This window comes from Cygnus atratus, chromosome 9, assembly GCF_013377495.2.
Source record: "Cygnus atratus isolate AKBS03 ecotype Queensland, Australia chromosome 9, CAtr_DNAZoo_HiC_assembly, whole genome shotgun sequence".
Classification (NCBI taxonomy): domain Eukaryota; kingdom Metazoa; phylum Chordata; class Aves; order Anseriformes; family Anatidae; genus Cygnus; species Cygnus atratus.
In genome coordinates, this window is record NC_066370.1 from 7,379,213 (window position 1) to 7,451,301 (window position 72,089).

The following is a 72,089-nucleotide window of genomic DNA, read 5'->3' on the forward strand; positions in this document are numbered from 1 at the left end:
GGGAATTTACCAGGGGCCTTCTGATCCAGAGAGCAGAAAAGCCTGTATTATAACAAAAGCACTTCCTAGTGAGTACTGCACTGTGCAAAGAGTCAATACCATTGCTTGTCACTGGACTCTTCAAATGACAATGAAACAGGTGTGTGTAGGAAATGTTTATGATGAGATTTCTAAAAATTCTATGCATCAAGCCAATTTTGGTCCCTCAGAGCCAACTGGTTAAAAAACAGTACTGCTGTAGGATAATGTTGTAAATGCTCCCACCAATAATGCTCTGTGGTTACTCTGCAAGATGCTATCTTTCTGTTAAACTCTGAAAGTTCATGTAGGTAGCATGTGCACAGAATGGCTTTCAAGTTTTCCATGAATAAACTACCCACTCTGCTGATTTGCTGCATGTGAAATATATCTATTCCACTGCCATCTGTCAAAAAGTCTGAGGTTTCCAAATCAGCATTACTTTAACATCTGACAAAGACAAATAGAATTTAAAAAAAAAAAAAAAGTACTTTAATTACATTTGTTTGTGTTCTTTTTAACCAGGCGTACATATTTTGCTTTAGTGGGGAAAGATTAATAGAAAGGATGGAAGCATTCAGATTTATTCTGAAGATTTTTTTCCACTAGAGCACATTCTTTTCAGGTTTAATTCCTGATTGATTGGAAGGGCAGAGGTTGCAGATATTTTAATTTCAGCTTGCTGATTACACATGTTATGCAGATGGTGAAGATTAGAAGAAATCATTTTGTGTATCTGATCAGTTGTGGGCTTTTTTTTCAAAATTTGCTCATCTCTTTCCACACGTGTGCAGGGAAAAAGAACTGTAACAACTGAAGAATAAGTTTGTTCTTCCTGGAGGTACCCTAAAGCTAGAGATTGCTTAAATTTGCAGCGTGACCAGACTGAAGCAGTGTTCTTCCAAGACACTTTCCAACGCAGTTGTTCTAAAACCCAACTGAATACCTAAATACATCTTTTCAACAAACTGATTAAAAATATTTTTTACTCCACTTAGAACATATTCTAGCTTGATCAGAGAAAGTCTATTGAGCTTTAGTCACAAAAGCAGGTAAAGTCTTTGTAAAATTCAGTTGGTGTGACAACTGAGCCAAGCGTATACTCTCGTATATAAAATATAATTTTATATTTTCTGTATGCTTTTCCTAACTAAATTTCAACTTTTGAAATAATTATACGGGCATCAAACTGTAGATTGGAGTGTCATTTCACCAGGAGTTCTACTTGAGTCAGAGCACTTCTGTGGAGTCATTCATTCCATTCAGTCAGATCAGGTCCTGAAATCAGGTCATGCACATCTACTGATAATACAGACTTTAGAGACTCTGAAGCTGCAGGATTTAATGCATTTGGAGTTCAAAGTATCAGTGTCACGAAAATGTGCATTACCATTCACTGTCAATGGTATCTGCTTCAAAGATTCTATAGGGAAAGACTGCAATAAACTTCATGGAGATTTTAGGAGCAAGGTTTTTAAACCAAACATTTCTCTTTACACTAAGATGCTCAAAGCACACAACAGAAAATATTAGCATGTTTCGTATGGGATTTTTTTCTGTTATGCTATATTTTTTCTATCCAAAAAATATTTGAGATCTGATTTATATAGATATATACCATGCTGTATTTTTCTAAATATATTACCAGCAACTTGATCTAAATTTGACTCTCATTTGCTAAACATTTTTGAGAAGCCAATATCAGTAAACTAGTCAGGAATAACACCTGGAAGATAAGCTTTACTGGGTAGGGGATTAAGGCAGAATTGAATGACTCCCTTTCTGAAAAAACAGCCTTGGTTCTCTAAAAACACAGATTGCTGTTTGCTACTAATGGGTGCCTTGAGTAGCATTACAGCAAATTGCTTTCCTTGATGGCATAAACTGAATACACAGCAAACATGAACACTTAGTTAAAATGTTAGCACATCAAAAGTCACTAAAGGAAAATAAGTGTTTTCCAGAGAAGGGCTTTGTATGGTCATAATTGAACTATTTCAGTTTTAGAGAACTTGTGCCATTTAAAATGGGAAGCAGAACCAGATTTTCCACTCCCATGATAACTGCATAGTCATTCTGCAGCCATGAAAAATGAATGTTAACTGCAACCAAATCACAACGGTAGGAATACATTAACTGTTGGCTGCTGGGCCGCAGGATCCAGTGTGGTCCCCAGGGAATGTCTGGACAGCTCCAGTCCTTGTCCCAGTTTGGAATCCCAGATACAACACCCGACTACAGCATCAGGCTTATCAACCTGCTGCAGTGACGTCTTCCTACCTGACTCACCTTGATTAGCTTGTGTTATACTGAAACATCCCTGCACTATGAAATTCCACAGGGGCACTGCAGAATTACAAGAAGGTAATATGTATCGGTGGATGATCTTATAACTGGCTGAAATTTTTGAATGGAAGAAGTTAACTCAAAGGAATTGCAGAACATATTTTAGTAGAGTAGTTTAGCCCTCTGTTATGCTCTACTTGCGCAGCACAAAGTAAGTGCAAGGCAATGAAGATTCAGATGGCCTTGAGTTCAGACTTGGCCATGCTTCATAAACTGTTTTTGTTTTTTGTTTTTCCCATAAGGAAAAAATCTGTTTATTCTGTTGATACAGATTAGGTTTGCTTTTTGATCCAAAGCCATAAAAAAAAACAAACAACAACAAAAAACAACAACAAAAAAAACTGTTCAGTTTACTCTAGATCTCAATATAGACAAACCATAAACTAGACTGTGCATGAATACATTATAACAGCTTCACATATGTGTCATTATTTACAAAGTATCTGACAGAACTCTGTAGCTGTCCTAGTGCAAGGAATTAATATAAAAGGAGACATAGAACACATAAGTAGTATGTTTCAACTGGAAAGCAGAACACATTTTGACACCTTGGAATTGGGATTAAAAAAAGGTCCAAACAATCCACTTCTCACTGCAAATTTGTTTGTTAATACAAGTGGACACTGATTAAAATTCTTTTGTAGTATAAATCACTATTGCTGTACTAGATGTAACAACAGTGCCACAACTTACTGAAGAATCTGGTACTCTGCAGCCATGTATTTGTACAGATTCCCACAGAGCAGTCACTTTCACCTTAATCAGCTTACAAACCAAAAGACTTTCTTAAATATTAGACCAATGCTAGAGCACTTGGGCTGCATGTTTTAGTTGTTTTAGTTGTTTTCTGGATTTGACTTGAACTAAAGAACAAAATATGGAAATTTTTCAATCAATTGGTCTCAGATTGTTAGAAGATTGCAACTCACCCTTCTTCCCCTGACCACAGGTTTTGGTAATGAAAACCATTACTGCTTCTATCCTTTCCTGACAGCTGCATCAACAGCAATTCATCTCTACTGACCAAAGGCATAAATGTAGCCTGGTGTTTTTATCACAATTTTTTCTTTTTCTTTTTCTTTTTTTTTTTGTTTTCCCCTCCCACATTAAAAAGATGCCAAAGAACATCTTTAGGTAGGAGAAGACTCGATCTGTGAACTTCTGTACCTAGTTCAATGCCGGTTCATATTAACTGGCAGTTTCAATCATAGAGAGAATGAAAACAAAACCAAAAGCAAACAAACAAAAAGCCCCTTGTTTTATGTAGCTCTCCTGAATGTAAGATTACATTTAGCCATCTCCAGTATGGTGAAATAAGCAGCAAAGTATAGTATGCCTGTCCTAATGCTTGCTATAGGAAAGTTTTCTTAAATACTTATTACTAACGGGCTCCATGGTCCTTCAGAGGCCATTAAGTCAATGGTTTGTGAAGCCACAGAAAAATCTGAAGCATCCACTCTGAAGACAAATGTTTTAATTCAGTGATTTTTTTGCACACTTAGGACTAAGTTATGAGGGGTGAAAACTCTGTATTGTGTCCTCTACATCTTTCATGGTCAAGGCCTCATGTAACTGTTCATTTCTGATTACAAAGCAGAAAGCATTACAAGCTTTGGAGTTGGTTGTTCCTACACGTTCTGTTCAAAGCACTTAAAGATTTACTATCTTCCAAGGAAACCAAATAGGGTAATTTAATAAATAACAATGCTTTAAGAAAGGTAATAAGGGAGAGTTATAAAACATGTTTTAATAATAGAGGAGAAATTAATTAGTGTTGGTTTTGTGTTTTGGTTTATTTTTAAATGAGCAATACAATGAGTTTTTTTCTATACTATCTTGTTCAGCATGGAAATTTCTCAAAAGACTGGCTTACACTACAAGGGCTTATTGCCAGATATTTCCTTTTATCACTAAAGGTATACATACAAATCTGATGTAAGCTAGTAAAGTCCAGTTTTTGTCTTGTCCAAACCAAATCTAGTGTCTCAAACGAGAATTCTCTCAGCCAACACTCAGGCACCAATAAAAACACCACTGATACAATAACCCTGGCAGCTACAATCTCCCAGCTTCTGTTTGCAGTCAGAGCCAGTCTTCCAAGTCCCATCTCTGAGAAGCTCCTCACACATCTCCATCGCTCAGTTCTGTTACATTTAACATAAAAATATTCCTCAGTTACCATGAAATGTTTTACATATAAAAATCGGATAATATTTTTGTTAAAGTCAATATTTAAATAATTTAAAATTTCCAAATTATCACAGATTAGAACAGGTCTGTATCTTGTAATTGCTACAGGTGGATATCTCTTGCAGATACAAAGTCATCTAATGAGGCTGGATTTTATCAGCAAAATAGTTTAATAGCAGTGTCATACCATACAAGATCTGGTAGAGGGAGGTGGTTTTTTTTTTTTGTTTGTTTTGTTTTGTTTTTTTAAGAATGGCCCAATGCAGCAGCCCTTTCACACACACCAAATATATCATAAAGTAAATAGTTCCCAACGGTCAGCTTCATGCCAGTAACTGCTTCCCTGCAAATGTCTACATTGAAATACAAAAAAAAAAAAAAAAAGAAAAAAAAAAGAGGCAGTTCCCTGCCTTTCATTCAAAGGGAGGCTGTTGTGATTTTCCTTAGGCAAGAAACTGCCAGGCAGAAGCATGCACACAGTTTACTGTCATCAACTGACCCATGGTAATTTTTCCTACTACAGTAACTTGTTTGTGTACCACAGACTTTGGACCTGAAGGTAATTAGTGCAGAGACTGATGAATGAGGAACAGGAGCTACAACACTTGCCTTGCCACAGTGACTGATCTGTGATCAAACAAGATTTCAGTCACTCTCTAGGCTGGTCCACACAGGAATTATTTATGGGTATAAATATGTCAATACCAGGATGAGTGATTTTTCTTTTTTTTTTACAAAAGTATGAGTACTCATCAAAAAATGGATAGTTATGCCTGTATTAAAATGTGTTACAGATCTATAGTTTATTCCCTCCCTGCCCTTCTGGGAAGGGGAGAAAAAAAAAAAAAAAAAAAAAGGCGCTGAACCAAATGAAGCACATTTATACAGGCAATTATTTTTTAGGTTTTTTTTTTGTCCAACACAAGCAATTATTTAAATTAAAACTTACTTACAACATTATTTTTAATTAATAATTATTATTGATATTATTACAAATAATTGTTTACATGAGCAATTATTTAAATTTAAAGCAATTAAAAATTCCACTAGAATGGAATAAGAAAATCCGATGACAAACAAATAAACATGATACTGGATTTAAAAGCAGCAGTGAACACTATATTCAAATAATCTTTTGTAATTCAGTAAGAGGCCTTAAAGACTATCATTTAAAAATAAGCGACCATCTTCTTAAGCGTTCTTCCCCAGGAGGATTTACTAAAGAAGCAGTTTCAGGAGCCCAGGAGCAGGCAGCAGGCGGGAGAGAAGTGCGCGATGAGCAGGATGCAGGCGCCACCTCGTGGCTCATCGCTCCTGAGCACGCAGCTAAGGGGGCAGCCTGCGGGCTGTGGGCTGAGCTTACAGGCCCCTTCCCGAACTCAAAACGACAAACGCTGTCTTAATCGCAATTTTATGTCTCCATAATATATTAAATAAAATCATATAAAATCAACTTTTTATTTTTTTTGTAAGAACAGAACTATGAAGGCAGTGTGTGTACACTAAAACACATCACAGCTCTGCAAGTGCAGGGGACTTTGCAAGTGCACTTTGAGGGGATTAAGTTCCAGCTACATATTAGTTACACATTACTAAGAAACATCAGTTTTAATTTGGGTGGCCATATAAAAATAGTCCATATCCATTTTGGATAGGAGAATTCAATTAGCCTCTTCACAAAGTGAGGGATATAAAACCATGCCTAGGTGGTAGCTCTTCTTACTAATTGCAGGCCAGGGGACTTGACTGCACGTCTTAGGGAACGGTCGCATCTTCAAGAGGATACCATGCAGTTCCACGACAGCTTATGCCAGTGTTAAGTGATGCTCCTTCTAGGCCCTTCTTCCTGAAATCTCACAGCTTGACCCTATGTGCTATGTCAGGGCAGGTATTCACCTAACCCACAGGAAGATACTTCAGGGAGCTAAAATTAATTTGTCAAAAAATGAACAGTTCTCTATTAAAAAGTTTCTGGGTTTTGTTACCTAAGTCTACTCACTACAGAATCAGACAAGCATCACTGCCACAGGGTAAAAGTAAGATTGAGCTGCAAGATGAATCATTCCTGACAGTAATAAACTGTCTGGAAACAAACAACTCAAGAAGTTGAAAGTATTTAATTGTTAGCCTTCCCAACTAGGCAATGCTTATAAGACTAATAGAAAGAAAAATCATTCAGAAAATTAAAGCAGACATCGTATGGTTATCTCTTGCCTGCTAGAAGACAAGTCACATAAAATCAATTTACCAATTTAATGATTAAAATTATCTACATTACTTTTAAATTCTCACTTTTAACAAGAGTTTTGTATTACCGCATGTTCTTTACTATATGGCATATTCAAGATAATTTATAACAAGAACAACACAAGAGGGTTTGTGATTGGATTGCTATATGGATATTTAAGATCCAATTCATTTCACTTACTCCATGTCAGTAAATTTCTTGATACTAAAGGTTAAAAAGGGACATGTTTTCAACATACCATGAACATAAAGAAATGTCTTATTACACTCAAAATGGAAGGACTGCATTGAACCTCCATTCTTCAAAATGTTCATTCAAATGTGTGTATCATCTAACTCCTGGTGTTAATAAGCATCTGGCCTTACCCCGACTACATACACCCTGGGATGTTGCATAAACCCATGATGACTTAAAAAAAAAAACCAACACTCTGGTTATCCTAGCAACTGTTGCTGCCAACATAGAGAAAAGTTCCACTGCACCTGTGCAGGAAAGGAACAGAATCTGTGAAACAGCTCATCTGAACTCATTTAATAATTTTTAGTTGATCTTTCCAACTGGCATTCAAGGTCCTTCTTAAGCCTAAAGCTTAATCAGTCATCTTTCACACACCTACCAATCCTTCTGCCTGTTTAGACCTAGATTTCTCTTTGATATCAAGGCTAGTGGCTTTGACTGCTAAGCAAATTGCAGAACAATGCTTGAGACAACAGATTTTAAAGGTAGATTGAACCACTACTTTTTTTTTACAAAGACCAAAAAGTTATTTACAGAAAATCAAATGCAGGCTTTCCTATCACCTTGAGCCACTCACAGTGTTGCCCACCTTTGACGTGAATAATATACTTTGTTTCCTCCTTTAGCTCAATTTTCAGCTTACCTTCAAACATTTCTACTAGCTGTGGAGCAAAGCTGAGGCAAAAGCAATCAGTATGAAAACCATCTTTCAACAGCAGATGAGGCAAAGCCATTACTGGGCATGGGAAGCATTGAGTCACAGGTTTTTGCTCAGCATTAGAGCAAACAAAAGTGACATAAGGAGAGAATTAAAAGCCTAAACTTTCTTAGCCTGAACTAAGACCTTATATTGACTTTATATTGATCCTCACTCCTCAACAGATTATATACCTCATCTTTGCAAGTGAATTTGTCCAGAAGATCTGAAGCCTGGGAATCCCACACACCAGGTTCCTTTTATGTAATATATTGCCAAAGGACTGAAAAAGAGATGGCAAAAGCTAAAAGCATGAATTGATACAGTCTGACTTAAAAACACCGGACATGGATGGTTGTGATAGCTTGCACTCCTCAGAGTGGATGAAGAGGGTACATAGCACAGACTGCTGTTATTGAAGTACATACATGGCTGTATCTCTGTCCATGGAGAAGTTTAACAATTCGTGTTCTACCACAAATGGGAAAACAAAACAAACAGAGCTTGTGTTGGACTTATATATATAACTACATTTTTACATTTGCCTCCGGCAATATGTTATTCATGTGCGATTATTATAAAAGAGTGAGGATAAAATCTAATACAGCTTTCATCGCTGCCTGCTGTCATATGTAAATAACTTGTTACTGTGCTTTTGTGAAGAAAAAAAACTTCCAATGCAAAGACATACATTCAGTGCTACAGAAATGCCATGCAGCTCTGTGATTGCTGACTGTTTGAATTACAATGCAAACTGAGAAAACGTCTAACTAGGCAGCTCAAACCATAAAGATGGAGAGGTCTTAACCCTTCTTGAAGTAAATAAATAAATAAATCCATATTACAACTAATGGGAAAAAATATTAAAAAAAATAAATAAAAAAACAACCTTCCCAAACTGTTGACAGAGCCACTTTTCATTTGGCAGGTATATCTTAAGAGTATGGCTGGGGATGGTGGTCACATTCTGGGTTTCTAAAAGCTTCTCCCGACACCGTGTGTAAATCAGCCTCACCTGAAAACAAAACCTAGTAGCAGGGTTTGAGTTTCATGTGCCTAGCCCACCACAAGCCAGATCTGCATTTGAGCCTGTGATGAAACACCAGCTATCAAGAGGTAAAACAAAAGACTGTAGTAGAGTATTAGGCCACGTGGGATGAGTGCTGAGGCAACAGGATCTCAGCAGTGAGAATGACAGCTACTCTTTAACCTCAATTTCCTTCCCTTTGCTTGTTGAGAAAATACAGAGCTGAAAGATTTCTTGCTGTCTTATATCACCACAGTCCCTTCAAAGTGGTTTGACATCATTACCAGCCCTTTGAAGTAGATAATAAAGTAGGATATTTAAGACATTAATACAGTCTGGTTCATTTTAGCCAAATAAAAATGTGGTCTGAGAGTTTGATTTTGTATCATCATGTACATTGCATACCCAGATGTTACATCAGGGACTGAGACCTTATCTCTGTAACTGGAAAACACAAAACTGCCTGATGTGGAGAAAGCAAACAACTTGGTTCATTCAAAGGCTGAAGTCGATTACCAAAGTGTCCATAGTGCTGTTCTTAAATTTTCTTTTATTAACGCTCCATATCTGCATAAGATACAACTCTGTGTCAATCTTGTCTAGCATTAATAGAAAGCAAATGCGATATTTTCCACTTTCCAGAGGGCTGCTGCAACAGATCATTCTGATGACTGGTAATATCATTCAATAAATATTCTGTGCAACCTTATGGAAAACCCTATGCTGGAACATCTCCTGAGCACATTCCATCTCTGTGGTCACCAATCATAAGGTAATACTATATAACAGCAATTAAAAGTGAGGACAAATTGGTATTTTTGTCCTGAATTCATGAATATCACTGAAATTTTAAAGTAGGCTGAAGTAGGCTGAAATTTTTAAGTAGCTATTGGACTGATACTCCTCCAAGGAGAAAATTTTGTCATTGTTTTAGATTACGTTATCTCAAGACTATATTCAGGGCAAGCTAAACTGCTCACTGAATCAGATCTTTGAAATAGTTTGACAAATAGGCGTAAAGAACAGCAGCGAAAATGGAATACATTTATCTGAAGCCTCAAAACTCAATAGAAGAACATTAATACCAACATTCAGCTATAGTGGAAGGCATTGTGAATCTGATAAAAAAAAGAAATGATACGCTCTAAACTTGGAATACCCAGGAGGATATATACTGCTGCAGTCTGCTTCTGTGATTTCAAGGCCTGCCCTTTTGCCACTGATTTTAATGGAAGTGGAATCGTGCCAAAATTGTGACTATGGCCTCCACAATATAAAATGTGAAGAAGCAAGTGTTAATAAATCAGAAGCACTAGCAGGTCAATCAAGATCATTCCCGCTAAGTGATTACATAAATGACATAGAGATAGTATTTATCTAATGAATCAAACACACTCAAAGAAGCTATAACACAAAAGGGTAGGCACTTGTGTCTGTATATTGTGTACCAGGGTTCCGTTTACTCTCAGTTACAACCTATATTTCTGTCAGTGTTCCTTGTTTATGGACATCTCTCTCCACATTACTACCATGTGAGTAGCTTTGCCATCACTATTAATTCTTTACATTATATTTTCTGTTTAAATTCAGTCTGCTTAAATTCTGCCTAAATATCAGCTGCTGCTAAAAATATTGATGATTATCCTGTTGCTGATTTAAGGAAGATGTCATTTTGAGCTCCCTTAATACCTTTTAAAAATGAGTGAATGTTTCTACTGAAACCTGAAAATACACCTGACATAGATGCCTTGTTCAGATGAAGATATCCAATACAAAAAAAAAAAATCTAAACCCACATGGCTGAACTCTGGCAGAATTGTAAATTGAAAAGGCAGGCCTGTAATGAAAGTGTCAGGTGATATTAATTAAGGAGACTTCAGATACAAAACTTCCAATCCCTTCTTTACATACTGCAATATCTATTTTCTTTGCATACACCACATACACTGTTGCATTTGAAATAACTATTTTTTGAAACTACCAGTTTATGCACCATAAGGCTGCTACTGAGAGGCAGCAGGTTTTGGAAAGGATTATTTTTTTCTAACATGAACACTACACTCATGACAGTTCTGCTAAAGTTCTGATTTCTTTACAGTATTTTAATTCCTCATTACCTTAGTGAATGTACTAATCTGATGTCTGTACATGAGACAGGATTGCATATACTGGTAGTGTGTTTCCAAGAGTGAGAAGAGACACAGGCTAGACACGTTAGACTGAAAGAGACAAACTCATTCCACAATGATGTAGCCTTGACCTGCAACAAACTGAAGCAGTATAGTTTCTAGGAAGCTTTTAATTCAGATTTAGAGTGGACTTTGTCTCACAGCTCTGCCATCTACATGTTAATAACACCATTTCTTTAAACCCACTGTGTTCCATCAGTCTTTACTATCTTCCCAGTTAAGGCTGCAATGAGTTTTACTTCAGCTCACTGCACTGCAACTATTAACTCCTGGCAATGAACGGGATTTCACATTTATTTTGTATATGAAATAGACACTTTAAAATACAATGGAGTTGCTCTAAATATATAAAAGCCTCTATATATTCGAAAAGAAAGAGTCTAGTCAGAATAATACAGTGATGTAGGTTACAAAATAACTCACAGAATACTTAGAGAATTACTAAATGATCCATCAAGAATACCTCAAGATAACAGAATTAGTCAAGTTCAGGCATGCTAGAAAACTGAGTTGCAAAGTGAAGGGCAGTGATTCTGGGAGATGCTAAACAACCCCAGGGAGAAAATAAGCAACAGTTAAAATCTGGAGAAACAGAGGAGAATTTATATAACAGTGGTGGTGTCCTGGGGCAGAATAATCAAGGCAAAGAAATATCAAACCCTCCTCTGGACAGAGCTGCCACCTGTGACAAGTAACAGCACCCACTCTATTCATTAAGCCAGATTTGGATCTCACTACGAACACCTGTTAAATTTTCACCTGAATTGGGATTGCCAAGCATATAAAATGAGCCACATGGCTCTCTTTCCAGACCTCTAGTCTTTTTCTGAGAGAAAAAGAAAGTGGACTGGTGTTTTATTGTTAGCCTTCCCCTTCTTATGTTAAAAAACATTTGGTACGCTGAGGATCAAGGATAGGTGTTTGTGATCAGTATTCCAAAATACTTTGATCTTTTTCTTTGGAAGTTCAATAATGCAACATTTTATATCTTAAAATAGTCTATCCTGTTCCCAGAAAACTTATTTATTTATTTATTTATTAGCCATAGAAATTCAACACTTGCCAATAATTTCATAGTCAAAAGGATGTAAACTGAAATATCTGAAAAGTGAGGTTGAACAGACTGGGTATGCTGAGCAGCAAGAGCCCTCTAAGGAAGAAATTACCAGTAGACCAAGACAATACCATAGCTGCTTCCTTCTTACAACAGCTGTATCTCTTGGTGCGATTCCATTATAGCTGCAGTGCTTTTAACTAAATCACCTATAATAAAATTGGGGAAAATTCCACTGTTACAGAACCCCAGCACATTTTTTTTAAATTTTACAGAATTTAATGTGTCAGAATGCAATTGCTTCAACTACCAGCACTTAGCTGGCTGTAGTAGAGAAAATATCTTTTCTTTAAATATGAAAAACCAAACAAACAAAAAACAAACAAACAAACAAAAACCTTTTTAATGCTTTGTGCTGAGACTGTCAAGAAATTTCAAAGTAGTTTTGCAAATACAGAATGTGCCCTGCAACGCCATCTTACCGGTTCCTTTATTACACGCTTCATTACCCACACATATCCGCGCTTCACAGAAATGCTCTTTGTGCTTCTAACAAGAAGACAGTTGTAGAATGGCATTAGACACTGCATTGTAAATATTCCTGAACAGCTTTATTCTGGTTTCTTAAGGAAGCAAGGCCTATTATTGCACTCTACTGGTCTGTAACAATTTCATCATCTGCCATACATCATTCCTCCTCCTCTTCCCTGTCCGTGGTCCTAAAGATGCCAAATAGCCATAAAAATAACGGCAGACAGATAAACCCAAGTTTGTGCCCTTCCTCCAAGACAAAGAAAATGCTGGATTTTTTTTCAGGCCTGGGAGGAAACAGCCAAGTGCCCAGCACACGTATGTGTTGCTCCAAGTAAACTGCAGTATTATTGCATAGCCAAGCAGGCAGAGCTATGAAAGGGGCAACAAGGAACTTCAGAATGGGGCAATATGCACAAGAAGCAAAGTTTTCTCTGTTCTGTTACTCTGGAAGAAAACATTTAGCCTTTTTTTTTTTTTCCTTCAAGAATCCCTCTCAGTAAATTGGCAATAAAAATAGCTGTTGGGTTGCATAAAAGAACACAATGAAGAGATTTGGGGTTTATTTAATGTCTTTGCATTGAACATCTTTCTAAAGATACCCTATGGTTCCAGCTACATTGCATATAACTGAAATAGTGCTTTGTACGGGATATATAGCAAAGAATAGGAAAGGAAAACACATCCATGATAGTATTTTCTCTGTATACCCATTTAATTTCCAGCAATTTGTGGGTAATTTTCTTCTTGATTCAGAAGTGGTACCCTTGTGTCTAACAGCTGTGAGAGATATTTCTTATTCTTAATATACCAAATTATTTGTTTGTTTGGGTTTTATTTCATTGCTTCTCTCCTACTGCAAGGTCAGCCTTGGCTTATACCCCATGTGTCTTTTCTGCACTTTGCTTTTTATGTTATTACAACTTCCCAGGGGATGCTAACAGCAAACTAATTTCTTCCTTTCCCTGCTCTTGTTTTCTTGACTAACTAGCTCTTCATCTTTCACATATTTTCCTTGTTATCTTTGATTCCCCTGTAATACCTATATCTCTATTTGGGCAGGACCTCGTTGAGTTTTTCAGGGAAAAATACACAATGTGTACTACCTGCATTCTCTAATAGGGGTACCTTTACCCTACCTTTCTTCTCTCAGTGTTCCAACTTGTTTCAAACACCTCAGCTGTATGAAAATCATGAATTAGACTCACATACCTTAAATTTTACTCAAAACATTACTTTTAAGCAAGCTTATCCAGATTCTGCATCCTGAAGTTCTGTACTCATAGGTTTTAAGCATTATTCCGCAATCATTACTATAACAAAACTAAAGTGAAAAGAAAGCCTTAGATGAAAGCTGAAAGTCTAAACTCACCTATAATAGTTGACAACATTGTGTCCCTCTTTTTGCTTCAGGCATTTCCCTTTTCACTTATTTTCATTAGGCTTGTGTTTTCCTAATTTTAAGTATCTGTCTGTCTTTGCTCTCTTGGAGTGAAAGTAACAAGAGTTGAAGCAATCTTTCTGTCATCCTTTTGTTTGTTTACGTCCTTCAAACTGTAAACACTCCAGGGCAATGTAATCCTTCTTACTGTTTTGTTACATAGGGGCTCCTCATTGCCAGGTGGACACTTATATCAAAAGAAGTATTTTCTTTATCCAAATCGCAATAAATATAAATATCCTCTGTGCTATTTCTCTCCTTTATAGAATTAAATTTGGGGTTGCAATTTTTAATTAAAGATGGGACTTTTTTCTGGCAGCAATGCCAGAAGTTTTCTCAACAGTGATTGCTTGTGTTTTGATGCTTCCTGAAATCTCACATTCACCATGGTGTTTCTACTAAACTCTAGTAAACTGCTCAAAATGAGTCAACAAGGTGTCCTGGTGGCCAAAAGGGACAGCTGTATCCTGGGGTGCATTAAGCGCAGCACAGCTGACTGAAAGAAGTGCTTGTCCCAACATATTCAGCACTGGTGCAGCCTCACCTTGAGTAGTATGCAGTTTTGAGCTCCACAATATGAAAGGATATAAGAATGCTAAATAGGATGTTTACAAAGGAGACCAACAAAGATGGTGAAACTTATGAGAAGCTGAGGACACTTGGTTTGTCCAGCTCAGATATAACTGAGGGGAGGCCTCATGGCGGCCTGCAGCTCCCTCCCGAGGGGAGCGGAGGGGCAGGCGCTGAGCTCTGCTCTCTGGGGACAGCGACAGGACCCGAGGGAACGGCATGGAGCTGGGACGGGGAGGGTCAGGCTGGGTGTCAGGGAAAGGTTCTGCACCCAGAGGTGGTCGGGCACTGAACAGGCTTCCCAGGGCAGTGGTCACGGCACCGAGCTGCCAGAGTTCAAGAAGCATTTGACAAGGCTCTTGAACACAGGGTCTGATTTTTGGGCGGTTCTGTGTGGAGACGGGGATTGGATTTGTGTCCTTGTGGGTCCATTCTGACTTGGGATATTCTATGGTTCTGTGATTCACGTGGCGCTTGCATTACCCGTAGCATTAGCAGACAAAAAAAGATTACGAAGAGGGGAGATGTGTCCCACAGCCGCTCACACCCACAAGCTCTGCGGGACCGACCAGGACCACGTCGTTCAGATCTCCAAAGAAGGAGGATTGGCTCCTCTTGGGCGCCCGGTGGTGAGCCTGACAGGGCCCCAGCTCCTCTGGCCAAGGCTGCCGTTACGTGCCCGGAGAGCCCACAGCGAGCAGGCAGCGGGGACCTGAGGGATCTTCGCCACCCCTCGCAGCTGGGCAGAGCCCGGCAGCTTTCCCGCACTGCCATCTAACCCTGAGGTCCCGAGGCACACCGAAGGGCGTCGCTGGGGGCGGTGAGGGACCCGTCCCAGCTCCTGCACGGCCCTGCCAGCAGCCCCCGTTACCCCCGTTACGGCCGTTACCGCCTCCCTGAGGTGACAGTGCGCGCGCTCCCTCCCCCGGCTGACTACAACTCCCAGCGCGCCCCGCGACGCCCAGCCGACGCGTCCCCGACTACACGTCCCGACAACCCCCGCGATCCTCCGACCTGCTCTGGCGAGACCCGGGGCGGGCTGCGCTCAGCTCTCGCGAGAGCGCCGGGCCCGGAAGCTCCACGTCGGAGGGCTCGGGGCGGTCGGGCCGGGGCCGGGGCCGGGGCCGGGGCCGGGACTGGGACTGGGACTCGTCGGGCGTCGGCGGTGCCGCGCGGGGCCATGGTGAGGCCGCGGCGGGGACCGGGGGGAGGAGGAAGGCGGGAAGGGAGGGAGGGAGGGAGGCCTGCGGACGCCTCGGGGCTCCCAGGCCGCCGCCGCCGCCGCCTCCCCGTCAGTTAGGCGGCGGCGGCGGCGGGGACGTGGCAGGCTCGCCCTGCGCCCGGTTGCCCGGAGCTTTGGGTGCAGGCCGGCAGGACGCGCGGGGACCCAGCGCTGCGCAACCCCTGGGGCAGCCGTGTTGGGGCAGCCCTGGCCTGCTCCTGGCTGCCCGGAGCCTGGAGCGGTGCAGCAGGAGAAATCTCCCGCGGTTCTGTGTCCTGGGTGTCCCGCCCGTGAGGTACAGGCGCTGCACGAGAGCTGCGTGCCTTGTTCTCAGCGTCCGACCGGAGCGGTTTGCTTCAATTAGGGCTGGTTTGCTACTCTGCTGCCACACACACGCAGCACCCTGTGGTCACAGAGTACCCCTTCAGTTCTCCGGGATAAAAGGCTGTTCAGCAGCATTAAGAAAACCCAACGGCCTTTTAGCGTCTGAACAAATTTGTAATGCCTGAAACGTTTCAGAAAATCACGCTGTGGTACCTCATGTCTCTGAAATACCCAGGCTTTAGGTTGCCAGTGACGAAAGTAGAGGGTCAAAGCCTGCTTTGTAATGGAAACAGCTAAACTCTTCCCTCCTCCCAGTTTTTACAACATTGTGTTCCACTCTAAGACTTAGTGTTGGAATTGTGAATGGAAATAAATTTGTAATGTACAGGTGTTTTCTGTTGTGACAACTGTCGTCTTCACCTGTTTTTTTTAAAGTGAAATAAAAGGATTCATTTCCTGTTGTTTGCTTTGGAAGGAAATTCACTTCAGTAGTTCAGGCACCAGGGAAGCGTGCATGGAGATGGGTACCACATCTTTTCCTCTGTCTGTGCTGGAGATGCTATTTATAAATATAAGCATATAAATATCGTTAATTTCACTGAAGTAGATTAAACAAGTCTGCTGCCATTGGTAGAGATGTGCTGTTACCAGAAATCCCTACACACACACACACACACACACACACAAAAAAGCAGATGAATAGAAAAGAGTAGTCTTCTGTCTGCCTGAAGAGCAGAATTGACTCCATTTATTTCAAGGTTTAATTTCAGGTTTCGTTCCTCCATCATTTTCTTAGGCAATTGTACGTTGAATAATTTACCATTCTCATTTTTTTTTTTCATCTCTAGCCTCTCCGACTTGATATCAAGCGAAAGCTAACAGCCCGGTCTGACCGGGTGAAAAGCGTAGACTTGCATCCCACAGAGCCATGGATGTTGGCTAGCCTTTACAATGGCAGTGTCTGCGTTTGGAACCATGAAACACAGGTGATGACTTTGGTTTTCATTTACTATGATTTTTTTGTAACTGACAGATATATTAATTCTGTTTTAACACCATACATACAAGAAAAATCTTAAATACTGCTACTGGGTGACTGTACTCTTCCCCGACTTGTATACAGAAGTCCTTTTAATAATAGATAAATAATGTCTTGAGCAGTAGCAGTGATGACACTTCATTTCCTACACATTTATTTTTAAGAATGAATCCTTTGTGGATTCCTTGCAAACTAATGCCTTTTCCTTCTGAGAGATTAGAGGATTCTCTCTTGTACTTGACGTGTATTTTTGAAGATTGAAGCATTAGACCTTTGCTTCTCTGTCAAGTATAGTTGAAATTGGGCAGCAGCTTTAAAAATTATTTGGGAGGAGATGGAGGTGTCTGGGAAGAAGGGAGGGAAGACATAAAGGTGAACAAACAGGCAAGTATCTTCTTTCTTGAACCAGGTATCCTGCTTTAAAAAAAGTGTGGATGTAGTGTTGCAAGATTCTTTGGAGTGTTTTGAGTGACATTTTGGACAGTGTTAAGAAAAGCTGATTTCAAAACTGTTATTTTCTCCAGTGCTATAAAAAATATATATATATTTTTTATTTTTAGACCCTGGTTAAGACGTTTGAAGTATGTGACCTGCCAGTGAGAGCTGCCAAATTTGTGGCGAGGAAGAACTGGGTTGTTACAGGAGCTGTAAGCTGTCATCTTCTTGTGATTTCCATATGCAGTACTAGGTTCTCTAATTCATTTTCATGCCATTTCTTTTTATATCACCTAAAATGTGATTTGATATGAGTTTGCAGAAGACAGAGGAATGCTTTACTACAGTTCCCCAAGAACTTTCTCCTTTAAATAAACTTAGAAACTTAAACTTTTCATTTCAAAGGAAAGTTACCTAGTATTGTGACTAGTGCAAGGTAGGTCTGGATTCAACTTTTACTGTCAACTGGAGTGTGTCCAGCACCCGATTTCAACTACATTAGTAGTGCTGCTTTAGCTAAGCTGAAACTAATGATTTTTGAAGGTAAGATGACTTAAAAGTTGCTTTCTACTCTTGTTCCTGGCTATATTCAAAGCACAATTTTTAAAGTTTTGTTCACCTCTGGAAAAATACTCTGGTTTTATTCAGTGAGTCTGCTTTGAGAGGAATTGTTTTATTCTAATCTTGCTAACATTTTATTCTTGATGGAGTGAACATTGATCAGTTCTTAATCTGGTGTCCAAATTATTGCTGTATTATTATTACAGCAGATTAGAGTAGGAGATTTGTATAAAAACATGAACAGTGTGTTAACGCAGTAACTTCTTGCTGAAGGGCTCTGCTATCTGTCTATGAATCAGCGTTCAGATTAGACATTAAAAAGTTGTACATGGAAAGTATGGGTAATCTGTTGAAAAGTCAGGTTTCTCTTAATGTTTTTTTTTAATCTAAACTGATATCTAATGCCTGAATTTTTTTGTCACGTGTTTTTTCTTTCTAGTCTAGTTGTTTACTGTCTAAAGCTGCCACGACATATTTAGTTCAAGTGATTGTAAGTCAGGGCTGTTTCCCCAGAAGTACAACACTACTTCTCTGCCAGCACAAGAGTTCAGACAGATGCATGGGAACTGGATTAGGAACTGATGAAATTTAAAATCTGTTTTTATCAGTTTAATTTCACCTGGATCAATTCCTCAATCTGATTCACTGTGCAGCTATATCAGCCTTACCTTTCACAAGGGAGGCTACAGTGCACTGGCAAAGAAATGATGAGGAAAAAACAAGACAGCTGCTTTTAGCAACTGGACCAAGTCTTCCTCAGAGTGGATATGAAAATATGACGTGAGCCCTTGCATATTGTTTGTGTTGCATGTGCATTGTGCTGAGTGCCTTGTTTCAAAGGAGCTCCTGTTTTTTTTTCTGCCATTCTGTAGGTTTTCTGTAGGTGTTTCTTAAACAGGCGTGTGTGTGAAAGAGGAGAAGGGTAGAAAAGAAAATACTTCGGATAAAGGAAGTAATATAGAATTTATCAAAACGCCAAAGTTTCGTTTACTCAAGACCTTGTATGTCACAGTCACTAGTGAAAGTTCTACAGCGTGCCTTATTCCTTGTCAGACAGTTCTTCAGAATTGTTTTTTAATAAAAGGGTTTGGGAATATTGCTTTTAAGAATACTGAATCTGAAAAATCAAGATTTTTTTTATATTTATTTTTGACCCGCCCCTGCCATTCAAATGAAAAGCAAGTTGAAATCACTTTTCCATTTGTTTTAGTGTTACAATTTATTTCCTCATGGCCCAACAACATTAACATTATTGTAAAGTTGATGTTGGAGAACCTTGCTTTTAATTTTCATATTTGTATTGATTTTCAAAGCGTTTTTCCACTTCGCTTAATTTTAAATCAAAAGACCATTTAAAGACCTCTTTTTAAAATGAAATCTTAATTGAAGTTTTCTTTGTTTTAAGTGCCTTGGAATAGGATTGGGTAATTTACAGACTTCTGAACCAAATTTTAATTTGTCTTGTGAAATAGGTATAGAAAATTTTTCTTAACCTTATTGTTATTAGAGACTCTTTAATAGTGGAGTGTTTTGTCTAGCTACCTTGCATTGAATATGAGGTGTATTATACAAAGAGCCCTGTTTTAATTGTTGCTTTTCATCTCTTTCAAAGGATGACATGCAAATTAGAGTTTTTAATTACAACACCTTGGAAAGGGTTCACATGTTTGAAGCGCACTCAGATTACATTCGTTGTATTGCTGTGCATCCCACACAACCTTTCATACTGACAAGCAGTGGTAAGACTTCTTTGGTATATTTTGATATTTTTTTAATCATCTGTTTTTAGACTTCTGTTCTATGCCTAGTAAGGAATTGCACATTTTTTCCAGTTTCTGATGAAGTAGGAATCCTTGAACAAGTAGCCAACACATCAGTTTTTATTTCTTTGCCAGATATATTCAAGTTGTTTTTTTTTTTAATGGAATATCTTCTACTTAAAATTTAAAATATTACAGCTTATGTTCTTTTCAGAGGAGACCTAATAACCTTGTTGCTGAATAACTGCACAATGTAAAGTTTGTGTACCTGCTAATTATCTGCTATTTGAGAGTTTGCCACACTTAAGTTCCATTTTTTAAAAAAATATTTGTATAACAGCTTGGAGTATGTTTTCAGTTGGCAATCTGAATTGAAGCAACAGGTAACGTACATCTGTTTTCCCAACGTACATCAGAGTTCTGCTATTTGAGAAGATCTATTTTATTTCAGAATGAAAAACAGTATTCCAGCAAATCTTGCCAAGAACATGTACTACATTGTGGTCCTTAGTCCTTTTCAATCCTGGAAATCTTACTAATGCAGTCAGAGCTCTACTAGAATATAAAGAGTGTTTTGTGTCAGAAGCACTGTAGTTATTTCTCTGTATTTTGCTGTTGAAACTAATATACCTACACTTGAAGTAAAGATACCAGAAAGCCACGTTGGTCATTTCTGCTTCCTTAATGATCATCACAGTAGATGCTGCAGAAGGCAGCACAGATCCAATCCTTCAATGTGATCTGAAAAGGAACAGTGTATATAGATGAGCTGGGCAGACTCCTTTTTTAGTTTTATAACCATTTTACTGGAGAATCTTTTAGATGAACCTGTATTCCCTTGTATTTACAGATCTAAAAATATTTATCTTGAGTATTAGCAGTGCCTCCTTTCAAGGAGAAGGGATAAATGAATTTCAGAATATGTTAAACTAACTGAAGCTTTTTTTTTTTTTAGATGACATGCTTATTAAACTCTGGGACTGGGATAAAAAATGGTCATGTTCTCAGGTGTTTGAAGGACACACACATTATGTCATGCAGATTGTCATAAACCCGAAAGACAATAATCAGTTTGCCAGTGCCTCTTTGGATAGGACGATCAAGGTAAAGAATTTTTTTTTTCACTCATTCATTATCAGACAGAGCACACAAACTGATAATACAATCAGACAGTGGGGTTAGAATTCTTAAAAGCAGCTGCAATAATAGAATTTTTTTTTTGTACAAAGACCTGTACATTGATCGAGTTACTATGCATGTACTAAGTCACTCAGTAAATTTACAAGATTACCTGTCACCTCTAATCACTGAAATATGGTTCTCTAAACTATATTGTCAGTATAAAATTTATATATAAATAATCAATAATAAATATACGTAAATTATCAGCATATTGGCTGTAAAAATGCCAATTTTGATTTCATACATCTTCAGATGCTGAGATTAGATGTGTATAAATGTTGATGTGATAGTCGTGGGAAAATATCAGTGTAGCTACAACTTGATTTGATTCATTTTGAGCCCTCATTTAGAATGAGATTTGTCATTTAATGTAACTTGAAAAAAATAAAATTGGGCGCAAACATGGAACTATTGTACGCACAAAAATTAGATTGCTTTTTCTTGGTCTTCTAGTTGGTTTCATAAACAGGTATTTCTGCCTGTGAACATTGTCTTATTTGGTGTATGTCCGAAAAGAAAACGCTGAAAGAAACCAATTCTATTGCTTTGAGGCGTGAGGCCAAAGTCTGCAGCTCAGCATGTTTTTTCTGTTTATTTTCTTTGGGGATTGGTAGTTTGATAAGCAGTTGTTCATCTTCTTCACCTAAGAGCAACCACCATATCTTTGGAATTCTAAATGCCAAACATTAGAATACATATTCTGTTTGCAAGGTTGATGAGAGAACCTTGATGAGAAAAGATCAATAAATCCATGTGGTTGTGTTTTGTTTTATTTTTTGTCTCTCTGGGAAGGTGTGGCAGCTTGGTTCTTCTTCACCCAATTTTACTCTGGAAGGCCATGAGAAAGGGGTGAACTGCATCGACTATTACAGTGGAGGAGACAAGCCGTATCTCATCTCAGGTGCAGATGACCGGTTGGTTAAGATTTGGGACTACCAGGTATGTGTTCAGCTTTCCATGAACTCTTGTACAGACTTTGCCATAGCAAAATCATTAATGAAGAAATAGGGAAGTGGACTTAAAAACATCAGCACATTTTTCTCATCCTTCCTTGGAAAGAAGGAATTGGGGGCAGTATTTCATGGTAGCTTTTCCAGATCTTGTTAACCCTTTAGAAAATATGTTGTGAATTCTTCAAATTAACTTAGAGATTGTTTTAAATAAATTTTGACATTATGGTGTTGTAATTAGTGTTAGCTTTGTTCCCCTCCCTCTCTTTTTGTATGCACATGTGCTTGTATTGACAGTTCACAGGGATCATCAAGTGAGTCATTGCATTCTTGCCTCATTCAAATGCTCTGCAGGAAAGAAACAGATTGAATTCAGGGACAATTGCTGGAACCTAGAGCTCATAAGTACTTCCTGTGTACAAATGCCTAAATGGCCAGAAGGGCAAGGTAAAAATGGTGAGATAGGAATCTCAGGTTGTTGAAGTGTAGTGTCCTAGAGTAAATCCAAGCTCAGAAGTTAAAGCAAGCAATGTTAATTAAACTATACATTATAGTAATGACTGTTAGCTAACCATGCTCAAAATTTTGCCACCCTGTACAGCTGTATACATTATGTAGGCTACTCCTCATTGCCTCGAGCAGAGTAGACTTTTCTTTCACAACTGTGAGTGAACATCTCTAACAAAGATAGAAGATCTTTCTTCATCTGTAATTAAATTCAGATACACATTTTGCTCTGATTAAGTGAACTCAGCTCTTTCTTGCTTTGATCTATTGTGCTACTGAGCTCTGAGAAAGTGCATTTTTTAAGAAGAAACCCATCTGAAAATAGAGAGAAACAACAATGTCAAGGGAAATAAATATTTTCTTTTGGAGAAGAGAAATTAACTCAGCATGATCATAGTTTTGTAATATATGTCTAATGCTGGTGCTTTACCATCTTGGAAATGTTACTGGAAGAAATCCAGAAAAAATGTTTTCAGGGAGATTTTGAATGTTTTTCTTTAACAAATGAATGTTTAAGTGTAGCAACGTGTTTATTATCTGTACCTGTCCTTGTGACTTTTTGCAGAATAAAACATGCGTACAGACACTGGAAGGACATGCTCAGAACGTGTCGTGTGTCAGCTTCCATCCTGAGTTGCCTATCATAATCACAGGCTCGGAAGACGGTAATTGGGTATTTTCTGGTATATAAAGGAAAGGGGAAGAACTTGTGGGAAACTTTTCTTGTGGTGTGGCTACACATCTCCTGCCCTTGAGTTGAGAGAAGAGATAAAATACATGTATTTCTTTATTTTTTCTCTAGGAACTGTACGTATTTGGCATTCAAGCACCTACCGGCTGGAAAGTACACTCAACTATGGTATGGAGAGAGTGTGGTGTGTGGCCAGTTTAAGAGGATCCAATAACGTGGCTTTGGGCTATGATGAAGGCAGCATTATTGTTAAGGTACCATTAATTTTTCGAAATGAGTAATGATGATTCATCAATGTCCTATGTACAGAGAAACTTATTTTCTTTGATAATAGCTAAAAATATTAAACACAGCATTTTAATTGGCATTTTTAGACAGAGACAGGGTATTTCACTAGATATGTTGAACTGAAAAGAAAATAAAAATTCTCTTTTCTCCATCTGCTAAGTTGTTATGCTACACTTCCTAGCTTGGTCGTGAAGAACCTGCCATGTCCATGGATGCAAATGGAAAAATTATTTGGGCTAAACATTCAGAAGTGCAACAGGCTAACTTGAAAGCTATGGGAGATGCTGAAATTAAAGATGGAGAAAGATTGCCGCTGGCTGTAAAGGATATGGGGAGCTGTGAAATCTATCCTCAAACAATTCAGCACAACCCTAATGGACGGTAATTAATTTTAGGAAAAAAATACTTAAACATTTCTGACTTCTCCTTTTATTATTTTTTTCTTTTATACTGGAAAACTTTGCATGTGCCCTGGTCAAAGATGAGAGCATATGGAGATCAGGTGTCTCAGAGCCAGGACTCGGAAAATCAGAGTAGTAGATGGCCCTCACCTGTAAGAGCTCACAGCTTAAATAGTGAAGTTGGACATTGTAGACAGGAGAAGGAATATTTAAAAAAAAAAAAAAAAAAAGGCAGTAGTAGGAAACTATGTTGTTCTATCACTTTTTTGAATTGCTTTTTGTTAACAGATAAAGGGATACGAGGTAAGAACAGCAGCAAAGTGGAGACCAGAAGCAAGAAATGATAGCAAGTAGCTAGCAACATGAAGCAGGGAAATCCAGCTGTGGTATTTTTGGAATATACAAAGCTTTTTTTTTTTGTCTGCATTTGCAGTGATTATATTATCACATATCATCATTAGTTAAGAGACTTAATACCTTTTCAGATAATTTGTGTGCTTCATCTATTGAACCAAACACATCTCTGACAACTTACATCTTTCTCTTGCTCTAGGTTTGTAGTAGTGTGTGGTGATGGTGAATATATCATTTACACAGCGATGGCTTTGAGAAACAAGAGTTTTGGTTCTGCCCAGGAGTTTGTATGGGCGCACGATTCTTCAGAGTAAGTGTTCGAAATTTTTCCTTTGTATTAACTTAAATTTATTGCTGCTAGGTTTCAATCGGTGCAAACAATACGTTGAGCTGGAGACCAAAAAACAGTTTGATTAATGAACTCTTAATATCTGTACTACTTAAAGGTTTTCTGTTTGTCGTACTCCAGTAACTTTTGAAAATAAAATGCACGGTGTTTTTTTTGTAGCAGCTTATTTTAGTAGTTTGCTACTTTAACAGGCGAATAATTTTTTTTTTACAATGCAATCTCTATTTAGATACGCAATCAGGGAGAGCAACAGTGTTGTAAAGATATTTAAAAATTTCAAAGAGAAGAAATCATTCAAACCTGATTTTGGAGCAGAAGGTGAGTATTTACTTTCAGAATACACGTTAATGCTTTTTTTTTTTTTTTTTCACAATGCAGATTTGTTTCACCTCTGTTTTCTTGCAGGTATCTATGGTGGCTTCCTGTTGGGGGTCAGATCTGTTAATGGTTTGGCATTCTATGACTGGGAGAACACAGAATTGGTTCGCAGAATTGAAATTCAGCCCAAACACGTATGTTATGAGACGGAACTGAAGATATTTCCATGTCCATGTTTACTGAGTTTTGACTGGACTGCTGATTTTCTTTAAAGAAGCCAAGCTGTTAATCATAAAAATTTCTTAAGTTTATCCCTGTCTTTGTAGCAAAAGGGAAAAAAAATCCTATATATGTGTTGGTTTATCAGTTTCTAAAGCTGCTATGAGAGTTTGTACAAATTAAAGTTTGTACTTTTTCCCTTCTTAACTTGGGGGTCTCTGAAATAGTGCCATTATTGATTCTGATTTCTGATTTGAATACAGATTTTCTGGTCTGACTCGGGTGAACTTGTCTGCATTGCTACGGAAGAGTCATTCTTCATCCTGAAATATCTATCAGAAAAAGTTGCAGCAGCCCAAGAAACACATGAAGGAGTCACTGAAGATGGAATTGAAGATGCTTTTGAGGTACCTCCGTTTAAAAATTTAATGTGACTGAGATTAGAGATTGCTGAAGCAACTCTTTCCTGAAGATCACTGTTAAATCATTTTATTTGGGATGCTTTGGGTTATCCCTGGGGAAAGTACTTGTCTGAAACCCAGTGTTGACATGTCTTGATGCCTAGATTTTTCTTCAGTCATCTGTTAGCTATTTGCATAGTTAAAGAGGTTATTTTTTAAATAACCTCTTGGGTATTATGTTCATGTAGTTTAAACTCTTTCTGCAAATTTTTATGTTTTGAAATGTGATTGAAGTTTAAGTTCAAAAAAAAAAACCACCACTTTCTGTGAAATGTCAGAAACAAATTTCATGAGGAAACTTGTCTTTGAGTACCTTGCTTAACACTTTGTTTGGTACTTCTTTCCTGGATTTGTATTTTAGTTAAGTATTAAGGTAGAGATTTCTTATCTCACAACATTTTTTAGAAAACTAGATTTATTACTACGATTATTCCAATCTGTAGCCAGAGTTTTTTTGCAATTTGCCCAACTATCTGTTGAACTATAGAGTATTACCTTTAATTTGAAAACACAATGGTTTCACTGCTATGTAAAAGCAGTTTTTTTATATATCTAATTAAGTCAAACTTAATTTGCAGGTTCTTGGTGAGATTCAGGAGATTGTGAAAACAGGCTTGTGGGTAGGCGACTGCTTTATTTACACCAGTTCTGTGAACAGACTCAACTACTACGTTGGAGGAGAAATTGTCACTATTGCCCATTTAGACAGGTAAGTTACTGTGTTAGGTTGTAAGCAAGCTTTACATCTCTTTTTTTTCCAGAAGAACTAGGTCATGGTGAACCTTATCACCCACATGCCCCTGCAGTGTTACTTTTTATTACACATCGTGCTAATAATGTATGTTCTGAGGCAGTTAATATGATCTTGCAGAGAATAAACAGTATTATGTGAAAGTGTGGAAATATAGTAAAAGTTGAATTTTTCATGTGCATATTCTTGTTGCTGTAAGACCTATTGGATTTTTTTTTTGTGTGTTGTATTTGGTAGTGGACCTATTCAAGATGAATATTCTTTGTTTTGTTTCAGGACGATGTATCTTTTGGGGTATATACCTAAGGACAACCGACTTTATTTGGGTGATAAAGAGCTAAACATTGTTAGCTACTCTTTGCTGGTCTCAGTGCTTGAATATCAAACTGCTGTGATGAGAAGAGACTTCAGTATGGCTGACAAAGTTCTTCCCACGATTCCAAAAGAACAGAGAACCAGAGTTGCACATTTTCTTGAAAAACAGGCAAGAGAACTATATTTATTTTAGTCATCAAAAATGTAATCAGCTTATTCACATTTCTAATTGAATTTGTTAATCGAAAACAAATACTTTTTTTCTGTAAACTCTTGTTAATCCTCCATATTTATTTGATAATACTGTAATTTTTGATTTAGAGGGCTTTTGTTAAAACATTTACGATGCTATTTGACCAGACAGGACAGAGTTTTACTTGTGGACTTTTATTTTAGGGCTTCAAACAACAAGCCCTTGCAGTATCTATGGATCCAGAGCACCGCTTTGAACTTGCTCTTCAGCTTGGAGAATTAAAAATTGCTTATCAGCTTGCCGTAGAAGCAGAGGTAAGCATACAATGTTTTGTGGTTCATACTAATTCTGAATATGAGTGAATCGAAGAGAGCCTGTAAGAAAAAGCAATGTGAGGATGCAGTACAGCTCTCTGAACAGCGTATGTATGTCCCCAACTTCCTCCCTGGAGTTCTGCCTGTAATTCAAAGGCATCTGAGCTGTGGGATGTTGAAGAATGTTGTTTGCTCAGAGAGATACAGAAACTCCTCCTGGAGACTTCAAATGTTTGACCAAGAACAAAGCCTTAATCTTTAGCGTTGAACAGAGAGAGGAAGAATGGCAGGACTGAAGCCTCTGGGCCTTTGTTCCAGCCTTAGCAAACTGGGATCATTTCTGATGTCCTAGGAAGGCTGACAGGCAGTGATTTGTCCTATAGCTATTAAGATAAATGATCTCAATGTTCCTTTTGCAAAATAATTGAGTAAATGATAAAGAATTAGTTACAGACACAATGCCTTTCTTACATATTGATGGTTAATTTGGGAGCATTCATTAAGAGATTATTACTATCTAATTTTCCAGACTTATTTCTATATTTAATGTTTGTCATCAAACATGGAGGGAGAAGGTAGAAAGTTATGGTTGTATAATGATCTGCATGTAACAGTGTCATGCTGTGAAGGTGCAGTATTCATTGTATCTTAACAGGAAGACAAGTATAATGATAGAGTACAGTACCTTAACAGGTAAATTTGAATGCTCTAATCTTTAAATGCTGTTCAAAAATGTGAGCTTTTATTTTTCTTTACCTCCCTCCCTCCTTTCTGCCATTAGTCAGAACAGAAATGGAAGCAACTTGCTGAACTTGCCATTAGTAAATGCCAGTTTGGCTTAGCCCAGGAGTGTCTCCACCATGCACAAGACTATGGAGGACTACTGCTCCTGGCTACAGCTTCAGGAAATGCTAACATGGTGAATAAGCTGGCTGAAGGAGCAGAAAAAGATGGCAAGAACAATGTTGCGTTTATGAGCTACTTCCTGCAGGGAAAGTAAGTAGCATGCAAGAGTTTTCATTGGGCTTTCTCCAAATTCCTGATTACAGCCGACTTAGTATACGTGCAAAGATAGTGGCATGTACCTTTTCATAAAGGCTAATTCTATTTTATGATGCCTACTTCTTTTAAAATCTGAAATGAAAGCACATTAGCTGTTTTATTCTATGACATTAATAAATCTAATGTAATGCAGAAGTCAGTCTTCTAAGCTTACTGATTAAAATCACATTTTAAACTCTTACAGGCTTGACTCATGTTTGGAACTCCTGATTAAAACTGGGCGTCTCCCAGAAGCTGCATTTCTTGCACGGACATATTTGCCAAGCCAGGTTTCAAGGTAACAGGAAATCACGTGCAGAGTATGAATAGTATTGTCAAAACTAGCTGTGTACAAAAAATATGACTTGCATTTCCAGGGTTGTTAAGTTGTGGCGGGAGAATCTCTCTAAAGTTAACCAAAAAGCTGCTGAGTCCCTTGCTGATCCTACAGAATATGAAAATCTTTTCCCTGGATTAAAAGAAGCTTTTGTTGTTGAAGAATATGTTAAACAAAGTCTCGCTGACCTGCGGCCGGCCACAGAATACCCCCTTGTCACTGTAAGTAAGAAGTGGGAGTTCTTCTCAAGAAAGAAACATTTGACATTGGGTAAATTCAACTTCAGTCAAATTAGTTAAACCACTTAATTTCATGAATGCGTCTTTTTTTTTTTTTTTCCTTTCTTTCAGCCAAATGAAGAAAGAAACTTACTTGAAGAAGCAAAAGGCTTTGAGCCTTCTGGAATAATGACATCTCAGGTCAGTGTTACTATTAAATGATGAAGTCTAACAGGCAACTCTATTGTGCAGTATTGTCTACCCTGGAGAATATTTCACCATAATGCCATAATGGACAAGCTATTGTTCTTGCTAACTGGACTGCAAGCACTGCAACCCAGTTCCATGTTCTTTTCCCTCAGACTTGACTACAAAAGTAGATTAAGAAAAGCCATCGGTAGTTACAGAATGAACTCTTCCGTGTGGCTGCTTACCTTGGTTCATCTTCTGTTAGAACTTTGTGATAACTTGCAATGTTATTTCTGAATGTGAGTAATCTGTAACATGTTAAGTTAGAATTGTCTTGCATCAGAAGCTGAAAACACGGCCACCGGTGTTCTTCAGGTGGGCTTCAGTTCTTGAAATTAACTGACACTTACTGGAGCCTGTTTTCATTGTATCAGTTCTATCATCAACTGCTTTGAAGTAATGGAGGGGGAAAAAAAGTGATGGTTCCAATGAAGACTTAGAGCACTTGGTAGCCTCAAGATGCAAGTCTAGGATTATGGAGGGAAACTTTAGAAGATAACCAAGGCTTATAGGAGGTGCATATGGGGGATTAGGGGTCTGCTGTTATTTACCTGCTTTTGTCAAAAGAATTCAAATTCAGAAGAACTTAAAGGATCTCATTTTCATTAGAAAAAGGCTGAAGAACCAGTTCCATCTCCTAAACCAGAAGTGATGAATACAGTACTGCAGAATTCCGATCTACTTCCAACAAAAGATCAAAAGGTACTGCACTATGTTTTAGTAAGGGAAGGAATGTTGTGGCCTAAAGAGTAAAAATGTGACTTTCTAGCTTGATATGAAGCAGACTCCTGAGGTCTAACACAGGGTGTGGATCCTCTCCTCTTGTGTGCGGAAACTACACAGCACTGTAGACCCATCCCTATAGCTTTGTGGGCTTACAAGCAAACAAGTGGAGTAAAAACACAGTTGGTCAGAACACAGTAACAAGTAGCAGCACTGAAAGCTGCTTTCTTACCAAAGGCGGCAGCTTTTTTTTTTTCCAACTTATTTTAGTATTTATGCATCAGCTACATTGCCTCAGGCTTGGTGTTTCGCATAATGTTCCAGTACCTCATATAGAAACGTACAGAATACAGCTCCTGCTATTAGCTGCCTAACACCTAACTGTGTAAATATCCCTGTAACCTGGACTTTCTTCCTAGACACTTCTGGACTTGGAAGATGACCTCGATAACTTGGACCTGGAGGATATTGATACCACAGATATCAATTTGGATGAAGAGATCTTAGATGAGTGAATACACTTTTTAAATGACCAGATAAAGGAATGAAGTTCTATGGACTGCATCCTCCACGTTAACTTGATTTTTATACATAAGATGGACCATGTTGTAGGGATAGGGGAAGACCTAGCACCTGTACAAAAAATCAGTTTTCAGGGTGGTGAAATTCAAGATGTAGGTCTGCTCTTAATGCATATTCAAAATGTTTTCATTTCCAAAGCAATTCAATAAACCTTTTTAAATACTCTATTCACGTATTTCAAAAAGTAAAATGAATTATAGGCAACTTTTTAGCTTCAGGATACATCAGTAAAGGAATTCAACTCAGGCTGTGTTACCAAGTTCGAGAGAATGACTATTGTGAGTTCACTTACTGTATGTTTAAAGCTAGCAAGCTTCTGTAACGATTCCTATTATGGTTTGGTACAGATTTTTCTGGAACACAATTGTTTAAGGTATTTATTGTGGAATCCTGTACAGAGAAGGTTTGTAAACAGCTTAAACTAATGAACTATAGTTTATTTCAGGAAGCTGTAGAAGTAGCCATTGCTTCCTCGTAAGCCTGGAGGGCCAACTGTATATAGCCTTCTTTTTGTGATTCAGTTTTCGCAAAGACCTAGAAACAGGATAGAAGAGATTAAGGTATAGTTAAGAGCATAGTTGCACACTGAGACTTCATCATTCCCATACTCCATCTACCAGCTCTAACTGAAATCATAGTGCACTTTTTTTTTTAAATGCACAACAGTTCTAGTTAAATAAGGGGGGAAAAAAATTAACCTTACTAAGCTGCTGGTGTTTAAAAGCCTTTTCTGTAGTTAAATAGGCTTGAAGTAGAAAAGCATACCTTGATCAGATCAACTCCCTGAAGGTTCCTTTCTTCAGCTTTTTTTGCTGACTGACATTCTGGATGAAGCATATGATACAGCGTGATTAAACTTGTAGCATCATCTAGCCTAAAACAAATAAAGGCTTGCTTGTAGCAATTACTTTATTTAAATACTTTTAGTTTGTTTGCACACCCACAGGAGTTCATACACTTTCACCTAGTATAGAGTCATTAGAATACAGAGCTAAACAGGCACCCCATAATTTAATGTAATAGCAACCTGTTTATGAGAAGACCTGAAGCACACGAACACTAACCTGTTCTAGGTGAGGTACATAGACTAATTCATACTGTGGTTTAATCCTGATACACTGTTCAGTGGTAATAAAGCTGAAAGCTGTTTATGTAAACAGAACGAACTAACCTGTAACAGGTGTTTAGCAGAACAACTCTGCCAAGAAGTCTTTTAACAGTGCAGTAACTGGCATTACTGCAGTATTAGAAATCTTGTCACACCTAGCCTGTGATTAATTTAAAACTGGAAAAGGGGATTTACTTGCATAAACCTAAACAGAAAAGATTATGGCAGATAAAGATGCTCCAAGGTCTGGTAGCTTAAGTCTAGATACCTGAATTTTCTCTTTACAATTTCAACTGGAACTTCCCTGTATTTCTTCTAATCCTGAGGTTTTAAAGTAGTATCTGACCATTAGAAGTTTCTAACTTCAACAGTAGGTAATGAATGCTATGATCGTTCTCAATTTTGAGTTCTAATTTTAGAAGTTTCTCCTGGCTTTAGAGCCCTTTTGAACTGCTAAATAAAACTTGTTTCACTGTTTCACTGAGCTTTAAGCGAGCTTATCAGCTGTTATGGAAAACCATCCATTTAAAATGAAAGTGTGTCTATCAGCTACTGTTGTCTCACCTAGCAGTTGCAGTCAAGAAGAAAAACTACTTAAAAATTGCTCCAAAATCCAGACCATGTCAGTCTTAAAAGCCGAAACTGATAGCAGTAGCATGTGTTTATAAGATTTTAAGATCAGTAGTGCCCAGAAGTGGAAGTGTACTGCAAATCACAGCAGAAATAAAAGAAAGAACCCAGCAACTGTAAAAGGCTGATTTCTGTGGAAACTGACAGCTTTGCTTATGCTGTAGTTGGTGTTTCAGAATCTATATAGATAAAATTACAGCTAGCCTAGCATTTCATGCAAATGGAACTTGTATACATCTTAAAGAAATACTGTTTTTCTTTTCAAACAATGGACCTTAGTGTTTTCCATTTGTTTAGATAAACAGAATTAATAACTAACAAACACCACTTACAAGTCTCTGTGGATCATATCTATTAGTAAGCCATCTGTTTTCTTTCTGTTGACTAGGTACCAAACCATGCCTCCAAAGTGCCTTGTTGAACGGAGCAGATCATATTTGGCATGTTTCTCAATGTCATCATATGTCCGATGATGAATCTAGATAGAGAAAAGGTTCCAGCGTCAATAGCATACGCAGAGCTTAACGACAGTTTCTCCCTTGGAGTTTTGTTTTTTAATTCATTTTCAGGCCTCTCTAAACTGTGGCAGTAAGCCACAGGCTCAGCCACGTTACTTTAAAGCTTTATGCATGTCATAATTTGGAGTAACACTGGGATAACCCAGTTCTTCGTACTCATGTATAGATGTTTGTTGACAGAAAGCTAAATATTAGCTATGTACTGGCAATTTGGGGAGAGGAGGAACATAACCTCTGAACTTTCATTCAACTGCCCTCAAGTTATAATCCATTATTTAGGGAAAAAAGACAGTGGTCTTTTAATTATGATTTCAGCAGGTCCCTTTTCTGGGGGAGTTAAGAAAAGCTCATTGCAAAGATAACAGGTAATCTCTATGAGGAAAAAAAAAAAAAGCACACACCTTACCTTTGATCCCCAGATAACACTTATGCTTACAAAATCAACCTCTGAAGTTCTTCACTAATGTTATTTTATTAGAAAAATAAAACATGAACTTACTCTGATATAGTCAGCTGAATCTGGCTCAAACTGAGCAATGCACATGTTAAGGATATCCTCATGACGGTCTTGCTGAAACACAGTCTAAAACAACAGTTCAACTTCAGAATAGATTTTGTATCACACCATTCCAACTATCAAAAGTTAAAATGGCAAAAAAAAAACAAAAAACTCTTCTGGACAACACAGCAAGCATCCCCTTAGTCACATGACAAAATAGCAGAAAGTACAGTAACTGCCTTGATGACATGAATAAACTTTTTCCTCAATTTTTGTTTGTGGAACACCAGTTCGTGTTTTCAGATTAATCATACAATTCCATTGATGCATAACAATTAACGTGGATTTCCAGTATTACAATATTTACAGCTACCCTTGATGTATCTGGTTGCAACCTGGAATTTTATTGCAAGTATTTTAAGCAAGTAACACTGATGAGTTCAAACATCAATGATTCAAGCACCTTGAAACATACAAACCAACTGGCTTATTCAGAGCTACTACTCTGTTCAAACAGCACAGCTTCACTGTCACAGCACAATCAAATACATAAAAATGATCAGTTTTCAAAACCAGGATGACCTTACCACAAGGTGTTCATCCTTGAATACCGCTGGGGGAATAACTCTGCGCCCTTCTTTTGGGAAGAATATCTGTATCATTCGGTCTCTTTCTTCCCAGGTTGCTTTGCGTAATACACCATTTGGTTCTCTAACTACAATGAAACGTTCCTTAAAAAAGATAAAAAAGAACGTTATTTCTCCCGAAGCGTTCTCAGCACAATCAGAACCATTTTAAGTAAGATTCTTGTTTGACAAAGTGCTTCAATACCTAGATGACACTAGTAATAACAGCATCTTTTTGATTGTTAGCATGTGTTAAATTAATCATTTTTCCCCTTTGTACCCTATACATCTACACCTTAACTTTACTGTATGACACTAACTGTGTATGCACTTACACTAAAAGCTACAGCTCTGCAAAGTTTAACAGACAATGTAACTAATACTCGGAAAAAGGATTTACTTTTTTTTCTGTCCTGATTTCACACATTTAATAATGCGTACTAAATTGACAATGCAAGTGCTTTTGAACTTTTTCATTTCAGAAATAGAGGCCAGAATCATGTAAGGGCAACTTCAAAAATACTGCACCAAATAAAACAGTATACTCAGATCCGTCCACAACTATATCTGATTTAGGGCTGCAGACAAGTAAGAGTCTGTTGGGATGAAGTTTTCAACACATTAAGGCAGAGGAATTAACAACAGGTTTCTTGAGAGAGCTCTCAGATGGAGTAATAGATAGGAGACTTGGCAAGTCATTTCCAAGGACCATCCATGGTTGAACCAGGCAGACTTCCTAGAATCATAACTATTTGTTGAGTACCTATCTAGACTCTTCTTACTAGTACTTATGACAAGGTAGATGTTTCATTATACAAACCAAATGAAAGGAAATCTAATTGTCTTCATCCCTATACTCCACAGTTCTACTTTACAACTGTTTCTTCACAGCTTTCACATGAATTCATTTATCTCTTCTCTTGTTTTCCACCAGATCCTGTCAATCATGAAGTAGCCCTGTCCTTTGGTCTATGTGCTTACACCTTAAGTAATTCAAGTCCACAGAAAGCTTCTAGGAAGTTTGGATAAACTCAGCACTCCCAGCAAATCATAAGTACCTGCTTTTCACCCCCCTCCAAAAACAATCAAACAAACAGAACACCTGTTTATGAGTACTGGAATGTAATTTATCATCAGTTAGAAGTAAACATTTTGGAATATGTGTCTTTGTATTGCCTTGTATCAAAGACTGAGTTTACAACTCCTCGTCCTTTTTGCAGACCGTTATAGATGTTTTAATAAAATCTAAAGCTAATTCTGAAATTAAGAACGAAAAGCTCTTAAAATAAGTTAACGGATTTTTACTTACACGATGTGGAATCGAATAAGTTAAATCTGTAAATATATATTTCGTAGTTTCAACTCCTTCGAGGATTTTGTCTTCTGCTAACACATCATCAATTGGCTCTCGTTCATCCAAAACAGGGGGCATTGTCAGCTTTTCTTTAGCTTCCTTGATAGCTTTTTTTGTAGCCTTTAAAACAAAAAAGTAGTTTAATTAATTTTACAGTTTAAAAAAGAAAATCGCCATATTGGAAAGGTAACACACAATTTTGGGTCAAATGTTTTCATTCAGAGAGAAATTTAAAGTTGTTTTTTTCTCTTTTTCCTGCAGTTATGGGAAAAGTGAGACACGGATTCAATCCCTATGTAGAGGGATCACATAAAAACAATGTACCATTATCATAATTTAGGGACACTGCTGGAAGAAGTTCTAAAATTCAAATCTGCGTATACCACTGCAGATGCCAAGTCACCTTTTCAAGTCCCATTTCAGGCATTTTCCACGGTAAATTTCCGCCAAAGTATAAACAACAGCGAAGCGTTTATATAGTAGCTGTGGTTACTGAAAATCTGACTTGAGTGAGGCCCCTTTGTCATCTGGACCATGGTCAGGTGACAGGAAAAAAGGGCAGTCAAGTGTTCCCAAGACTGCAATTTAAACATCAGATAAACACACAACACAATTAGGTAATGTAAGGAAAAGCGATGATAAAGAGATCCTGTCAATCAAAAAAAAAATAATATATATATATGTATATATCTGCTTCCATTGTCCAAGGAAAACAGGATCACTAGAGCCGACCATTTAATACAAGAACACACTGCCTGACACCTGGCAGATGCCCTGAGCGAGGCAGCGCGCTGGAAGCCAGAGCCTTCCCCACCTCTTCCAGCTGCGCTTCCGTCAGCAGCTTGTACTTGGGCGGCTTCAGCTCCTGCTTCACCGGCCTGAACACCTTCTGCAAGTCCAGCCCCGTCATTTTGTACAGTAAATTCTGAACCGCCTCGTCCGTGAAAGAAGGCTTGGCGTCCTTTTTTTCTGCCGGAGGATTTTACACACGCAATTAACCGGGTGCAGGGGGCAGTGGCGTGGGGACGAGGGGGCGAAGGGACCCTCCGCGCCGCCTCCCACAGCCCCTTTCCCTCCTCCTCGGCCACCCCCGGGGGGCGGCCCGCAGCCGTGAGGCGCAGGAGCGGGGCTCCCCTCACGTACCGGCCGCGCTCCCCGCGTCCTGGCCGAGCGCCCGCTGCGGCCGCCGCCAGCCCCACGGCGCCCGCGCCGCGCCCCACAGCCGCCCGCGCTGCACCGCCATGCCCCACGCGCCGAGCGCCGCCATTTTGTGCCCGCCCCTCGCCCCACCGCCGCCGGGCGCGCCGCGTCCCCTCTGGAGCACGTCGGGAAATGGAGTCCGCCGCCGCCCGCTGTCCCCTGCTGAGAGCCCGCCTGAGTGACAAAAACAGGCTGTCCCCACCTACCCCCATTTACCGCCTCAGTGACAAAAAGACGCTGTCCCCACCCGACCCGGCCGCCCGGGGAGAAAGTAAAAGGCGCTCCTGGTGCGTTTGTGTTGTTAGAACGCCGCTGAGCCGGAGGTGGGAGCCCGGTCCTGTCAGGAGGCGGCAGCGGGCGGAGCAGAGGGGAGCCCCGGCTCCCTCAGGCGGAACGGGGACAGAGCGGGCTGGCAGCTTTCCCCGCTCGGCGGGGAGACAAAATGGTAGAAAAAGGATCTGCGACCACCTTGCACACTGCCGCCACCACACCGGCGATAAAGCTCAGCCGCTCCGCTGAGGTGGGTGGGTGCGCCCCGTCAGCAGCGGTCTGCTCTGACCCGCCTCAGCGCGAAAGAGGCCTGGTGGTGATTTACACAAAACTAACCCCCCTGAGGCTCTCTTTGCGACTTTGGCACTTTTGGGGTAACGGAAAGGGTAGGCTGGTGGCAGATTTTCCCTCTGACCCATAGCCCAGGGGACGCAGCGAGCAACCCGCGCATATTACGGTCCGCCAGCACTAGCTGAGGTGGCGCTGTTCGGGCTTTGCTTTACCGTTCTGGTCAAGAAGGGAAAATAAATAACCATATTCAAGCATCAGACCAAAATAAAGCTTTATATCCAATAGATACAGCAGATAAGATCTAATGGCTGTGAAGAAGGGGCCACACGATTAAAACCAGTATATTATTTCATTAACACAATAGCTGACATGCTATAACTGAGCATATTTCAATAGGTGTTACTTGAAGTTTATTTTTGCTGGCTGATCTCTATCTTCTGTTGTGTATTTCAGCCTTATGGACAGCAGTTAGGGGCGTGTGAAACAGAAAGAAAATCTATCACTAGAAGGCAAGCGTCTCTTGAGAGGCCCTGAATGCTTCAGATTTTAAAATGTTCAAAGCCACACGTTGATGCTAAGTGTCTGGTGACTCCCTGTCAAAATAGGAAATATTTCATCTCCAGGAGGGAAGATACGGAAACACAAGTAATATGCTTAAATTCTGGAGATTTCCAATTGTTTTAAAGTTTAGTAGGTTGCCCATTGCTATGTCAAATCAACATCTAAATTCTATTTCATTTGAAAATGGAAATCAAAATCCTGGAGACTGAAGTCTTGGGGAAAAAGCAGACTTTATAGCATATGTTGATTTTAGTCAGAATAAGGTTAAATGTCAGCTGAAATATATATTTGTTTATAATAATAGATCTTCATTGTATTGGGAAGTATTCTTATTTTACTTAGCCTTATTCAATACACAAACACGTGCTGAGTTGAATGTTGTACTCAAGTTTTATCTCAATATCCTGGCCTTTGCATTGTCAGAAAGGCTGCAGGAGGGCATATTCTTCTCATATTTGTATTGGTACAATTAAGTTGAAATCATTGAGAACTAAAGAGTGCAAACGAACCCCTAATATTATTTTAATGTAATTTTGTGCTTAATTTATTTAAATAATGCCAAGAAAATTAAAAATAATTTTGAGGTAATGGAGAAGATGTTGTTTTTCAGTTCTTGCTTGGAAGATCTCTGGAGTGAGAGCTATACCCTATAAGGGAATTGGGAAGTTATTTGGCGACTTGCCTAAAAGCCACTTCAGACCTGTTCATGAATTTGGATGGCAAGCCAACGTCCATTTTAATTCACAGAAGTGCTTAGAAAAACAAGAGAATTTATTAGGCTACATCCAAGAGAGGTTAAATTCACATTCATTCTGTACTGGAGTAGTAACAGCTGCTGTGAGGATTAGCCTTTTGGCTGGTGGGATGAAAGGAAATATTAACTAACAGTACTGTGGATAGAAGTATAGCAGGTTTATATAATTTCTCAAATAATATAAATTTATGTTGGATAGGTTGGTTATATTTTATTTATAGTTTATTGCTTTACTGAAAGAACAACTTTAAGTAGGATGTTTTATATTGGTATACTTAAAAATACAACACCAGATTGAAGAATAAGTGGTGTAAAAATTTATAATGAAATAAAGAATCTCTCTTAGCTGTAGTTACTATTTCGAATACATCCCAGGAAAGTTGCTGTCAGAAAATTACAACCATCTGATGACGGGTGGATGTCCCCTGTGAAACACATTGGTGGTCTGAGTCTGGATTCTATTGGAAAAGTGTCAATACAAAATCACCTCCACAGTTGGCATTAATTTCCTTTTTGTTGGTAGTTTCAGGAGAGCAAAAGGATCAGATGGCAAACGAGAGTGAACCAGTTTGGTTAAGATCTCAGGGAAAAAGAAGGCAATGGGGAGCCTAGGAGCTTGCATCGTTGCTTTGCCTATTTAATAAATAATATAAGGGACTGTTTGCCAGATTTTCTGAATAGTAAGTATGGCAAAATTGTGGTAGGACATTGATAGGAAGAAAGAATTTTCTTGGAAAAAATACAAAAGGTAAGGTTTGGTAACTGTGCACCCAGTTGCTGTAAAAAGAGACAGACTGAGCCCAGTCAGCCTGTCTGCATGTCCACAGTTGATGACATGACCTTTTTAAATTAATGGTCAGCTCTCTGGTTCCTGATAAGAAAGAATCTGGCAATCCTGTAGAACATTTTTCCAAGTGACACAATGGACAGGGCTGGAAGCTGGTTTCACTAAATCTGTGTGGATTAAACTGAAGAGAAATATTTTTTTTTTTTGATAGAGAAAGCGGGGGGTGCTGAAGTAAGAGAAATGACACAAACCTTATTATACTGTTAGGTAAATCATTAAAGGAGTAACATTACACATGGTTGGTTTCGGTTCTCTATCCCTAGGTGGAGTGGCTTTTTTTTTTTTCCTAAAATTATTGGGGTTATTGTTTGTAATATTTTAAAATGTTGTTTGCAATTGTCTATTTTCAGGCATACTACCTGTAAGCACCTTATTTGCCAGTGTCTTTTCTGTAAGGTACCAAGTATTATTTTCTCTGGAATTGTCTTTCAAGCTCTGTAGCCATGGATTTGCATCGCCATCCAGAGCCCTTGGTAGCTGTCCCCCTGCAACTTCCACCAGAATCCAATGCTATTATTTTGATGGTGACAATGAAGGTGATGATGCACGAGCCTTTGCTAATACACCAAAGTGGTCATTTTCCATCTTAATGACCATAGGGTCATACAGATATCTGAAGCTGTTTTATTTTCAAATTTCATTTTGATACTTGGCAGCAGGGACAGAAGATGGTGGCTGTAGAACTCAGTCCAGGGCCACAGAGCCAAACCTACCTCCAAGGGCAGAGCTGTGGGTAGTTCTGCTGGGCAAAGCACAGCTTTACAAATAACAACTGAGATGCCCGCAGAAATTGAGCTCACCTGTAGCCATTATCATCCTACATGAACAGCTGATTTCTGCCTCCTATGTGAATGTCCTTAGTGAGAGGCAGTGGGTGAAACTTTATGAATGCAAAAGTCTACCAAGATTTTTTCTTCAGTACTGTTAATTTAAAAAATTATAATAGTGTATATATGTGGAAGAGCAAGTTTCCTGTGCTTTATTTGTGCTTTGACTACTTGTCATTTATATTTTAAATTTGAAGTAAAAATTACAAAACTAAAAAGTAGTTTTGGTTATACATCTTATTTTTAATTTCCAGTTTAGTTTCAGGCAAATTTATACTACTCCTTATGCGCTATATTTTTCTGGGCCACAAGGGGGCACGATTGAGTTTTTAAACATCAAGAATGACAGTGCCCGAGTAATTATAGTGGTTAATGTAAACGAACTGTTTTCAGTAATGACCCAGATTTGCCTGTCTCACATAAAGCTGCCATAATCTCACTTTAATAATGATAAATTAGATATATACAAATACTGCCTCCAGTAATTGAGATTACATACATTATTTATAGTAGGGATATAAATCCCACTTCAGTTTATATTGTTTTCTTTGCTACACTATAAGGGCTTGAGCCAAAGCCCATTAAAACCATTGGACGTCCTTCCCTGACTTCAGTGAGCTCAGAATTAAGTCCATATTTTTCAATAAATCTTTTTCTTCCTTTCTGCTCTTGTAATGCTTATCTTTAAAAATAAAAATTGTCAGGGGGAAAAATAGTAAATATTCAGTATTATTCAAAGTAAGAATTTGAGTAATTGTTGTTTTCTTCCCTTCTTAATCAATATTTAACCTCTTTCTCATTCCATTTCTATTTAAAGTTCTGTTCATTTGAATCCAAGCACTCACCAGGGCATCGTGAACTAAAGCTGGTGTCCAGCAGGAATTGTTATGTATCCTCCTGGTTATAAGCTGTCCTAGTACCTCTTCAATGACAACTGCAATGTTTTTGTTTCTTCCATCCTTTTCTAGTAACAGCAAAGTTTATTAGCAGACACAACCACTTCATTCTTCAATTCTTTCAGAAGTAGGTGAATACCTTTTTCTGCCAATGATGTGTTATTGTTAAATAGGTTAATTTTTCCCAAGACTGACTTGTTCTCTGTCATAATTTTCTGCTTGCTCATTTTTTTTTTCCAGTTAAAAGTACAGTTAGCTCACAACAGGCCTTCTTATTGCTTAGTAATGCCAAAAACCCACTCTTGACTCCATGCCATTCCCTTTTTGTGTTCTTTTTGCCTCTGATACTCCATCTGTCTCTGGAGTTCTTTCACAAGTTGCCTTCTTCTGGTATATGCAATTATTTTTCTTTAAATCTCCTTATTGGTCTTTATATTGGCCCTAAATCTTCCTGTTTTCATCTTATATTGCTTTGAATTCATCTGGATTTCTTAGGATTTGTTTTGTCACCTTGTTTTCTCCTTCCTATTTCCCAAAATTAATCATTCACGGAAATGAGCTTCGGTACTTTGCTATTTATTAATATGCAACTTTCAATTTATTTTCTTCTTGTTGTTTTCAGGAGCAAAATATGCCTTTGGCTCACTATTATATGTTTAAATAGCCTCCATGATGGGACCAGCTTTTTTTAACCATGCCAGATTAAAGGGCTATTACACTATTTAAAGTAAAACACCCTGTCTTCTAAAGGTGTTGTTGGAGTGTTTTTTTTTTCTGTTGTTCTTTTTTTTTTTTTTCTCCTTTCCTTTGGATTCAGAATTTAATACAAATTAACTTTGCTTAGGCAAACCCACTGTGCAATCTGTGCAGTTAAGAAAGTCATTATAGAGACAGGATCCTGAGGGTCTGACAGAAAAGCTAAAACAGCTGTGCTCTCCAGTACAAACAACACATAAATCTACAGTATCTTCTCTTCATGGTCAAATAAATGAAAGAAAAGGCTCAGAAAGTAAATGATATTTTTATCTCAGATTAAAAAATAAAATAAAATAAATCTTCAGCAAATCTAAAAGAACCTAGCATCAGTTTAAATCTCGGCTATTTCTGCATTGGTCAGCTAAAATCTATCGTTTTCTCATTTTTTTTTTAAGCAAAAGTATTTTGACTTGGCAGCCAAACAACTCCATCCACCTGATCGGTATGAAGGTTGTCTTTAGGCACAGGATTAAATGGTTATTTAGCTGCTTAGTGAAGAATATATCTCACAAGAACAGTTTCCAGTTGTGTTTATTCTTGTTACTTTCTTTCTAACCAAGCAAATAAATAAACTCCTAAAAAATAAAAATAGGCATAGAATTAATATAGTCCAATAGTTATTGGACTGTTTTCACCATTTATTTCCAAGTAAACCTCTTGACATTTATTAGCTTGCCCACTAACATTAAAGGGAAGACAACATCCATTTTTGGACAAACACTCAGAGTAGAGTACCAGATGTCACTAGCTGATTTCCAGAGCAGCATGGAGAAAATTCAGTGGGTGCTATACCTGCTAAATCTGGGGAAAAATACCTATGTTCTTTTCTTTACAGATTGTTTTAAAACTGTGTGGTGAATAAGTTACTTTACTTTTTTTTTTTTTTTTTTTTGGGGTGGGGGTCAGAGGGTATTTATGTGGGCAGAAACTTGTACACTTTTTTGGCTAATCTGTTCATTTACTGATCTGTTACTACGGCTCTTTCTCCCATGTATTCATAATCCTTGTATGCTTATCCATGCTGTTCTACGGTACATGATATGATCATTAACATATGTCAATGTTTGTACATTTGGACTGGAATAGATAGCTTAGATCTTCATGAAGGTGCATATTACATATCTAAATAATCTGGAGAGATCTGGTAGTGTCTTTATAAAATGTTTCAAGGAAGAAAAGAAAAACGGAAAACAAACAAACAAACAAACAACAACAAAAAACCCAACAGCATGCTAGGAGAAATATTAGTGGCAGAAACCTATGAAACACCAACCTAACTGCCCCACGCACTGTGTGCAGCAAGCCCCTGTTTGTCAAAGGGATGAGTGTACAAAACACAAAGTCAAAGTATGGAATTCTTTTCTTCACTGGAGAAGGGGGTAAAGAACAACCTTAAAGCAAGCACATAGATCAAAAAATAAGAGTACTGAAAGTGCTCAAATATTTGTGTTTAATTAGGTTTGCGCTTTTTTTCCCCAGCAGCACAACAAAAGGGGAATGCCATGGGCTTCCCTTCCATTTATCCTATTCTGGGCTGCCTGATTCTGATTCTGCTCTTTGCACCCCCCCAGCACATATCATATCTTTTTCATAAACTCTTTTAGCTTATTATGCAAGTAGAAACAATGAATAATTTTCTTTCAGGTTATTGAGCTGAATGAAGTCACAGAGGGGTCTAATGAATGCCAGAGCCTCTGAGGAGAAAAGAATAGAAGCAGGATCTTCTCATTTCATTAGCAGCAAGCCTCCAGATTGTGTCACAATGTTTCAGGTAACTATAGCCTCAAGATACAGTTTTACAACTGGCAAAAACTGATCTAAGACCATTCTACACCTTCTGTTCAAGCCCTCACTTGGGTTATTTTGCTTGCTGGAAACATTTTATTCTTCATGACAGCCACTAAAGCAGACTCAATGATTTTCTTCTGAATTTTGAATACAAGTACAGTAGTTCGGACCACATACAAATTTAGGATCTGACTCTGAAAGGTAGCTTATATGCTGCATGATAAAGCAAACCAGAATCTGTTCCATTTGTGTCTCTGCAACAGTATGAAGCTTTCCTAAACCTTACAAGGTATTATTGAGATGCAGCCAGTCCACATGATATTTTATAACAGAATGCTGCAGCACTGAGATCACTTTGTTTTCTGTCTGTTCCAATGCAGCAGAATTACTTCCAACCCAAGTACCATTTCATTTGTAAGTAAGCAGTGGAATTCTTGATTGATACTTACAAATCAGATAGGCTATTGCTTGGATGGTTTTGTTTAGATCCAGAACCGAAAAGGACAATCTGAGTGCTGAGGCTACAGAAAATGAGTTCCGATCTTGTGAGCAACAGAGCAATATGGGATCGGTATAATATAGTTTTGGAAATTCTGTCCAAAATTAACTTTGCAGTTACTTTGCATTTTTGAATGCTAACGGTGGAATATTTGCCATTACAGTAAGGCATCTTTTTAATTAATTGTTCACTTCTCCCTCTCATCTCATGTCTCTTTTTATGATCTAATTTCTAAATGCTGGTACAATGTGTGGTTCTGTGCAATATGCTGTAAATATGAATATATCTCCCAATTATGACAGAAAAAATGATGCTTACTTTACAGTCAAACATTCTTTTGCTTTCTCCTAATAATTTCCTCACTGATACTCAAAAAAAAAAAAAAGTCAGATTAGTATCTTCATTGTCAACTATTAGATGTGATTGTTTTATCATGTAGTACCTTATTTCTGAAAATCAGAACTAAACAGAGTTTATTATTGTGAAATAATTTGGAATATCCTGTCGAAGTTCTCAACATGCTATTCCCTGTGCGGCCACAGAACACTAGATGGCACTGTGCAGCTTTGCGTCAAACACAAGAATGACAGTAGCAAAAGTCTCAATGCATGAAAGAATCTCCATCTTTCAAAAATATTTGTAATATTTTGTCCTTTTATTATGAAAACAATTAAAAAGTGTAAATTCTCGATTTTTTCACTCTGAAACCATTGCGTGCCTTCTTTTTCCTGCACTATGATTACATGGGGAACATTTCTTAATGTTAGATTGGTGAGTACATTTGCTCATTTTTTCATCTACTGTAAAGTTCTCCAGTTGATTACTTAAATCAAAAGGGAGAATTATCAGTCCCTGATATCATCAGCAGGCTCCTTACTATAGAACAGGAAAGAAGGAAGGATAGTTAACATGCTGCCCTTCTCTATCTGCTCTAATAACCTTTAACTCCAGTCTCATGGCATTGATGAGATTGGACTTTTTTACTATTAAATAACAGCAGAAGGTGTTAGGTAGCAACAACAACCTTATATCTTTATTTTTAGCTGAAGAAACGTCTTGTAGACAACCAGGGTAACAGTTGTTACTTTTTCAGTATTTAATTGGTTTTGGGTTACTCCAAAATAAACGGTTTTTAAAAAGCTTATCTTACAAAAGTAACATATTACTCAGAGCCCGATCCTGCTAGGGTCTGTAAGAAAAAATACTGAGTGTGTTGTGGCAATGTAGCTAAGTTGCCTGTAGTGTGTTATTTTCTGTGTCTTATCCTACCTCTTCCACTGCTTTGGGTCTCTCTCTTCCACAGTCTGCATGGGTCATTTCTTAACAAGATAAAAGCAATTCCTAGCTAGGAGCTGTGTTCTGTTAATAACTGCCGCAGACATTTTGGTGACTCTAAATCAGTCACTTTCCCATTTTGTGTTTCTTAATTCCCTTTGCTTTAAAATATAGATTGATTGGATGGATAGGAAAAAATAAGTATTATATTTACTCTTACTGTCATTTTCGTTAGGACTAACAAAATACATAAACATAAAAATTATTCAAGTGTTTCATGAGTTGCTGCCATGTTAGGCAGACTTTTGACAGAGCATTATTATAATTTCTAGCAGAATCTTGTATTAACCTCACAATGTCCTTTTAATTTTCTCCAAACAGCCCTATTTTTAAAAATGCTTCCTCTTTATCTGGTATCATTCTGTCCTACACCTGTAAAATTAATTGTCTCACCTTACAGAGATGGAGGCAGAAATAACCTTTAGATAAATGAGATGATGACAGAACTTTAATGTGCCTCTGTATGATTTTGCACACAGGTTATTATTGCTCTACATACAAGAGGGAGATTTTTAATGGTGAGGATTCTTCAATAGTATTATAGATAGAAATTATGCCTAAAACAGCAGAGAATGTTCAATTCCCTCTGTCCGCTGGTGTTTTCTTGGTAGGGCAGGAAGGCTGTGTATCTGCCTTGGCCCCTTGGGGTAGGGGAATTTAGAGCCTGTTTCATATCCTGTTTCAGTGAAACTGATTGAAGAACTGTCTGTGGCTTGTAGCTTCTGTTGGATCATAGGACTCAGTAGAGTCGGATGAATGCATTGCTAATTCTTTCTCTTGCTATCGGCAATGCTGCTTTCCATACTGAAAAGGAGAGGCGTAACAAGACCAGGCTTCTTTTTTCCAGTGCCTACCTATTGCCTTTTCCATCCCCCTAGAGCATCCAGTGGTGTCTTATGACAAACACCAACAGCCTTTCCATTTTGGAAACATGTCTAACTGAGGAGGGAAGAGTAAGGTATTCTGCATGGGAAGAATAAGGTGTTTAAGACCTATATTAATGACCCTTCTCCACTCTCAGTTTCTTTTTCACTATTCAGTTTTCCATGTTCCCCACTGGTGCTTTATTTTGACATTTTTGATTTCTCATGGGCATCCCTTTTTCCACCCAATGTCTCTTTCTCTCCCGTTTTTACTTTTTTTTTCCTAGTAAAATGGCATACCCTTGTGGCATTTAGTTTTGTTCAGTTGGGTCAACGCCTGTCTCCATGGAGAATACTTTCTTTGAGTACTTGTAAGCACTGTGTGTAAGTGTGAACTGTTACCTCTGGAGGCCATAATCCTTTATTTCCAAATAAAGAATAAAAACAAGGAAAGCCTTTACTCAGTGGAAATGGGATATGGGACTTTTTACAGTTTGAAGGCTTATCAACTGTAAAATTTAAACTGAACATTTTGGAAAGCAGTGCTAAGTAAGACAAATATTACCAATCAATCATGAAAGAGGTTTGAACTCATTGTTTGCCTTTCAATAATTTAAAATAAAATTAAAGTCCAACTGAGCCACAGAGCTGCCTCCATCCTCTTACAAAACAACCAATCTCTTAAAACAAGAAAATATAAATTATAAAATTAAGCTAATCCCAAATGATGTCTCTATACTTTAGAAGCCAAGGACCCCTGTTTCTTCCCTCTGAGAGGGGAGAGCAGCATGCATACCCCTTGCTGAGTCAGAAGTTGATGAGGTCCACCTGCTCTGACCAACCAGGTCACTCAGAAGCACCACTGCTTTCTGCAGCTGGCTAGGCCAGGGGCAGAACTCCAGCCCATCCACTCTGCTGGAATGCCACTGACAGGAACCCCTAGAACCTGTCTAGGCAGCATTACGGTTTGGACTGAGACAACTAGGGACTCAGATATTGCTTGGGAACAGCAGATGTATTTTGAGATTATGTCAATGACCAGAATGTATCCTTTCCTACAGAACTAATTGTTTCTCATTGACAGCAACAGGAAAGAGGATACGAAATTAAAAGTGCTGTGCCTGAGGAGGTGTCCATATCTCAGAAGTCTCAGCTGTTGGGGAAAAAACCTTCAAAACACCCTTTCCAAATCAGATTGTTTTGGAATAAGTACCAAGATTAAATGCTTTCCAGTCTTCTACCTATATTTTCAAGGATAAAATGGCCAAGCAATATCCAAAGCCCCTCACAGAAACAGGACATCCTGAGCTGTGGCAGATGGACTTCCTTTACAAAATTTTAATGAAAGTTTTCAACAATAGCTCTGTGTATAGGGGTTGAGCATGTGTGCTCATGCACACACATAATGTGAAATACTACACAAACTTTTTAAAGTAACATATACTATGGGATGTGCATGTTTTGCTGGAAAAAAAAAAGTATTTTGTAAACTAAATAATAATAATAATGTTATTTGCTCTGTTATGGTGTAAGTTAGGATTAGATAGGGAGAAAATTTCAGGTTGTGGGTGGCCACAGTTGAAGGTCTTACAGTAAGTGTTTGGTAAAATATCCTTGGAGCATAACATTAAAATAAATGAAGAATTAACTTAACCAATGTATTAGTGAATGTAAACAAATCTTGACACTAAATAAGTATTCCGAGGAAGCCAAAAGGTAATAATTAGAAAGGAATACTTAAGCCTTCTCTCTTCCTAGAAGAAACAGATAAGATTTTTTTTATTTTTTATTTTTTAGTTTCATAATTACATAGCAAAAATAGCTAGTGTAAGATGCTAGTGAAAGAAGACAAATTTCTTTTGAAGTTTGTGATATACAGTAATTTAATGTGGCTGAAGGCCTGTTTCATGATAATAAATATAAAGAAGTTAAAAATATTTTTAAAGTTTTATCTACTTAAAATGTTCTGGAAATGTCATATTTAATAAAGCAAGACAGTGACTATACTGTAATTTAGACAGCAATAGTGGGAAAGCATATTATCCAAATATTGATCAAGTCAAATAAATTGCAATGGATTGTCTTTAGCTCACAACTTTTCACACAACAACAATGTGTTGTGAAATGCAAGGGGGAAAGACAACTCATTAATGCAGCTTTTCAACAGTTTTTATTTGCGTCTCATATCTGGGTTTCCGCTCAGGCATCATTTGCTGGCTGTGCCTGGCCCTCTTTGCCATAGATGGTCAGAAAGCCCTGTGGCTGAGACAAGTGAGCTTTCCTGGGCCATTTAGTCAGCTTTTGTAGCAAAAGTAGGGCTGCTGAAACAACCAACACATCTGAGCATCTGGACTTGTGTCACTAGATAATCAAACTGGTGCTTAACCTACTTGTTATGATATATTCTAGTACCTTTCTTCAGCTCGCTCTCTTTTTTTTTTTTTTTTCATCACAGAAATGGTACAAGTCAGTGAATAAATGTAAATGAGAGCAATATATTAAGGGCAATGCATACCACCTTTTATATACAGGGTAAATGCTAATAAGAAAGAGGACTTTTAGTAATTGACACAGAAGCTTAAAAGCATTCAGGGATTGAAAAAAACAAGAAGATTTCTTTTATTCCATCCTTCACACAGTTCCAGGTAATCTGACCATGTCATGTTTCACATGGAGTAGTCACAGTTCAAACTGAGTATCTTCAGCAGCAACCTTTAGGGTCAGCACTTTTGGTTGAGTGTGGCTTTTGGTTACTGACCCGGCTCTGAGACAAAGCGATTGGCAGCCACATCCCTGTGCATAATATTTTGCTGTAACTCAATTTTGATTGTAAGGAATTTCATCATGGTTCATCTCTGGATAAAGTTTTTCAGAACTGGTAAAGGTGAATACTAAAGAAATGAAAAATGTTGTTAAGATCAGGTCATACAGGAAAGATGTTTAAGTGTTCTTCATCCACCCACGCATGTGCTTATTATATGTCAGTTCTTATTGGAACAAAGTCAAACTGACAGTACCCTACTCAAGTCTGGCTTCTTTTTAGTGCTTAGAGTAATAAAGCACCAATAAGCAAATCATATCAATGAGATCAGCATGTTTATCATGTTCATTTTGCATTACTGTTAACACATAAGAGGTTGACGTGATCAGAATCTCTTGATCCTTTTAGGGTAAGTGTAATCATTTTATTTTGCCTAGTAGTATTTCAGAATGCCTTACAAACATATACAAAATCTCCTCTGTTTAGTATGTAGACTCCCAGGAGTTACTTTTGCTTTTGCACGTAACCTTGTCAGAGAATCCTATGTTCAACTGCAGTTAAGAGAAGAGAATCCAAAAAGGCAAAGTGTAATTACCACAACTGGAATTTGGCCAGAATCTACCCCCTTATAACCAAACCTCATTTCCTTATACTAAGATCATTCTGCAACCATACCCACTCCAAATCAATATGAAAGACAAGACTGTGAGTTGAACACATCAGATGAGAAACAGGAACTGCTAAATAGTTGTCCTGAGGATTCCAGGAATCAGATTTACACATAAAGCAATAGTATGTTTGGTTGATTTTGTTGTTGTTTTTTTTTTAGTATTCATGATCATTGATTTTAGTTTATTTCTGGGGTGTCAGTTTTCTAGGATGGACAGCAGATGGACAATATTCTGATGTCAATTTTCTGATACAACTCTGTGGAAGTCAACAGAGTTTGGCTTTTCAAGGGATGTTATAAGATAATAAACCATTCTTATGATATTTTAACATAATGATATTGTTGTCAAAATCCACTAACAGCATGGAAAAATATTTATTAAAAACTTCTTGCATTTTTTACTTATATGGTAAATAATCTGGCTTTCTAATCCCCTGTGGATGAGTTTAGGTTCGTGTCCGTGCTTTGAATACCCCAGTCATAACCACAGTGGCACCTTCATCCTCTCTGTTTTTTCATTTTTGTACTGTATTCACAGAAATCTGTGTCAGAACTAGAGGCCCACTGTGCTGTATGTTTTACAAAAGCATATTCAAAAAAGATGCGTCCTAAATTTGACTACTAGTATAATTAAGACAGATTCTTCTATTGTTCCTTTTTTTCACAATGTATAGAAGCCTTCCCAAGGTGCCTTAGACAGGATGATTAAAGCTAACAAAGGACGGCACTGAAAAGAATGTTCGATTAAGAATTTTTGTGTCGTTATTGAAACTACAGTAAAGACTTTTTATTTTTGTTCTTAAATGAAGATGTGAAAAGTCTTTCTCATTTTATATGTGCAAACTGGAACCTGGTTTGATATTCCTGGAAGATAGTGAAATGTGGGCAGGAAATGTTCTCTCTTGAGAAGAGACACGGTGGTACACCACATCAACCTGAATCCCTAAGCCCAGTAGGTATAAAACTGGACAAATTCCACTTATTGTAGGCCAATAAGACCAACCACAGGTAGGATAAAATTGCGTGTCATAGACAACGAAGTAAAGTAAAATGGAGAAGTAATAGTGCTAGTTCTAGAATACATGAATATATGTGAATAATATTTGTGTAAAGATAGATGGATTTGAATTCTTGAAAACAGAAAATAAAAACATAAAATGCATAACATACAGAAGAAATATTTCATAATCTTTTACTTATGAGGTATTTTTTTTAGAGATTTGACTGACTTGCATCCTACATTCTGCAAAACAAAACAAAAAAAAAATCAACTATCTGGGAAGATTCATAAAAATTAGTACACAGCACCAGAGGAAAAAAATAATTGGAACAATAATTGGCAGTCAGACACATTTTAGTGGAAGAGACTATTACATGATCCTGTGGGCCCCTTCCAGCTCAGGATATTCTATGATTCTACGATTCTATGATCAATGTTATATCCATCAGCAATAGAACTTATGCTGGAAACATCAGAAAGTTGTTGGTTTTATGCCTCGGGTCTGAAATCTGTTTACTGTTGACTTTTTAGAGTTACTATGCATTAAAAAAGAAAAATTATGTCCAGAACATTTTTGTTAGAGTGTCCTTGGAGCCCATATGAAATCTGTTAAGGAGTCTGTAGATACCACGCAGTCCAGAGACAATATACCAGAGTGCCCAGCAGTTATCCCTGTTCTCCAATCCCTGTGCTTGTCATTTGGGCCAGAGAAAGGAAGAAAAAACACATTGCCAGTTATTATACTGTGTTATAATGCTGTATCTTTTTGGGGTCAGTGGAACGTTTAATGTCATCTGATGGGTAATTAGACCTGAGTCATTACTGGAAATGTCCCAGTAGGTATACATAGGAGCTAGTTAAGAGGAAGAGGGCTGAATGCTGAGTCCAAAGCAGAGGGTGGTTCTTTGGTATGGCATGGTGTTGGAATCTGCATGGTGACTGGCACCCGGAGACTGGCTGAGCTCCGGGAGGATCAGTTTGCACGTGTGGCTGAGGAAGAAGGCAGGATGAGTGTGAGCAACAGCTCCACCCCCTGCAATGCAGTGAAGGAACTTGTAGGGATGTGTTTTGCTTCCACATCAGAAGGAGAAGACTTATAGTGGACAAAAGGAGTGTATGGCCCTGTATCCTGAACTTCCTGTTATGTTTTAAAGCTTTGATTTTGAGGTTTGCATTTACATCTCTACTCAAATCTGATTTCAGTCCTGAGCCTGAAGCTCAGGACACAAGCTGTTATCTTGCTTCCTGGTGGTTTTTCTTTCCTTTTTTTTTTTCCTTTTTTTTTTTTTTTTCTTTTTTTTCCTGGAGTTTGCTGCTTATGGGCTGGAAGAGAACTAGCATTCACTTGTTCCACCTAGGACTTTCAGTGAGATGCCTGTTTTCTCAAAATTGCCCAGCAGGTCCAATTGAGAACAATGTTGGGAGAAGAACAGCAGCTGAATATCTCTGAGAAACCACGTGCTTCACTTACTGTGCTTAAATGTGGTTTCAGGTCTCCTAGAAATTTAATTATGGCTTATAAAGACAGTTTGTTAACAAATGTTGTGATACAGGGATACATGCATACAGTCATATGTTGTCACGTGTTTCATTTTTTAAGATAGTTTAGGAGATTGAGATGTAGTTATGTTATGACACTACAGTCTGATTCCTGTCTTCTCTTTCTCTGAAAATGAAAGTTTGAGCAAATCAATCTTCAGTTTAAGATTTGGAGCACATGCTAAAATAAATCATTTTCTTCTCTTCTTGAAAAGTTTGGAAAAACCTTCTTCACATAAATCAAATCAAAAATAATGGTTTTCTAGACTGCATTTTCTGTTGCCCAATATATCTGTTTTAGTTGTTTATTGTCTACTAATAACCAAAAGTTGTATATGCATTAAGTGCTCTCTTAGCATCTGAGCATCTACTAGCATCACTGAAACAAATAAAAATAGTTACTTTGGTTACTTTGATTTAATATCATTGGTTGGCACATGGAAAATTCTATTGAGTAAAGCCTTGTTAAGGATGTTTCAGTGAAGCTGAGGACATCATTGAACCATCTTGTTGAAATTGTATTTCCCTCATAGGTAGAAAGTAAATAGCTCAGAGCATAATAGATAAAACCAAGTGACCTAAAACACAGGATGGTTTTTTGTTGTGGCTTAGTTATTTTAACGTTGCACTAGTCCTGAGAGTATGGGTGGAACCCTTTCTGCAGCCAAAAGAACCCCAAAGGATATGAGCTCACGATAGCAACATGTAGTACTTATTCCATTTTGCTCAAATCTGAGACATTAAGCTACCCAGGCCTCCTGAAATGACTCTACCACATTTACTTTGTGTAACCAAAAACCGTGTTAATTTTGTAAAGTATGGGGAGATATCTTATAGAAGAATGAGTATCTCAGATTCACACCACTGGAAGCTAGATTTTGTAAGGAGAATGTGCTGTGTGTGAACACTGCAAAGGAGGTGTGTTTTAAGAAATGGCAAGTCCTATATTTTCCCCTTTTTTTTTCCACTTGAAAGGAAGCATGAATAAGGAGTGTTGGCTTCCAGTTAAAATAAATTGCTTCTTCCTGATTACACCTGTATAGCACCTGTCTAACTACTGACCGGCACAGTTCGTTGCCGTTCCCCTTAGGTTCTGGGAAGGGGTATGTTGTCTGCCTTAATATTTGTACTTTTATTGCCTACCCTTCTGCATTTGATCATATTGTTTCACCTGTATTAGAGTTTGACTTTGCTGTTGCCTATGTACACAAGTTGCACTGGTGACATCTCACCTTTTGTGTTGACTAGCTCACACTACAGAGCTATTGTGAAGATATAGGTACAAGCTGCTCTTAGAGGAAAGAAAGCCTCAGATGGCTGAAGTTAACCTCACAGGACTTTTTCAAAGCCACACAGGAAATCTGTGACAGATCCCAGAATAAATCCCAGATTTCCTGTCTCCTCCATTTGTGCTATAACTACAAGGCCAATAATTTCTTAGCTGAAGAAAGTGTTGACTAATATTATCTTTCTTTTTCTGGTATTCTCTTGCTTCAGTTTACTACACTCGTTGCTGCCATGTGTTATGCTGTGGCAGCTCAGACCTACAACTGTTTCTTTATTGTATTTTGTGGAGTATGCATGCATATTGTACAGTGAACAGTACTAATGCTGAGTGCCAATACTGTTCAGCATTGATAAAATAAAAGCTCAATAAAAGCAGGCATTATATGTTAACCAAAGGCTATTTGCAGACAGAGATAATTTATTGTATGATTCCCTCTTCAAAATTACCTGTTCATGCTTCTTCAAATCTAAATAGCTTTCAGAGAAGCAGTTTTGGTATGGATCAGCAGAAAGCTGCGTGTGCTAAAATAATACATCTTTATAGAGTTAAATTATTTGAATAAAGTAATTTTCATATTTCAATTTACATATGCAAAATGATGCATTTCCCGTCAACTGGCATTCTTAAGAACCAGTAGTCTTTAACGAATTACAAGTTAATAGACAGCTTTTTCAAAGGAAAGTAATTCTTTGTGAATCTGTGACTGCGTAAGATTATATTAAGATTTTATTCACTTTTACCATGGCTTGATAAATGGAAATTAGAGGAATTTGGAGAGCATATTAGGTATCTTAGATGTGCATGTATTCTTATGTACTGCTGAATGTCTAATCTTTATTTAAGTACTTTGCCGCTAGGTTAAACTTTAATAGTTTTCATTCTGTGCTGCTCAATTTGCCCTCATATGGTTCTTCTTTAGATAACATTACTTGTACAAATTCCAACTGAAGCAGAATAAGTAATCTTCAGCCAGTCTTGACAGCATTTCTAATGCAGTGCAGCCATGGAATTTCATTCTATCTTCTTGTTTTCTAAATTACATCTAAATAACTGAGCAGAAACGGGAACAAATGGGCTTTGCTAAACACCCTTTTCTTTAATTAAAGTATGAAATTTAGAGCACTTGTTAAATGTCTATTCATTTTGAATGTGAAACCTTTGTAGACTTCAGTAGGAAATTCCACAAGCAATGGGATTGCTTTACAGATATTTAAAAGTGAAAAATAACTCCAGAATATTTCTAGGTGTAAGCATTATCTCTTTCTTTCTAAAAATATAATAAAATAATTCCAAGTCAGACATTGTCACGCGCAGAGTCTGTCATCTGTCTTTAGAAGAAGATTTAAAATTTTAATTTTGCCCAGTGATGTCAGTTTTCTTAATGAATTTGATGAGAGTAAGACCAGGTTCTGGAGACTTCATCTTACCAAGTTTCTTAGGTATGCAGAGCACTTGTGGCATATGTGTAGTTCACTTGAAGTGATAATATGGTACACAATATAAAAGTTGCACATCTGTCCAGGTCACAATCAACAGATACTTAACACAAAACAGTCTGTAAAAGCATTCTGGGGGAAAAACATTGAGTTTAAACTAAATAGAAACATGGAACAGCTGTAGCTTCTAAACCAATTTATTGTTGATATCTTTCTTGCCTTTTATTAGGATTTCAAGTCTGTTGCAACGTGAAGTAATAGTGACATGGTATTAGTATTAAAACTTAGAATGCATAGGTGAGAACAGCATCACCCAGCTGCTGGTGATCCAGTGATCAGTGGGATATTGAAAGCTTGACAACTCTCAGTAGAGTTGAGCTAACATCAGCAAAATTGGGCACTAAGGAAAGGTTTCAGTGGCATATGTAAACAGACTAAAAGTGACTCGAGATGGTAGTTAGAACATGATTTTCAAAGAGGACAGAGACTATCTGAGAATAAGCTGAAGTTTGGCAATTCATTCCTATAGCCATCTTTGAATATCCTACTCAAGAAGTTTAGTCTGCTAAGTCATTCATTAAACACACTTAACGAGTAAAAACACCTTGAGTCTATTAGGCAGAAATTCTGAACTTAGAAGTTTTTATATGCTTCTGTAAAAATCTGTGGGCAAGGGTGTTTGTTTGTTTGTTTGTTTTTTCAGATTACTATAAATAGAGAAGCAGAAGAGTGCAAAGTTAGCTAGGCCTTTGCAGAACACACAACCTGTGTCATGCTGATCAGGGGTCCAGAAGAAGTGTAGCTGTACTTGCACAACATACAGAGTTATCAAGCTGTGCAAACTGGAGCTGGCTTTGTACAGAGCCAGTCTCAGCGCTCTTTCTGGAACAGTCAGCCCTGTGAAGAGCCAAAATGCTCTACGTGCTTTGCAGAAATCCTAGGGGACCATAAGTTTGTTATGCCCACCTATGCCAGACTTACGTTGGCTTCTGGTGCCAGGGAAACCTGAGCAGCTGTCAGGGGCTGATCTGAGAGCATTCAGCACTGAAGATTCAGCAGTGCTAAACCAGTGCATATAATAAGCAGTGCAAAGTCTGATGCAGATCTCTGCAGCTATTCTAAGCATAAGCTAGCTATTGCTGTGCCAGGGAGACAGCCAAGGAGAGCTGCCTGGGTGTCTGTGCACTGTCCCCAGTATTATGGGTGCCCGAAAGCTTGCTCCTGAAGCAGACATGAGGCCACAGGGGGCTGGTGCTCTTCCACATCCACTGGTTCCTTCCACCAGGAGCACTGTGCACTGTTGTGCAGAGAGACTCTTCCCTCTGCTGGAATCATTTCAAACCCAGAGGCACCTCCAATTCATCATTATGTCTGTTGGATCTAAACTGGATCCAGACAGCTGTTTCTGTACCTGGCAGTCAGGTAACCATTTTACCCATGTTTTTTTACATGGCTTTTACTGTCATAGCTCCCCATTGCAGTATATAATGGAGAATCAGCTGTATTGCAGATGTTTTAATGTAAGACTGGTTACTTTTTGGGGTGGTAAGAGGGCTTGTTTCACCTGTGGTGGCAACACATGTGCCGATGCTGAATTTACTGCCTTGCAAAATAAAACATAAGATATTAAATCAAGGAATGACACTGCTCAATTGAGCCCATTACAGAGGCAGAAAGATAATGAAGAGTTGGAGGACAGTGGTGTGCATTTCTTGCTCCATGAAGAGCTCTGATGAACATGAAAATGAAGTGGCACAGATCCCGATATTGAACTCTAGCTTAAATCAGCATCAAGTTGAAGGCTTCTAAGCTGTGTGGTTATCAAATTATTAGGCTGTAGCAAAGCATTAAGAGAGTTATCACACAAAAGATAAAACTTTAGCCTGAATATGCTTTTGCAAAAGGATACAGTATTTCTAAATTAATTTTTAATTGTATGAGATAGAAATCTGTAGACATTCTACCTGTTGTTTCCTGACTGGTTCTTTATATTGATCTCAGTATTTGCTATTCATGACGTATAGAGTTCACAGCAGGCTCCAAATAAGGTGTGTGTGAACTGGCACCCAGTCTTTGAAACATTTTTCCATATCTGCTTCATTTCTGAACTGGGGATCCTAGACTACATGAGCTACACAACTCTAAATCCTAATGGGCATGGAAATAATCATGTTATTCTTTCAGTCATTCTTATTAGGGTATATATGAAGTCAATCCTGAATAAGTGCACAGTGCACAAATGCTGAGTAAATGGTTCTGCGTGTTGAAGAGCTTGCAGCCTGTATCTTCATAGTGGTTGTAGGTGGGAAAGAGCTGCCACTCCTCACGCTGCAACAGTACATTACCTCACAAAGTCATGCCAACTTCTGATAAGACCCTGTAATCTAATAATGAATAACAGGGAATAACCTGCTCATGGGTAATCTTAAGCGGATAAATACGTTTCAGGGATGCAAAAGATTTTCACTGACATATATATATCTGAATCACCCTGTGTCCATTTGACCCTCTAATCTCCGTTGTATTTTTGTAGTTTAAAAATACATATAGAGCTCTGTAGTTGCAGAATTATTCTTAAAATTGTTGTACTTTATAAATCAAGAGTAATATCTATAATGATATGATTAGCATTTAACGTTATTTTGATTACTATTAAAACAAGTTAAAGATCATATAAAACAGCCTTCATTAGAGTTTTACATCTTTTAAGTTAAGTATTCCACATTTAATCTAGTTGTTTACAATGGTTCTGTCTGTTTAATGAAAATGCATGCAACAGTGGTGCTACCATAAACCATTAGGTCTTTTCCTTCTGTTGTTTTTAGTAAATCATATTTCTTTGTGAAGAGCAGCTGTTATGTACTTGGACTATCTGAGTTCAAAGACATAATCAAAAAAAAAACAAAACTCATAGATCTGTAGTCAAGAAAGCCGTTTAGTTCTGTGAGACATTTTTACTGATTACAGAATTGGACGTATCCCTGATGACAGCTGGGGACATCTGGAGAGTTACACAGCCACATTTTCTTTCTTCATGACAGTAGTTAGTTTTTATCTTTTTAATTTCTTCCCAAACTGATATAACAGAGATGCAAATAATTTTTTACATTTCAATTTAATTTCCTAAATGAAACTTGACTAAGATGCTTTTCAGGAATAAGGATAGAAATATAAACATCATGTAGCCATACACACTTTGCAAAAGGAAATTCAAATATTATTTATTTTGGATAGGTGTATGGAGGTATACACATAAAGCATTAAAAATACATATCAAATTAGTAACAATTAAGACAGCAAGGTTTAACACAGGCAAAGGCATTTGCTTTTACATGTGCAGTGAGGGATGTACAGCTTACATAAGTAGTATAACAGTCACTTCCAAAATTACTGCACCATGCAGCTAGCATACACAGTCACAACCATTGTCCTTCTAGTGCATTCAGTCATTTGGATGCCTATTTCACAGATTAATTTATACTCTTGCTTTTTATACTCTGCAAACCTCCCTGATTTGCAGAGACAGTTCTGCTGGGCATGATGGAGCTGGCTTGATAATATGTTTCTGCAATAAAAATAAATTAGTTCATAAGCTGTAGCAGGTGATCTCCTGAGGAGCTGTAAAACCAGACTTGTATCTGCTTTACAAATAGATCAGGGGGCTGGAGAATCACCTCTAAAAAGACCATTCCACTTTGACAAGACATACTTTTCCTATGTGAAGGTAAGGATCCTAGGTAAAGTTTCTGTCTTCTGCAGGTGGGTGCAATCACTGAGCTGATGAATGTATTTGGCAGCAAGGAGGGAGGCAGGATTTGAGGCAGTGCAGCTGCAGTGTTTTATCAAAAAGCCTGATAGTCTACCTATTGGTCGAGTTTACTAGTTTGTGGATTTGTTCGTATGTCATCAGCCCTTACAGTTAAGGATTCTTCAAGTCCTTAACAGCATAAACTGTATGGAATCACACTAATTCCACATTCCCCACCACCTCCCCAGAAAAAAATACACTCAGTTCTGTGATCTCTGTAAAGCAATCACCTGAAGCTGGCAGGTAGGATCTCTTTTCCTCGAATGAATATATCTTAATTAAATGCTAATATGTGGCCAAGTCCTTTAACTGCTGATCGTTTTTCTTTATTTTGCCTAATAACAATGTGTAAAGCTAAGCTTTTAGTCCTAGCATTTATAATTAAGCCGTATGTTTGATGCTTTAATGTGGGCTGATACTCATGAATGTAGGATTTGTTGAAAAGGAAAATAAATCACTTTCTTTCTAGAGAATTTTTATTGTGCTACTTTGTGAAATGAGTTAACTAAATTATTTTCCCAGAAGGTAAGGAAAGATGAATGTAAAATCCCTTTTCAGAAGTAATGCAAGAGTTACTTTTCAGTAAGTAAATGAAGAACTGCTCAGTTTACCAGCTGTGTCCTAAAGTACTTCAGATAGACAACAGATGACTGCTTTGCAGAAATTTTGGCCTAACCTCTTGACAGAGAGATATAGAAGCAGGAGCCCTTACATTTATTTGAAATAGGTAAGAAGTACTCTGTTTTTCTTCCTCTTTGTGGCTTAAAACAAACAAACAACAACAAAAAAATCCTACTGTTGCTTGACTAGATGCTTTGGAATCACAAAAGGCATTTTTAGTTTCATTCCAGTGGATGTTTTATTTTGGCAAGGATTGTTGCTTCTATCTGACTGAGCCCTTCTTATAAAAGTCTTCTTGGAATGTTCTTGATGTAGAATTGGAGTTCAGCATTTGTGCTCACTTAGAAATCAGTGTTCACAGGGAGCACACCCAGCCACGACAGCAGCATAAGTAATTTCCAAAAGACTATCCCTTAATAGGAAGGATCAACCCTCAACTCTCTTTGTGCCCCTTCATGCTGTCATTAGTATCTCAGTATGAGTGAGAAACCAGATGAGAAGCAAGGTAACAAAGCTACTAAAAAGCTTTTTTGGAAGATATTCTTCCCCCTGAATCCACCATTCTTGTTTACTAAAGGAGAAACTACTTTATACAGCATCACCTTTCTCTAAACTTATTAAAATGATAATGGAAAGAGCAGGGCATATCTGCTGAGTCAGCTGCTGCTTTATTATAAAACCAACTTGGGGGGTGGGGGGGGGAGGGAGGTAAAAATATCATGATGTAGAGAGTTCATTGCAGAGTCAGTTCAATAAAACTTGCGCTTCCCAGTCCTGGCAAGGCTTTTGGACATTTCAAAGGGCTTGATAAAAAGCAATAGCCTTGTCTCCCACACATTAAAGCTTCATCAACGACATTATATGAGAAGAAGAAAAACCTGGCAGAACAGTAAAGCAAAGGGTAAGGTGTTCCTTAGATGGGTCAAGGTGCTCTAAGTTCCTCTTGCTTCACTGAAATAACAGCATTTTTTCTGGCAGCAGAACATCTGTAACCTCCGTCTGTGTCAAAGAAGCACATCTGTTCACAGTTATGGGTCAGTACCCATACAGGAAGCATAGTTGTACTGCACTCAGAGATGCTGCATCATAGCTTACAAAAAGCATTTTTAAACTCTTTAATTAGTCAAGGGACAGAAGGATAAAGTGAATGAGAATCAGATCCATGAGACTTAAAAACCCAGACAAATGCTTTCAACCTGGTGAACATCTAGCTGGATGAGGCACAAATAGCAAGGTTTTCTTTCAATCTTATATCTTTTAAAATGATTTACTTCAAAGCTCTGATTCTGGAGAAAAAAAAATAGCAAGGAATAAAATTTGTGTCAATAAAGCAGCAAAGCACATGATAAGCATGGTAGGCTATCTGATCATATGGAGTTCATAGCAAGACGTTTTCTGGAGTCATTTCTAACCTGTCAGCCCACAGTTGTCAACTTTTCCCCTCTCTTGTCAGTTAGCTTCTTGTGAATATGTTAACTTAAGAAGTAATAATGAAGCATACAGCACACAGTTTACAATAACATCAAAATCAGTTTACTGTTCCTACAGTAGGCCTCATAAAGATCACATTTATTTCTTTTGGTTCTCTTAGCTCTTTAAAAGTATTTCAAGACAATTAACTTGTATATTCAATCCTAAATATGCAGCCTTATGTAAATACAGTTGTCTAATTGTAGTATTTGCCTAGAATAAAGTTATTATCAGTCTGCGTAAATTGAACAGTGCAAATATTTCAGAAGAATAGCAGCATCAAAAATTTTTGTCCTGTGGCAGGGAAGACACAGGAAAAGACAATTTTAAAAGCTAAAATTTAAAATAACTTTGTATTTCATAACAATTATTGACTTGGTTCAAAAGAAGTAATGGACTTTGTTTGAAACTTATGAATATTAATCTGAAGTAGACAGAGCTGATGTTTTCCCTTGGAATAGTTTTGCTTCTTGCTAACTGAAGTTGATCTTTCCCACTTTAAACCCATTTAATTTAGATTTACTGCTGTAAGAAAAAAATATCAGCTGTTAACATCAAATTATGACTATAAAATGTCCCACTGCCCAGATGTTGGAAGTACTGTGTTAATCTCTCATTAGAAAGCAAATTTTATGTCCATTTTCCCCTGTTTTCTCTAACCATAAGAATTTCAGCATTTAGAAGCAATTTGATAGTGTCTTTTTTGTGTACTCTAAATTCCATTGTGAAACCCTTGAAGAAAGGTCACTGCTGTAGAAAAACAGTTTCTAACACATCAAACCTTGCAGTTGCTGGAGCAAATTGATCTAGTGACTGATCCTTCATTCTTAATTGATAATGGTAACTCATGCAATGTCATGGTGAGTATTTTTTGTTAAATATTAATTTGTGTGGACAGGAAGCACTGTATAACATTAAGGACTAATTTATAAAATATTACTAGGATGTGAAAATGTCTGACATTTACATAAAGCCATGTGGTGGCTTTATGTACTCATTCCTGTGTTAACTTTCTTCTTTTCTAATTGAGGTTAACAAAATCTCTTCCCCACCCAACAATCTAGGGGCAATAACATTCTTGCAGATTAAATTATAGCTGAATTTCTATTGAAGAGTTAGGTAATACACCTAACTCTTGAGAGTTAGGTAATACACTGTGCTGCAATGAAAACTTCGTTTTTTTCTAAGTTGTAGCAATTTTGTCTGAAATGTCTGTACAGTGTCCAATTACCTACTAGACATTAGAGTGTCACTACATGGCATTAGACAAACACCTGCTCTGACATAATAGAATTTTGGGATTCCCTAACCCATTTAAGTAGTCAAAGCAAAATTACATATTTGAGGCGGTTTACTCAGTCATCAGGATATAATTTTATGCTGATCTTGTGGTCGTAGTTTATTAATGACAGGTTAGTAAATATAAACATCAGTCTCTCTATCTAAACGTTAACCCTACACATTCAAAGACAAGCCAGTACTCTGAGTCTTCTACTTTTTTTTTTTAATGTATAATTATACACTATTTGTGATGCCTTCCTCTCCATCTAGTTCTACAAAAACTTGAGCTCTGTATTTATGCAGTTAGGAATGGAGAAATTTTTCACACTTCTGAACTGCACAACTCAGTCCTTATAAGATGCTTGAGTATCGGCATTTTTTCCTGGGTAAAGTTCTGGATATATTCAAAGTGAATAAGTAACAGAAAACTAACTTTGGTTGTCGCATTGAGACACAGTATAAAAGCAGGAAAAAAAAAAATAAAAAAAAATTACAGATAGTATTTATTTGTAAAAGTAGATAACAGTTTATTTACAAGCATTTGAACAATAATTTTAAGGTTTCAACTGATGATAAAACTCTAAACACAGAACAGTGGGATGAGAGGGAAGAGTCTTCAGCATGTGTTTTGTTGAGTTGCATGTATTCTGTTTCAGAAAAATCTTCAGAATTTTGTCAGTGAAAACTGGCTTCATACATCACTTTCCAAAGATCTTAGTGCACAAGCCTGCAGATCCTATATATGGGCTTCTAGCTTCCCCTGAAATATATGCTCCTGCATCTCTACTATTTGATACAACACACCATTTTTTGGATCTCAGGCATGTGGTGCAGGCATGTTTCGGCATGCTTGGTTGTACATGCGTTGCTGAAGTCACAAGGCTTTCAGCTGTTAAAGCTAACCTAGGGTTAGGCATTGGGAAAAAGTAGGTTGAATCAGTCCACTTTTCCCCAGCTCTCTTCAAACAAACTAAGATACAGAAAGATGTTTTGAAAGTGGATACAATCACAATTCTCTACTTCCCGGTGTTGCTTTGAAGGTAACTACATAAAGACTGCATAGAGAACCACAGAAATAGAGGCTATACAAAGAAAAATGTCATATACTTACATGCTGGGCATTGTCTAGAGAACAATTGCCATGACAGGTAAGTTTGGTTTTCAGACAAGTTGCAGAAGCACAAGCATAACAAATGTTTTATTGTATTTGTTTCTTATGACAATGGTAAGGTTGCATTACAGTAGTAATTGCAAAGTTACAGAAGAGTTCTACTATTTTTTTCTGTCCTCTTCAAGTTGAGGAGTAGATGAGACTAGCAGTGATCACAATAGGAGTAAAGCCTACTGTCTATTAACAAGCTACTGACCAGTTACTGACAGACATATAACACAATGGTGTGGATACCATTATAGGAGTATTAGGCAAAGACATTCAGAAAATGGGATCATAAAGTTTCACATGGTGAAATATATGCCCATATGGCTTGTATGTGGTTGATGCTTCCTGAGCAAATACATTAAGGAAGCTGTGAAGACTACTGCAGCAGACATGGCAGTGCAGAGAAAAGAAATCTGGCAGGAGTGTTGAGAACAGTTAAAAACACTGTAGGCTAGGGTTTGTGTTGATGTTTAAGGCTGGAGGGAAGCATATGATTGTTCTACTGAATGTTAGAAGGAGTTTCCCCAGAGAAATTTTGCTGTTTTTCTTGATAAGTGGACAGCTGACCAGTTGCTTTTCTCTCTAGCAAATTATTGTGTTGATTGATAGTTCAGTTAATTTCAGAAGTAGCCTTCTCACTGCAGACACAGCTGTGAATTCTAATCAACTAAAGCAATTAACTGCTATCTCTGTGGTTGCAGAGGAGCCAACTGCAGAACCAAATGTACTGAAAATGGTCAGTTGCAGATAACTGGGAAGAGTGAATTCATGCCTAACTTTTACTCCCTGCAACATTCCATCAGGTTCCCTAAAGTTCCAATATTTAGTAACTGATCTGTCTCTGTTTTATTAGATCAAACTTTCTATTTTCACTATGTTTAGTTGCACTTATCTTAGCAACAGGTAAATGGGTTTAAGAAGGAAAACATCATGTTTTGATTAAACAAAATCAAAGGCTTTAACATTAACAGACTGGATACAGTCTAAGTAATCCATCCTGTGTCCTGGTGGAGTTCGAAGGAGAGTCTGCAACAGGCTTCATTGAGAATAAACTTGGTACTAGAAAAAGGTAGAGTAGTTAGTAACAAAGAGAGAAAGGAGCAGAGGAACACATGTTCTAATGTTTTGTTTTCAGTGAGGAGGCGAACAGAGTGTCTGACCACATGTGGTCACTATATAGCCCCTGGCATTTTTTATATATTTTTTTGAAGCATAAGAGTGTTAAACCTAGTGTCCATCTTGGTTAAATATAACTTGCCAATGTTAACTTCCCTTGTAGTTTCAGCTGGTTACAATATTTTGTTGTTGTTTTTTATTCCCCGTCCTAGGCCTTTAAACTGCAGCCATGCAGTTTTTCTTTTTCAATGCAAAGTAAAAGGAAGTGATCAGCTTCAGGATTCTTTATGATTTATTTTACTAGAAATTTTAATGGTCAGAAATCTTAATAGGCCTTCACATCTTGAGAATGATTTTAGATCATCTGGTAATTCCCTGGTTTTTGGAAGGTTTTTTAAACGTGTTATGAAGCCCAATGTAGATATATCAAGCCATACTAGAGTAAAAAAAAATCAGCATTAAGAGTTTATTATTTGGTGTTGTGATACAGAGGTAAAAGTTCTTCACAAGTAGTAGCTGCTGATACAGAAACTCGCATGAATAGGTAACTATCTGCAGAGCAAGAACAAGGGAGAGACAAAATAGAAAAACTGCAGCATAAAAATAATACCACTGGGTAGACCATTTATCCTGGCTTATGATACTCTACTGCACAGGATTTTTCTCATCAATACTAAGTGGTTATTGAATTTTATAATTTTTTTTAATAGTCAAGGAGAATTTTAGGAAGTATTCAGGTATTTTTTTGGGGACACAATTTAAGAATATATGCAAATATATTCACTGACATGCTTATAGATAATGATGTTTAGTGTTTTACTATAATTGTTTCTCAAATACTTGTTAGATTATTTTGCCTTTTTTCAGAGCAGTGCAGAGTTAAGTTTAATAGGGGTATTTCTACATGCTAAATGAACACTGTCACTTGGATATGTGGAGCTAAAGTTGCCATTAGAATAGAATTGAGAAGAAATGGTTGGGATCTAAACATTACTTTTGTATAAAATAAAACATACGTTTAGGTGATTAGACTGTACCTCCTAATATAAATCTAGTTTACGATTGCTTTAATGCAAACAAAGAATTAAAGAACTTCCACTGCTAGACGCAGCTTTGTACAAAATGTAATCTTTCAAGGTTTTAACCTGCATGGAGCTAACCACTTTGATCCAACCAGGAACTGGGATATGCACACTTTTCGTTAAAGTCAGGGGGTTCCTGCACATCTTTAGCTTCAAAAATTCAAATGAGTAATTTTCTGGATCATGTATAGCTATTCCCTTTCAAAATATCTTAAATCTCAGCTTGTTCATGATACATGACGGTGAACATGATTCCATGTAGTTCGCAGTTCCTTCCTGTTAGGGTCCTGAGGGCACTGGTAGGTATTAATGTCCCTGACCACCTCCCCCAGGGCCTCCAACTACACATGCGCACCCCTCACCCATGGGACGAGGTGCCCCATTCCAGTTCAGTTATATAGAGGAAAGCAGGCAGCATGGGAAAAGACAGGCATTGAAAGGTTGGTAATTTTAGTCTTCGTTTATCTGAAGATAAAATTAGCTGTTGTTGGATCAATACTACATTATTTGTACAGGTTGTTTCTCTGTTTTCAGCTTTTAAAAATAAAGACAGCTTTCCAAGGGTTGACTAATATATGCATCCAGCTCTTTAATTTAGTCCTCCTTGGAAAAACTTATGCAGGATAGACTCAGAATTATACAGCCAAACCTATGCTGGGAAGTTCCACCAATGGCAAGAAATTTCCCTTGGTGCACATTTGACCTAACATTGGGACTGTCCCTTTATAGATGGCTTTCTGTCAGCCCTCTAGCAGGTTTACTGCTGATAACCACCACAAAAATGGCCTTTCCATATGATTACTTATAACTGAAGAAAACACTAATTTTTTTAAGACTCATAGAAACTGGTAATGTTTACGAGAAATTTTGCTGCCTTCTTGCTGTGACTGATGTTTAATGTTTGTTTTCTTAAAAAAAGGACAACATCTCCTTTTTTTCTCCCTAAATCTATTATGTATTATTTACTACCAATGGCATAGAAAAACTTTCAAGAGTGTAGAAAATTTCAGGGTAACAGAAATGCCACTTTTTTTTCTTTTTTTTCTTTTTTAATTTCATCCAACTAAAAGAGAAGACTATTTTAACTACAGAATATTTGGTCAAGATGTACTGCTATACCCCACTAGAATTCTCTGTGTTTGCCAAGAGAAGAAAATGTAGAAGAGAAAATTTGGAATGAATAAAAAAGTCAGATAGGAGTAGATACTATCAGAACTGCTTTTTTTTTCTTTTTTTTTTCCCCCCCTTGGAAAAAGCATGAAAAACCCTTTGTAGTGTTCATATTAAACTCTGAGAGGACGCTAGCTGCTCAGAAAAGTCCTCCTGTTTGTAACATAAGTATGCATTGTTATTGACTCCCAAAGTGAAACAGGCAGTAATCACTGTCAAGTGTTACTGTGCTTTTATGATTTATGGGAAAATTTTGTGGTATTAAGTATGCATGGAGACAAACAAATCTTGAGTTGTAATCTTGAAAATATGTTCCTTTTCCCTTTAGATACTTCTTTAAAATGATCACCTGTTTGGAAAGTAATTATGTCAGTCCTTCACAGATTAGATTGAGACTCTTTATAATTATCACTAAATTAAGTTTCCTAACATCTCTCTGAACTAAAGGACTGTTATCCTAATTCTAGATGGATAAACTGAAGCACAGATAGTTAAATGGATTGTCTGAAACAACTCCAACAGGAAGAACCTAGGTCTCAATCTTAGTTACAATCTAATGCCTAAACCACAGCATTGTTCTTCATCTTTTTCAGAGGTACATCCTAGCAATTAATAATTTAAAATATATACATCATGAATCCTGGGTTTGGAAAAATACATTTTAATAAAAAGCTCTAAAATTAAAACCAAAATATTCTTATTGCTTAAAATACAAACTATACAAAGCCAGGTTATTTTTATGTTTCACAACAGGCTGTAGGTAGATGCCAAGCTTAACTGAGCTCTTTACTAAAAGCAGAAGCACATTTGGAACTGTGTTTCTGATGTAAAGACAGTATAACACTCAAAAAATGTAATCACTCCCTCTTTCAGGCACATTGTGTAGCCCCTCTTCATTCTTTTAGATTGCTCTTGTCAGAACACAATTCAAGTACAGCTCAGAACCTACCCCAGACTCTGCTTTGCTTGATTTTTGTCTAAGAGAATTCATTTTGATGGTGGCCTGGAGCAATTCTCTCTGGGTCTCACATCTGTTCCAAGCCTCACTGATCATGAAGAAATGAGATATGCATGATAATAAATAGGAGGAAACCTACAGAATTTGCAAGTTTAGGTCTGAGCAGAATAAATCCAGCCAGGATAACTAACCCAGATTCATTCTGAATCCTGCAACACTAATTTGGAATTTAGCTGTTCTAACTGAACACATTAATATATAACATACATCACAGCTCTACCCAAATAACCAACATGGAACCAAATCTCTTCATTCTACGGAAAGGATAAATCTCCTTTCTTTGCTTGAACTTATTTTATCTGTTTATTTCTTTAAGCCCAAGTTGAATTTTGTGTCAGAGTTGTCATTGGAGGCTGTAACAGATTATTAGGGTGGGTATCTTTGATTTAATTTTACTACATGACAATTCAATAGACAACTACATTCACATGCAGTTACTATGGTTTTCTAGTGCAGTACTTTGTAAAAAGTGTGTTTAACATTTCATGTTCATTTTTGATACAGAATTCTGTGACATTCTGTATTGCTTCATTTTTTTCTGTTCTTTCTGATGTCCTCTGTATTTCTCATATATTTATTCTTTTGAAGTATTCCATGTTTAATAATGTTTGGTTAGGTATATGTGTCATACATTACCTTTGTATGTCAAATATAAAACGGTAGTTTCAGTAGACGATATTGGTTTTGCCCTGTATAATTTGTATTCCTAACATAATTAATACCAAAGCCTGAGTTCTAATATCTTTCTTGCAAGCACTGTAACTGAAAATAAAATTTTTTAAAAATTAAGAATTTGATCATCCAAGCCTCACTTCCCCTTCAGGTCAATGAAGTTGTTTATACAAGATCATTCACAACCACCTATTGACAGGAGGCAGTCTGTACACAGACGATCCGTGCCCCTGTCCTTCTGGTCGGTAAATACTTCTGCTTTATTTTGCTCTGTCTGTATGTTACAGTAAAGGAAAACATAGCATTCTAGTTTTAACCTACCATCTTAATTTTTTTAGCTTAAAACGTGGGGGACATATTTTGGACTTGATTCAAATAGGTAGTTAAGTTTAAAATGTCTTTTATGGAGCCCAGTAAATTCATTGCTTGGTCCAGCTGAGGCAGCTGGAATCAGAATTTTGGTTGTTCTATTGTTCTCAATACTCTTTCTTCTCTAAAGATAAATCTCTCTGTTTTTTGTTCTTTAGAGAAAAAAATCTGATATTCTGATTAGAAAAAAGAGCAATCACAGGGTAAATTTTTTGCTCAGATGGTTGCTGTAATTCTTCTGTGCTTGTTATTCATCCAGTTTCTTCACTGAAATTAAGCACTTAGACATGCTCAGTAAATAATACAATCCTGCTGTGGTGCTAGAAGGCGCCTCCAGAGTTACAGAGTCCAGTCATCTTCTATAACAAGTCTTTCAATCTGTCATAAACCAGCCCTGCTTTGCTCTGTCTTAAATGTAATTTGTTTTGTTTCTTTCTCTGTTACTTCTTTAGAAACCTACTTTCATCTGAAACATATTCACAGCTATTTATATGCAGATATTCTTGAACTGAGATTGTCTTGTGATTGTCTTGTGCTTTATACTGTCAGCTTTCTAAGCTGCTTATGAAGTTCTGTAATATCCCTTTTACCTTCTTCTTAGCTTCCTTTTGAAAATAGGCTTGCCTTCAGTTGATTGTTCCACCTTCTAGATTTCTTTCAGATGGAAATCATCTTTCTTTCTTACACACAACTGCAGCTGCTCACTTCATTCCAGATACAGTCTTCCCAAGGACATGTCTGATAACATTGTCTTACCTTCTCTAGAGTAGTCTCCTGATACATTGCAGTAAAATCACTCAGGTGACTGCATTATACTGTAGCCCACTGGACTACTACTGTTTCTTTTTATCTTACCTTCTCATTTCCATCATTTTCTACTGCTGATCTCCCAGTTCATAGCAGAAAGTCTCTGCATGGTAATCATAACTTTTATTTTTATTTCTAGTATAGCCTCACAATGCTTGTGTAATAACCTATTTCTTGCATCAGTGAAAGTCAGATTTCATCGGCACCTTTTGAGCTAAAGAATTAATGAAACTACTGAAATCAGTTCTGACAGTGATCCTTAAAGGACTTCAGTGGTAACTTTGCTCCACCTTAATGCTTCTCTATTCAAAGTTATTATGTCCCCTTAAGCTATGGTCTTACCCACCATACAGTTTTTCTAGCACTCCCTATTTTCTACAATGGTAACAAATTCCCATGTGCTGCCACTAGGCTTTTCTCAGATTTCTGTTCATAAGTAACGTTTTTCATTTTTTAACAGTTCTTTTAAATTCAGTAGCTCTTAATGAATTCAGCTACTTTATGTGCAAAGGTAATGAATATATTCTAAAAAGCGGAATGCATTGATAGAGTGGACTCGACCTTTGAGGGAAATTATATTTAAGGCAAAATTTCTGCTACAAAGAAATCTTTAAAAGAAAGCAACACTTTCAGAGGCACAATAAGAATCGCGAGAAAAGCATCTTTTTCTATTAAGTATCATAAAGCTCTTCAGGATAATGCGATGTTCCTTAGGCCTTGTGATCGTTAATATCCCTATTTATCTCTTTAAAGGGTATAGCCCAGATGTCATATGATGACATTCTAGGTGTATTTAGCAACTCGGATGTAAGTGGAGGCTAGTTTCCATTTCAGGATATGTCTTTCCTGATTCCATGGTTTCTGTGAAAGTAACAGAGTCAGTGATAAACATTTTTAAATCCTCTTCTATGCCTATTTAGTCTTTCATTTCTCAGCTTACTAGACTGATTGTGAATTCAAGGCTATGACTATTAAACAGGAAAATTTTGGAATTGAACTTTACTTTTTTTTTTGGCCTTTTCCATACCAATATAACTGATGATTGTTTATACTTTTTAAAAAACAGGTGTTTGCATAATCAGGGATTTTAAAACCTATAGCAGTGGCTCAGTCATGCACTGTCTCTGTCAATCAGTGCTGCCGCTGAAAGGTCCTCCTACCCTTTCAGTCCCAGCATCTGGGTCCATGCCGCAATAACTGCTCCCTCAGTTGTCACAAAGGGCACAGCCAAGCTATCACTGGTGCCAAAGGACTGTGTTTAGGATACACACACTTTATTCTGATTTTAAAAATGGCTCTTGAAGCCCCATCTCTCTTTAGCCTCTTCTTTCTAGACATCTGGATCTGGAGCACTACCTATATTTTCTGTGGTTGAAGACCTGTTAACAGATATGTAAAAACTCTGTAACCTAGCTTCTAATGTTCTGAGTTAGATTCTTTTTTAATAATGACAGGCTTTTACGTGTTCTGAATGAATATTGACATCTGTTTTGACAGTATTGGTTGAGTGTTTTCATAGTAATTATTTTTGAAAAAGGAAAAAACAGTTTGAAATGATACTCTAGGCTGAGTTCCAATGAGGATAATTACATGCTACCTCCTACTAATCCCCTTCCAGCATTGCTGCTTATAATATTCCTTGGCTGTTGTCTTTAAACTATTGCTCACTGCTGCTCAGCAGAAGCCACCCTTCCTTTCAGAGGTGGGTATGATTCATCGCTGAGTGACAAAGTCTTTGTGTATTGTGGAAATGAAGTTGTCCTGGAATTTCAAAACTGCTCGCTTTCCGTCTATATCCCTTCAATCAGATCACAACTGATCTAGAGTAGGTCTGCTTTCAAAGGTGGGTTTTCCTTTTTCTAGAGGTGAGAAGAAACTGGAGTATGCTCTTCAAGCTTTATTGAAGCAGTCCAGATATGTCATCCATTAGCAGGGGCTGCTTTATGTAAGCTGAAGACCTGTGAGCCTGCTTTTTCCCTGACTGTGCTGTCCAAGAAGCAAGACCAACTGCTAATAGCTAACAACATCACTGAATGGAGACAGGTGATACAGTGTGATCAGAGAACTGATTTATTTTGCCTAGTCAAAAAAAATCAGTAGCTCCCGCATTCTTCATGAGTCTGGCCTACGCATGAAATGATCTCTTCTTACCACAGTAAAAGCTAACAGATTTTGAAGAGTTGCCATATTAATCCTAACTAGAAATTTATAACAGTTCCCATAGAATTAATCTTTTCTTTAAAAAAAAAAAAAAAAAGTAATTTGAATTTTTGATCCATGAAGAGTGCAGAAAAATAAATGAAGCATCTTTCTTTCCCTAACTATGATTTACCCTCTGTATCAGTAAATGGTCCTCCAGAAACTACAACATCCTTGGTTCTGTGGCACCTCCCATTTGTTTCATGGTTGAGATGAGAGTCTTGTAGCTATCTCAGAGTGGGAAAGGCTGTTTTGCTTTCCTTAGCCAAATCAGTAGCCTTGTTTTCAGAACACAATGTCACTGATGGGAATAACAGTTCTTTTTGGTGAGAACTGAACTGGTTCACAGTGTAACGATTATGATAAATGTCGCCTCTGTGGTTTGACTGAACCAAAACAACTTGGCATTTCCAAGCAAATAAAATGCAAGCGATGAAGATTACATGGTTAGAAGGAGGAAAAAAAAAAAAAAAAGATGAAAAAGAATTTAAAAAAATGAATGTGGATAACTGAATTGCAGCTGGGGCAGGTCAGATTCACAGCATAAAACCTGGGCCAAAGTCCCATGTGAATCTAGAAGAGATGGGCTAGCAATTGATAATGTAGAGAAAAAAGGGACACAATCTTCCTCTTTGGAATTTTGGTCCCACTGGTGTGGCATGGGCTCGC

At 37.6% G+C, this 72,089-nt stretch overlaps 2 protein-coding genes across 2 annotated transcripts; one reads left to right on the forward strand and one right to left on the reverse strand.

Moving 5' to 3' along the window:
* The first annotated feature begins 15,597 nt into the window (after positions 1-15,597).
* On the forward strand, positions 15,598-31,239 carry COPB2 (COPI coat complex subunit beta 2). The gene is made up of 22 exons (XM_035544566.2): positions 15,598-15,731; positions 16,943-17,080; positions 17,694-17,780; positions 19,742-19,868; positions 20,845-20,993; positions 21,864-22,010; positions 23,094-23,193; positions 23,331-23,473; positions 23,689-23,888; positions 24,462-24,572; positions 24,841-24,929; positions 25,017-25,123; positions 25,412-25,555; positions 26,188-26,318; positions 26,637-26,844; positions 27,072-27,182; positions 27,964-28,178; positions 28,429-28,521; positions 28,601-28,781; positions 28,911-28,979; positions 29,637-29,729; positions 30,170-31,239. The coding sequence occupies exons 1-22, from the start codon at positions 15,729-15,731 to the stop codon at positions 30,263-30,265; spliced, it is 2,742 nt and encodes a 913-aa protein (XP_035400459.1). The 5' UTR covers positions 15,598-15,728; the 3' UTR covers positions 30,266-31,239.
* On the reverse strand, positions 30,696-36,344 carry MRPS22 (mitochondrial ribosomal protein S22). Its single transcript, XM_035544567.2, has 8 exons — positions 36,211-36,344; positions 35,882-36,036; positions 35,023-35,187; positions 33,675-33,818; positions 33,088-33,171; positions 32,403-32,548; positions 31,098-31,206; positions 30,696-30,866 (listed from the first exon to the last, which is right to left on the reverse strand). The coding sequence occupies exons 1-8, from the start codon at positions 36,332-36,334 to the stop codon at positions 30,774-30,776; spliced, it is 1,020 nt and encodes a 339-aa protein (XP_035400460.2). The 5' UTR covers positions 36,335-36,344; the 3' UTR covers positions 30,696-30,773.
* Between the last annotated feature and the right edge of the window lie 35,745 nt (positions 36,345-72,089).

Excerpts from the sequence above, each read along its gene's own strand:
- COPB2 (XM_035544566.2), top strand. Across the intron at positions 20,994-21,863 it reads CTTTGGATAGGACGATCAAG|GTGTGGCAGCTTGGTTCTTC; the intron begins GTAAAGAATTTT and ends CTCTCTGGGAAG. Across the intron at positions 26,319-26,636 it reads ACTATTGCCCATTTAGACAG|GACGATGTATCTTTTGGGGT; the intron begins GTAAGTTACTGT and ends GTTTTGTTTCAG.
- MRPS22 (XM_035544567.2), bottom strand. The coding sequence starts at position 36,334 with ATGGCGGCGCTCGGCGCGTGGGGCATGGCGGTGCAGCGCGGGCGGCTG. Across the intron at positions 33,172-33,674 it reads TCAAGGATGAACACCTTGTG|ACTGTGTTTCAGCAAGACCG; the intron begins GTAAGGTCATCC and ends CTGTTGTTTTAG. Across the intron at positions 31,207-32,402 it reads GATATGATCCACAGAGACTT|GCTAGATGATGCTACAAGTT; the intron begins GTAAGTGGTGTT and ends TATTTGTTTTAG.